General features: G+C 40.8%; 2 protein-coding genes across 2 annotated transcripts; one reads left to right on the forward strand and one right to left on the reverse strand.

Moving 5' to 3' along the window:
- Positions 1-773: 773 nt before the first annotated feature.
- On the reverse strand, positions 774-36,125 carry nol10 (nucleolar protein 10). The gene is made up of 21 exons (XM_046309196.1): positions 35,919-36,125; positions 35,424-35,469; positions 35,210-35,308; positions 32,382-32,459; positions 31,471-31,508; positions 31,234-31,370; positions 30,927-30,992; positions 27,880-27,940; positions 27,671-27,756; positions 27,504-27,582; positions 27,234-27,383; positions 23,054-23,120; positions 22,234-22,286; positions 20,146-20,272; positions 9,684-9,763; positions 9,499-9,597; positions 7,849-7,941; positions 7,452-7,628; positions 7,011-7,315; positions 4,110-4,212; positions 774-1,400 (listed from the first exon to the last, which is right to left on the reverse strand). Exons 1-21 carry the CDS (start codon positions 35,982-35,984, stop codon positions 1,209-1,211), a joined length of 2,202 nt encoding a protein of 733 aa, XP_046165152.1. The 5' UTR covers positions 35,985-36,125; the 3' UTR covers positions 774-1,208.
- Positions 36,126-41,924: 5,799 nt separating this feature from the next.
- On the forward strand, positions 41,925-43,382 carry LOC124001399 (potassium voltage-gated channel subfamily F member 1-like). The gene has a single exon (XM_046308144.1). The coding sequence runs from the start codon at positions 41,925-41,927 to the stop codon at positions 43,380-43,382; it is 1,458 nt and encodes a 485-aa protein (XP_046164100.1).
- Positions 43,383-62,355: the final 18,973 nt, after the last annotated feature.

Consider the following 62,355-nt stretch of genomic DNA (forward strand, 5'->3'; position numbering starts at 1 on the left):
GACAATGGCTAAAGCTGGGAATGAACTCAATATACTTTTAATTACTAAAAACAAATCAAAACTGTGGAGAAATGATAACGGACCTACATTCATACAGTTTATTTACTGTGGTCAGATTGCTAATAATCACCCAAATGAAAGCTAGACAGTCAGAGAGCATTGGCAATTCCAAAAACGATGGATAGAGGACAATTGTCTGCTAATTTTGATGGCGGACCTCGTTGAAGACCGAATGCGGGGCAAAACTAGTTTGAGGTCCCAGGCAACAGTGTTTTAACGGAGTGGGTCGGGGGAATTGGACAACACCTCTTGACATTTCAAAAGGGGCAGGATCAAAGGAGACAAGAGGGCCCAGCCATGTGTGAAAGGGTGATGGGTGGCCAAACGGAGAAAGGTGCTTCCAAGAATTGGGGATCCATGTTCCCAGGACTTTTCTTCTCTGTTTTCTCTTCCCATTTGTCTGGACTGGAGTGAAATGGTGGCCGTTTGATTTATACAAGGAAGTAAAAGAGGTTTGTGAAGCCTTTCAGTTGTTAGTCATGCAAGTGGACAGACATTCATTATTGGGTGCTAATCCTTATGTCAGTTGATTAAAACAATTACTTTACCCATACAACTGAGGCTTCACCTGTAATTCATTTAAAAATGCATGCATCTCTTCGGAGAATGGAACGAGTCAGTGACTCAGTGTGTCCAATTGTTGGACGTATTTTTGGATAGCTGCTTCCATCGACCATGAGGCTACTATCAGAACATAACACAGACCAGGGAGATACGTTTGGTAGAAAGGGTTTATGGGCTAGGCACAGTGCATACATAATACAGATATGGTTTTGTCTGCACTAGAGAACAATGAAGATTGTGAAGTGACAAAAACACGGTGAAGGTCAGGAGCCTTTCACAGACATACGAATGCACACAGATCAAACTGCATACACCACACAATCACACCATTTTGCACCCAACAGATATTACACATTGTATCCTTTCATAGCACCTCCACCAACATAACAGAGTTATAGGGCAGGTCACAATCGGTCAGGTCACTTTTGTATCACAACCTCTTGATTCTCAGACGGTAAAAAAGTTTCATTTTATTATAAATTAGGCCGGGAAATGGCTGTAAGAAAAGACGTTACTCTTTTGACTTTGGGCTACTTAATCTCAGTATTTTCCCTGAGAGTAGTTCAGTTACCACTGCCTCTACCTCAGTAGTGCCCCCTGCCTCTACTCCCCCCTCTGCCTCTAAATCCGCCTCTACTTCCGCCCCTCCCTCTAAATCCACCTCTACCTCTACCTCTGCCTCTCTCACTCGACAGGTGTCCAGCGGACCTCCTCAGCTTCTTCCTCTCCTCGTGGTGTTCACGCTCCGCCTGCTGCTGCCGCTGTTGCTGCTCCGACTGAAGGAGATAATTGAGAAAGGAGAGGCAGAGAGCGAAAGGAGAAAGATATACTTTTAATTAGAGTATGATTTAAGTTGCAATATATAACTGTTTGGGCAACCTGACCCAATTCACATATAAATGTGTGTTATAGATCTGTCATTCTCATTGAAAGCAAGTCTAAGAAGCGGTAGATCTGTTCTATGTGCGCTATTTCTATGCTTCCCGATCTTAAGTTTTGTTTTTGCATCTTTTACTTTCAGGTTTATACACTTTCAAACAGCTGAAAATGCAATATTTCTGGTTATGGAAAATATATTTCACGGCGGTTTAGATACAGAGCTGCCAACTCTAACGCATTGGTCGTGAGACACTCAGTTGACCCACTTCTCACGCTCTCACATCTCACGCATTGAAAAGTACTTCTTTCATTTTTCAACTGTGCTCCAAATCGTTTTGAAATCGGAGCATCTGCGCCTGAAATTTAACATCACAAGTGAAATCTATATCATTGTTTGGATGCATGGTATAAAGAAACGCCCCTCAAGATTAGAGCGGAGGTGAATGGAGAGAGAGAACAGTCTCCCCTGAAGTTTATAAGACTGTAATAAGAGAAGCACGGTAGCACACTTTTGTTTGCTGTTACTCCCGTCCCCATTTCAGAATGCAGCCATGACAGCATGTACTAAAGTCAAGTTAATCCACACTTGCATTAGTCCCCTTGTTTGGTGATTGGAATTTAGGCTGTGACAATGACAAGGCAGCACACAGACCTACAGTATGTTTTAGCAGGGAAGTTTGGTAGGGTGACCTGATTTGGAACTTTTAAAGTAATTTTGAACCCAAAAGGAAAACTTTTAATTCTATATATACAAATAATTTGGGTAGAGTGTAGGGGCAGATTTATGTAATCTTGTCTTCAGTAGATTTTATTAGCTATTTATTTAATTTAGTCTGATCAGTAAAACAATTGTCATTCTTAACGATGGGCTAAAATATAGGGTAATTACTATGCTTCATCAAGAACACAGCTGTTATTGCCCACACTTATTTTATTATTCTACTTCTTCACAATTCTGCCACTGTAAACACATTTTAAATCTGATATGCCTACTTCTGTGTTTGAAAATGAATTATATGAGGCTATGTAGTTTTTTGCAGCTATTTACAGACAGTTTTGAATAAGTCATACAAAGAAGCATTGGATATTAAATGCTTATTAAACGACATTTTAGTATTGTGCACATGCTAGGCAGAGATGGTAGGTGGGACTCAACTCATAAACACATATTTTGTCTATGGATAGTAAGATGATGGCAAGAACCTTCAACTAGTAGGCATAAACCACCTGAATATTGTATTCATTACATTTTTCTTTAAGGTTCTGCGATTTTAAGAAATGCATTTTCAAACACCCAGCACTTGTGAAACATAGATCGGGATGCCAACCCACCTGGAGAGCAGGCAGGATTTTCTTACAGTCCTATTTTAAAGAGAGAGCTCACCCAAATTACAAAACATAAAATGTTTGTGTCCTTACCTTGAAAGCAGTCTATGGACAAACAGACTGCAATCTATAATTTGGTTATCCACTGCCATCAACCATTAATATTAATAGTGGTAACAATCCCCGGTAGGTGTCGTATACAACTTTACACCCGAGAACAGGGGTCAATCCCGGTTTCCAACCTTCCCACTGTTTCTAGCATTTGCCTGTCTCCCTATCTCATTTTCATTACTGAATAAAGTGTCAAAACACCTAAAAAAATGTTACAGCTAATATTACCATACTTTACATTTCATCCCCCCAAAATCTCAAAGTAACAAATTCGTCAAATTTTGAGTGTTCATTTAATGTTCAATGCATCCTGAATACACCTAATTTTCCACCCTGGTCATAGGCCTAAGCCATGTCAAAATACACAGAATTGCAGGAAATTAGCTTTAAAACAGTAAAATCTTCCTGGGATAGGACCCCCAATTCCCTGTCTAGAGATTGTGCCAGGGGCAAATCTAACTCCAAGATATCTTCAAAAGTTGGCTGACCTGAAGATGGTACAATGATTCTCTACATTGTACTTGCTTGTTTTGTCACAAACTGAAATTAGGCGAACTATTACAATTTTAGCAACCAAGAAATGGCGGAGCGATTTCAGCATAGTGCATCTTTAAACGATCTTCTGCAAAACAATTATAGCTTTCTCTTAACAGACCTGTAATCAACATTGACCCCCAGCTCATGATGTAGTACAGGGGATTTACCCAGCAGACAGACTCAGTCTCTCTGCATGTGAGGGACCCTTGGCCAAACTTAGCTTGTAAGGGAGTTGCAGCGATAGGACAAGACTAACTACCAATTGGATATCATGAAATTGAGGAGAAAAACAAAATGATAAATGGAAGAGGCACGTGGAAAGAGAAAAAAAAAAACGGAAAAAAGGTATTTGTTCATCAGCCCTGCATTAAAAAACAGAACTGGTTAAAGAAAATTGTGTTTCATTTAAGGAACAAAAAAATGGTTCGCTGTGCCTTATAGATTGCAAAATAGTTGGGAAGAGATTTGATGTACTGATTCTATGGCACATGGTCTACGAACTGATAAGCAAAACAACGACAAACTGTTTGTTACTGAATTCGAGGATCAGCAGAAATCCAGATCCGTAGTTTGAAAAGACATTTGTTGTCCCTTTCAGTGGCTTATTATGTAATGGTGTCATCATGACTTACCTTCTTGAGGGTGAAGGTGAGCTGTTTGCTGCCAACAGCTGTGTCAGCCACGTTTACTGTTCCAGAACGTTCCTCCAGCTTCAGACGCTCTTCCAGTGATGCTCTAGTAGACACATAACATGTCAATACGGGACACATGGGCAGGTCTATTACCAGCATACACACACTACAATAGTGATGAAATGCAGTACCTATAAAAGGGGAGAAAAGAGTACTTAAATATCCTTCTCAAGTAAAAGTACTTTAATGTTACTTTAATTACATTTTTCGCTAATTTAAAAAGTATTCAGAGTAAAATCAATGGAGTTACTTTTCAAATAAAAACACGAACAAATTATAATTTTAAAAAGGCACTTTGAGACAACAATTTTTTTTTAAATGCTGTAGTGAATTCATTGTCTGTTTTAAGTGTTGGGAGTAGGTGCACTACAAAAACTGCTCTATTGTTCAACATTTAGTCTTCTTTCACTCAACTTAAATAATTGCTTTTAATTGAGTTTGAAGCACAAGTAGAGGGTGTGTTACATAATGTGAAGAAAACCTTGGGACACCCTTCCTGTATTTGGAGCCTTCCTATATTTGACCTGTGTCCTCATTTTTCTTGCTACGTGCTGCATGTGTCCACCTGTCAAGACAGTGATGGATGTGACAGACTCAGGCCAGGCCACACATTTCTGTCTGCTGTAGAGAGCTCAGTACAGTCAGGCACCTTAGACACAGTCACACAGGCCCACACGTTTCCCTGCTATAATCGTTGTACTGGCAAAATAAATACTTATAAACTAGGGCTACACAATGAATCAAATTCACATCAAAATCGCAATAGAGGCATGTGCAATATCCAGATCGCAAGAGATCCATGTAGATGCAATATTTTGAAACATCTCAGCCGCGTGTAACATCCGTTTTCATAGTTCCTCCTCCTCGCTGTTAGATCAAATCAAGTATTATTTGTCAGTCACATGTACCAAATACAACAGGTGTAGTAGACCTTACCGTGAAATGCTTACTTACAAGCCCTTAACCAACAATGCAGAGGAAGATAATATTTTCTAACTAATGTAAAAAATAAATTAAAACAATATAACAACAACGATGCTATATACACAGGGGGTACGGGTTAGTTTAGGTAATTGAGGTCATATGTACACTGAACAAAACTCTACAACTATGTTTTGGTCCCATGCTTCATGAGCTGAATTTTTTTTTTAAATGGTAAAAATGTTCTACATGCACAAAAAGCTTATTTCTCTTAAATGTTGTGCACAAATTTGTTTACATCCCTGTCAGTGAGCATTTCTCATTAACCAAGACAGGTGTGGCATAAGAAGGTGATTAAACAGCATGATCATTAGACAGATGCATCTTGTGCTGGGGACAATGAAAGGCCACTTTAAAATGTACAGTTGTGTCACACAACGCCACTGATATTACCCCAGTCTTCCACCAAGGCACCTGCAAGTTCCGGGACATTTCTGAGGGGAATGGCCCTAGGCCTCACCCCCCCGTCCAACAGGTCCTAGACGTGCTCAATGGGATTGAGATCCGGGCTCTTCGCTGGCCATGGCAGAACTGACATTCCTGTCTTGCAGGAAATCACACACAGAACGAGCAGTACGGCTGGTGGCATTGTAATGCTGGAGGGTCATGTCAGGATGAGCCTGCAGAAAGGGTACCACATGAGGGAGGAAGACGTCTTCACTGTAACGCACAGCGTTGAGATTGCCTGCAATGACAACAAGCTCAGTCCAATGATGCTGTGACACACCACCCCAGACCATGATGGACCCTCCACCTCCAAATCAATCCCGCTCCAGAGTACAGGCCTTGGTGTAACGCTCATTCCTTCGACGATAAATGCAAATCCAACCATCACCCCTGGCGAGACAAAACCGCGACTCCTCAGTGAAGAGCACTTTTTGCCAGTCCTGTCTGGTCCAGCGACGGTGGGTTTGTGCCCATAGGCGACATTGTTTCCGGTGATGTCTGGTGAGGACCTGCCTTACAACAGGCCTACAAGCCCTCAGTCCAGCCTCTCTCAGTCTATTGCGGACAGTCTGAGCACTGATGGAGGGATTGTGCATTCCTGGTTTAACTCAGCAGTTGTTGTTGCAATCCTGTACCTGTCCCGCGGGTGTGATGTTTGGATTTACCGATCCTGTGCAGGTGTTACACGTGGTCTGCCACTGCGAGGATGATCAGCTGTCCGTCCTGTCTCCCTGTGGCGCTGTCTTAGATGTCTCACAGTACGGACATTTCAATTGATTGCCCTGGCCTCATCTGCAGTCCTCATGCCTCCTTGCAGCATGCCTAAGGCACATTCACACAGGTGAGCAGGAACCCTGGGCATCTTTCTTTTGGTGTTTTTCAGACTCAGTAGAAAGGCCTCTTTAGTGTCCTAAGTTTACATAACTGTGACCTTAATTGCATACCGTCTGTAAGCTGTTAGTGTCTTAACGACCGTTCCACAGGTGCATGTTCATTAATTGTTTATGGTTCATTGAACAAGCATGGGAAACAGTGTTTAAACCCTTTACAATGAAGATCTGTGAAGTTATTTTATTTTTTACGACTTATCTTTGAAAGACAGGGTCCTGAAAAAGGGATGTTTCTTTTTTGCTGAGTTTATATTCCACGTCAAATAATAAATCGCAATATTTGTTAAAAAACATTTGTTTACAATATCGTGCAGCCCTATTATATACTCTATGTGCCATGTCCATGTGAGGGGTGATTTATTTCTGTTGAATGACAGTAACAATGGGAAAATCCATAGCATTTGATGCAATCGCTGTAGTACTCTGTGGCATCTATTCAAAATATTATGGTTCAGAGGTTGTTCGTAGAGACTAGAGAACATCACCAGAAGCTCACTTGAAAAAAACTAAAAACTGTACTCACTTCTGCAATTTCTGCTTGCGCGCCACATCCCCGAAGCTGCGGAACTCCTCACCAGCCTTGATCTGGAAGAAGCGGGGCTGCTGACACGGTTTCTTGCCCTGGGCATTGTTCTGGGTGGAGTCCTGGTCCAGCAGGGTGGTGTTGCGGTCCTGCTGTTTCCTCTCCTGCCGCCTGCGGTCCCTCCCCTCCTCATATATGAGGCGCCGCTGCTCCCTGACCTCGTCCACCCAGCTTTTATCATCATCAGAACTCTCGTCTGAGCTGCCACGCCCCTCTGGTTCCTCCTCTTCCTGGTCTGCCTCCGCCTGCAGAGGAAGAAGAGGTAGGGTGTGGCATTGCAGAATTAGAAAGGGTAGAAAGGTTGTTCACACTGAAAGTCATATTCCATAGTGGGTGTCAAACTTCAGTAGGGGTAGTACGCTAGCTATCTAGCATCGTTACATTTTCGGCGTCTGTGGCCTGCTTGGCTAGCAGCCGCAGCTTCTTCCTCCTCTTCTGGCCCACTTTGGACACAATGGGGTTGAGCAGGCGGAACTCCTCACTCTGCTCCTCCACCTGGTAGTCTGGGTTCTCAAACATCACCTGGAAACGCTCGTCACTAAGGATGCTGGGGAGAGCCTGGCAGAGGGGCAGAGAGAGAGGGAGAGAAAGGATTTGATTGACAGCTTAGGCAGCTGACATTCGCTAGATGAGTATATTGCAGATATACATACCAGTTTCCTCTAGATTACCTTAGAACCAAAACTATATAAACCCAGCCTACAGCTCGGAAGTCGTCATCAATTGTAGACCAGACCAGTAGTATGTGAACTATGTGTGCAAGTACATGTGCTCCTACCTTGCCCTTCTTCTTCCTGGCAGACAGTTCTGCCTCGTCGTCTCCCTCCTCCATCAGTTTGAGAGCCAGCTCCTTGTTCACCTTGGGCAGCTTCTGTCTCAGCAACATAGAACATTCATACAACAAACAATATATTAGCTATACAGTTTAAGTTTACATACACCTTAGCCAAATACATTTAAACTTAGTTTTTCACAATTCCTGACATTTACTCCAAGTATAAAGTTCCTGTCTTAGGTCAGTTAGGATCACCACTATTTTAAGAATGTGAAATGTCAGAATAATAGTAAAGATAATGAATTATATCAACTTTTATTTATTTCATCACATTCCCAGTGGGTCAGAAGTTTACATACACTCAATTAGTATTTGGTAGCATTGCCTTTAAATTGTTTAACTTGGGTCAAACGTTTCTTGTAGCCTTCCACAAGCTTCCCACAATAAGTTGGGTAAATTTTCTCCCTTTCCTCCTGACAGAGCTGGTGTAACCGAGTCAGGTTTGTAAGTCTCCTTGCTCGCACATGCTTTTTCAGTTCTGCCCCCAAATGTTCTATAGGATTGAGGTCAGGGCTTTGTGATGGCCACTCCAGTACCTTGACTTTGTCCTTAAGCCATTTTGTCACAACTTTGGAAGTATGCTTAGGGTCATTGTCCATTTGGAAGACCCATTTGCGACCAATCTTTAATGTCTTGCGATGTTGCTTCAATATATCCACATAATTTTCATTCCTCATGATGCCATCTATTTTGTGAAGTGCACCAGTCCCTCCTCCTGCAGCAAAGCACCCCCACAACATGCTGCCGCCAACCCCGTGCTTCACGGTTGGGATGGTGTTCTTCGGCTTGCAAGCCTCCCCCTTAACCCAGAGTATGAGGATGAGTAAGTACAGTTGAAGTACAGTTAACGATGGTCATTATGACCAAACAGTTCTATTTTTGTTTCATCAAACCAGAGGACATTTCTCCAAAAAGTACGATCTTTGTCCCCATGTGCAGTTGCAAACCGTAGTCTGGCTTTTTTATGGCAGTTTTGGAGCAGTGGCTTCTTATTTTCTGAGTAGCCTTTCAGGTTATGTCGATATAGGACTCGTTTTACTGTGGATATAGATACTTTTGTACCTGTTTCCTCCAGCATCTTCACAATGTCCTTTGCTGTTGTTCTGGGATTGATTTGCACTTTTCGCACCAAAGTACTTTAATCTCTGACAGAACGCATCTCCTTCCTGAGCGGTATGACGGCTGCGTGGTCCCATGGTGTTTATACTTGCGTACTATTGGTGTGCGGGGACAAAATACATTTATGCACGATGGCGCATGCGCGCAGCCGGTTTGGGTTCTGTGTTAGTGTATGTAAACTTCTGTCCCACTGGAATTGTGAATTATAAGTGAAATAATCTGTCTGTAAACAATTGTTGGAAAAATTACTTGTGTCATGCACAAAGTAGATGTCCTAACCAACTTGCCAAAACTATAGTTTGTTAACAAGACATTTGTGGAGTGGTTGAAAAATGAGTTTTAATGACTCCAACCTAAGTGTATGTAAACATCCGACTTCAACTGTATATACTTCTTAGAAAACATCATTTGTCACCATATCCAGTCTGTCTGAATGTATGTTTTTAACAGCCAGACAAGAGTACGATATCCCACCTTGATTTGTACTCTCTGGGCCCTGGACTCTTCTATCTTCTGGCGAATCTTGTCCTTGCGGTACTCCTCATAGGCAAACGGATTGGCCATGGTCTTCACCTGGACAAATCACACAAAATGTATTTAAAAACACAACTCTGTAACATCAACAATTAACTAAGAATATGCACAACTACCCAACCTACCTTGTGGTACAGTCTGATGTCCATGAAGAAGCCGTGCATGTATGCCCGCAGGAGAGCAGATCCCACCAGGTGAGACAGACCTATGGTTGAACATAACATTATACATTATATGTACATGAAATGTACATATTTGCATAACATGAGTAAACAGCTACATTATACATTTGTATAATGATTGTTGATTTATACAATGCTAAAAAAATAAAGGGAACACTTAAACAACATAATGTAACTCCAAGTCAATCACACTTCTGTGAATTCAAACTGTCCACTTAGGAAGCACCACTGATTGACAATAAATTCCACACGCTGTTGTGCAAATGGAATAGACAACAGGTGGAAATTATAGGCAATTAGCAAGACACCCCCAATAAAGGAGTGGTTTTGCAGGTGGTGACCAAAGACCACTTCTCAGTTCCTATGCTTCCTGGCTGATGTTCACTCTAGTGGTAGCATGAGACGGAGTCTACAACCCACATAAGTGGCTTAGGTAGTGCAGCTCATCCAGGATGGCACATCAATGCGAGATGTGGCAAGAAGGTTTGCTGTGTCTGTCAGCGTAGTGTCCAGAGCATGGAGGCGCTACCAGGAGACAGGCCAGTACATCAGGAGACGTAGGAGGGCAACAACCCAGCAGCAGGACCGCTACCTCCACCTTTGTGCAAGGAGGAGCAGGAGGAGCACTGCCAGAGCCCTGCAAAATGACCAAATGTGCATGCGTTTGCTCAAACGGTCAGAAACAGACTCCATGAGGGTGGTATGAGGGCCCAACGTCCACAGGTGGGGGTTGTCCTTACAGCCCAACACCGTGCAGGACGTTTGGCATTTGCCAGAGAACATCAAGATTGGCAAATTCACCACTGTCGCCCTGTGCTCTTCACAGATGAAAGCAGGTTCACACTGAGCACGTGACAGAGTCTGGAGACGTCGTGGAGAACGTTCTGCTGCCTGCAACATCCTCCAGCATGACCGGTTTGGCGGTGGGTCAGTCATGGTGTGGGGTGGCATTTCTTTGGGGGGCCGCACAGCCCTCCATGTGCTCGCCAGAGGTAGCCTGACTGCCATTAAGTACCGAGATGAGATCCTCAGACACCCCTTGTGAGACCATATGCTGGTGCGGTTGGCCCTGGGTTCCTCCTAATGCAAGACAATGCTAGACCTCATGTGGCTGGAGTGTGTCAGCAGTTCCTGCAAGAGGAAGGCATTGATGCTATGGACTGGCCTGCCCGTTCCCCAGACCTGAATCCAATTTAGCACATCTGGGACATCTTGTCTCGCTCCATCCACCAACGCCACGTTGCACCAGAGACTGTCCAGGAGTTGGCAGATGCTTTTATCCCTCAGGAGACCATCCGCCACCTCATCAGGAGCATGCCCAGGCATTGTAAGGAGGTCATACAGGCACGTGGAGGCCACACACACTACTGAGCCTCATTTTGACTTGTTTTAAGGACATTACATCAAAGTTGGATCAGCCTGTAGTGTGGTTTTCCACTTTAATTTTGACTGTGACTCCAAATCCAGACCTCCATGGGTTGATAAATTTGATTTCCATTGATCATTTGTGTGATTTTGTTGTCAGCACATTCAACTACGTAAAGAAAAAAGTATTTAATAAGAATATTTAATTCATTCAGATCTAGAATGTGTTATTTTAGTGTTCCCTTTATTTTTTTGAGCAGTGTATATTTTATTTACAGTGTCTCTATATTCAACCTCCCTGAGGCAGGCTACATGTCACCTGAAACATAAAATATTGGTGCTCTTCCAAATTGGTGACGTGTATTGCCAAGCCCAGTAAGGATTATTAATTAAAGAGATAGTTCACCCAAACGACTAAATTACACATTGGTTTTCTTACCCTGTAAGCCAGGGATGTCAAACTCATTCCATGGAGGGCCTAGTGTCTACAGGTTCTTGTTTTTTCCTTTCAATTAAGTCTTAGACAACCAGATGTGGGGAGTTCCTTTGTTATAATTTCCCTGGCACCGTTTTCAAATGCTAACGTTTTAGCAGTTGTGGCAAAAGCCCCATTCAAGTCATGGTACCAATATTAGCATTTTTCACGCATCATGTCCAATTCATCTGAAAGTATCTAAAATTGATTGTGAAGCTCAACGACATCACTTATAGAAGATTTGAACATGATGCGCGTAAAATGCTAATATCGGTACCATGACATGAATGGGATTTATGACCAGGAAGTGCCAGGGAAGCTGAACCAAAGCATAGATTGCTGTCATACCTTGTCCATAGACCGCTTCCAACAGTGGTATTCAACCCTTTTCAGTGGGGACACAATTGTTTTCGCCAGAAATTGTGTCGACCCCACCACAAATCTAATGTTGTAAATGTTAATTTTCACATCAACAAATAACCTTCAATTCAGTACATATTCATCTCTTATCAAAATTAAGAGAAGCAATAAATAAATTTACTTAATGAAATTGTATTTTGCAAATGTATCTTTTTTCAAAACTTTTGTATATTGTCCCATAAAATAATCTGTACGGTTCATTTTTGGTTCCCCATACAAAAATATAGTTTTATTTAAATTTGATGGCCCCACCGTACCTGATTTTGAATACCACTGGCTTAAAGGGTAAGGAAACTAATGTAATTTGGGTGAACTATCCCTTTAACTTTGAGAAGCAGCCTACTGGAATGTGCTGTAAGAAAATGGCATAAGACTATAGATATCTGCAGACATCTGCTTCTTTCAACAGGCTGGTTGTTCCCATTTAAACTGACACATTCAGGACAGTAGGGAACATAGGGTAGGCATATACTTAGTAGTGGGTTTTACAATCATTAAGCTTTTACTTCATATTACAGACTTTAATAATCAAGTGTATGCTAAAGAAAAACTTTTGTCAACAGGACTGTAATGAAAGCTTGTTTCATTTTGTGCTAGATTCTGCTAACTTGGCCTTTTCAGCTATTTGGCAAGACACCTTTTGAGAGCATTTAGATAAAGTTTTGTAACATCCGTCTCCACCCACAATTCTTTAAGCTCTGAATGAAGTTGAGTTAGTGACTGCAATGAGGCTTTTTAGTCTCTGCTTAGTTTCATTCCAGAAGGCCACTTTAATTCAGGAATGTGTGGGAGTTGAGGCACGCAAGGACCAGGGTTGGCTAGGTTACTTTGTAAGTGTAATTGGTTACAGTTAGTAGGTACCTGTCCAAAATTGTAAACAGTAACGTAACTTTTGGATTACCCAAACTCAGTAAGGTTATCCGATTCATTTCCGTTACTTTTGGATTACTTTCATTTTAAGAGGCATTAGAAGACAAAAAGCATCCATCAAACACATTTGGTGTGTCATCATAGTGCTCTCTGACCTGTGGTCAGACTTGCTCAGGTGGAACAAACTTCATCTTGTGCCCATTTTCAATGCTGAATTGAATGTCACTGAGAAAGAATTTAAAAGTAATCCAAGAAGTAATAATCAATATTTCAAAAGTGTTTGTAATCTAATTACAATATTTTTGCTGGTAACGGAACGTATTTAATTTAACTAGGCAAGTCAGTTAAGAACTCTTATTTACAATGACCGCCTACACTGGCCAGATTACAGTTAGCTGTTTTGTAATCAGATTACATGTAATCAGTTACTCCCCAACCCTTTCCCCAGAAATCTCACTATCCGTCTGGCAGCCTAGCCTGTCTGTTACATAACAAGGACATTTCACAGCTGCAGTGAACTGAACTCCCCTTCCCCCCTAATCTACTCCACCCCTCCCTCCTGCCCTCTCTCACCCTCTCACTCTCCCCCTCCTTTTATTCCTCCCCAACCAACTGAATTTCTCGTCTTTGTCATTTGATCTCTTTAGTGCTAACCCAAGCATTCTTCTGTTCTTTCAACCCTTCTGTTCGCCACCCCTTTATCTCTCACTATCCCTTATTCCATCTCTTAATTTCTCTCTCCATTCCGACAGTGTTTCCCCTACCGTTCATTTTTAGGAGGGACTTTTACACCGGGCCTTTGTGTTGCCTCAATATGCCTAAATTCAAAATGGTCTCCACTGAATGGCAAGTGTAGTGTAGACAGCCCTGGAAATTTCCCTAGGACCTGTAGGCCTAAAATAACTTGAATGCTCAATTCAATAGGCACTTGTATTTCTGGAGATCTTAGAGGAACAAATCTCTACCCCCCTCTCACCTAGGGCTGGGGCGGTAGTGACATTTTGTCAGCTGGTGATTGTCAAGAAAATAACTGCCGGCCATTAATTAACAAAAACATTTAATATCTCTTGGCTTCTATGCACAGCCTAAAATCGAAACGTAAAAAAAGTCTAATAAATCCCTGCAATATAGCCTACACCTTCACAATAAATCCATTATTTATTGTAGACAGGTCTAAAGAAACATGATATGATGAAAATGTAGTCTATTTCAGAAGAACAAAATAGCATACTCTTGAGTTGTCCTTATGTTCGGTCCTGATCTGGCGATGCAATATGGCTGTGGGCCATACTTCATTTAGCAGACAAGATTTGCTTAGAATTCCGTCGCATTATTTTACAGTATGAAGAATACAATTGAACATAGCAGAATAACCCAAACGATTTAGGGAGTGCGCATATGCAGCTAGTCTGTGCTAGTCTGTGTTGAGCGGTTAACTTCTTAAGGTCTAGGGGGCAACATTTTCACTTTTGGATAAATAGCGTGCCCAATTTCAACTTCCTGCTACTCATGCCAAGAATATAAGATATGCATATTATTAGTAGATTTGGATAGAAAACACTGAAGTTTCGAAAACTGTTTGAATCATGTCTGTGAGTATAACAGAACTTATGTAGCAGGCAAAACCCAGAGGACTAACCGTTCTGAATGACTTTTTTGATGTCTCTGTCTGTTCAGTGATTTCTCATTGGGAAACTATATTTCTTAGGCACTTGTTCTCAGTTCCTACAGCTTCCACTGGATGTCACCAGTCCTTGGAATTTGGTTGAGGTTATTCCTTTGTGCAATGAAGAAGTACGGCCATCTAGGAACTGGGTAACACTGTTGAGAGTTGCGCAAGACTTGAAAAGTAGCGTTGGTTTGTTGTCTTCATGTATTGAGCACAGATAGACCCGTCTTCAATTTGATCGATTATTAACGTTTAAAAATACCTAAAGTTGTATTACAAAAGTAGTTTGAAATGTTTTGGCAAAGTTTACAGGCAACTTTTGAGATATTTTGTAGTGACGTTGTGCAAATTGGAAGCTGTTTTTTTCTGGATCAAACGCGCCAAATAAATGGACATTTTGGATATATATGGACTGAATTAATCGAACAAAAGGACCAATTGTGATGTTTATGGGACATATTGGAGTGCCAACAAAAGAAGCTCGTCAAAGGTAAGGCATGTTTTATATTTTATTTCTGCGTTTAGTGTAGCATCTGCAGGGTTGACATATGCTACTCTCTTTGTTTACTGTTGTGCTATCATCAGATAAAAGCTTCTTATGCTTTCGCCAAAATGCCTTTTTTAAATCTGACATGTTGGCTGGATTCACAATGAGTGTAGCTTTAACTTAGTATCTTACATGTGTGATTTAACCTGTTACTCCTACCCCCTACTTTTTCGAACATTGTTAAAAATCGCGCAACATTTCAGCGCCCTGCTGCTCATGCCAGGAATATAGTATATGCATATGATTAGTATGTGTGGATAGAAAACACTCAGTTTATAAAACTGGTTAAATCACGGCTGTGACTATAACAGAACGTGCGTTTCATCGAAAAGTGCAGGAAAATCTGATCACTGAAAATGGAAAAATATATCCATGCGCGACTTGAACCCATTGATAAAGGTGAACCACATTTAATGGGGCTGAGGTTGCAATTACCTACAGCTTCCACACGTTGTCTAAGGTCTTGTCATTTGCCTACTATTTGTTTCTTGGTCAAACAGATGCAAGGCAGCGCATTTCTTCCGGTCTCTGACCGGATATTTTGGTTGAGATTTACCCGGACATTATTTCCAGACGGACAGTTAAAGAATATACTTTGCCTCGTGATCAATTTGATCGCTTATTAACGTCTACTAATACCTAAAGTTGCATTACAAAAGTATTTCGAAGTGTTTTTTGAAAGTTTATCGTCGACTTTTTTCATTTAAAAAAATGACGTTACGTTATAAGATGCTATTTTTTTCCATTTATCACACAGTCTTCATAGATCGATATCTAGGCTATATATGAACCGATTTAATCAGAAAAAAAGACCCAATAGTGATTATGGGACATCTAGGAGTGCCAACAAAGAAGATGGTCAAAGGTAATGAATGTTTTTTTTGTTGTGCGGCTTGTGTAGCGACGACTATGCTAATTATTTTGTTTACGTCCCCTGCAGGTCTTTTGGGGTGTTACATGCTATCAGATAATAGCTTCTCATGCTTTCGCCGAAAAGCATTTTAAAAATCTGACTTGTTGCCTGGATTCACAACGAGTGTAGCTTTAATTCAATACACATGCAATACCCTGCATGTGTATTTTAATGAACGTTTGAGTTTTAACTAGTACTATTAGCATTTAGCGTAGCGCATTTGCATTTCCAGATGTCTAGATGGGACGCCTGCGTGCCAGGTAGGAGCAAGAGGTTAATGAAAGTTAGATTTTTATTTCATTTTATTTTAATTTGCCGCGCTGCATTTTCCCTGGATTTTGGCCAAGTGGGACGCAAGCATCCCCTATCGTAGAGGGGTTAACATATCATAGAGGGGTTAACAAAGAAACAGGTCCTCCTATATGCTTAATTTAGAGTTATTTATGCAATCTTAGTTGTGATACAAACATTACGCTATTTGTTTTTAATACATTATAAGGCTGCATGATGTGAATAATGATGAGTTGAAATAATTCGCATGAAAGGCTCTGCTTTATCTTTTGCGCAGGGTGCACACACTTCATCAGTTTCTCATTCATAATTTGACAAGCACTTGATAATGCCTCAAATTTTCCAGCAGCATCCCCTTTGTGTGGCCGTAATACCCCCTAAAAAAATCCATGCCTTTTATAACCAGCGGTCGTTGTGCCTGTGGGCTGAATGTAATAATACCCTTCTCCAGGTCGCATGCGCCGAAGAACCTCTCACTCACATGGCTCTCTCAGACACAGTGCATTCAGAAAGTATTCGGACACCTAAACTCTTTCCACATTTTGTTATGTTACAGCCTTATTCGAAAATGTATTAATATATATATATATATTTTATATACATCTACACACAATAGCTAATAAAAACAAAACATGTTTTTTTAGAAATGTTTGCAAATGTTTTAAAAATAAGAACAGAAATACCTTATTTACATAAGTATTCAGTATTCATGAGACTCGAAATTGAGCTCAGGTGCATCCTGTTTCCATTGTGATGTTTCTACAACTTGATTGGCGTCCACCTGTGCTAAATTCAATTGATTGGACATGATTTGGAAAGGCACACATCTGTCTATATAAGGTCCCACAGTTGATATTGCTTGTTTTGCTCTGCCATGCACTGAGGTCAAAGGAATTGTCCGTAGAACTCAGACAGGATTGTGTCGAGGCACAGAACTTGGGGAGGGTACAAAAATAATTCTGCCGCATTGAAGGTCCCCAAGAACAGTGGCCTCCATGATTCTTAAATGGAAGAAGTTTGGAACCACCCAGACTCTTCCTAGAGTTAGCCGCCCGGCCAAACTGAGCAATCATGGGAGAAGAACCTTAGTCATGGAGGTGACCAAGAACCCAATGATCACTCTGACAGAGATCCAGAGTTCTTCTGTGGAGATGGGAGAACCTTCCAGAGGGACAATCATCTCTGCAGCACTCCAACAAACAGGCCTTAAAAATGGTAAATTGGCAAGACTGAAGCCACCCCACTGTAAAAGGCACATGACAGCCCGCTTGGAGTTTGCCAAAAGGCACCTAAAGGACTCTCAGACCATGAGAAACAAGATTCTCTGGTCTGATGAAACCAAGATTGAACTCTTTTTCCTGAATGCCAAGCATCACGTCTGGAAGAAACCTGGCATCGTCCCTACAGTGAAGCATGGTAGTGGCAGGGTCATGCTGTGGGGATGTTTTTCAGCGGCAGGGACTGGGAGAATAGTCAGGATCAAGGGAAAGATGAACGGAGCAAAGTACAGAGAGATCCTTGATGAAAACCTGCTCCAGAACACTCAGGACCTCAAACTGGGACAAAGGTTAACCTTCCAACAGAACAACAACCCTAAGCACACAGTCAAGACAATGCAGGGGTGGCTTCGGGAACAAGTCTCTGAATGTACTTGAGTGGCCGAGCCAGAGCCCGAACCCAATCGAATATCTCTGGAGAGACCTGAAAATAGCTGTGCAGCGACACTCCCCATCCAACCTGATAGAGCTTGAGAGGATCTGCAGAGGAGAATAGGAGAAACTCCCCAAATACAGGCGTGCCAAGCTTGTAGCGTCATACCCAAGACTTATGTAAATGTAATATTTCACTTGTATTTATTTTTTTTAACTGTTTTTGCTTTGTTGTTATGGGGTATTGTGTGTAGATTGATGGGGAAATGTTTTTTCACCTATTTTAGAATAAGGCTGTAACAAAACAAAATTTGGAAAAGGGAAGGGGTCTGAATACTTCTCGAATACACTGTATCTCAATTCTTATTAGCCAATATCCATCACGTGATCGGGTCCTTCTCACAGGCTACAAGTGAAGACAGATCCATTGGGGAAGTAACTGCGTGGCGTCCTTATTGAATTCTGAGGCGTATATTGAAGATGTTGGAAAAACTGTCCACATTTACTTTTTGTCAGCAAACAAGATGAGTAGGCCTAACAAACAGCAAAAACACTAGTTTATGTCAATCTACTATCCCCCATAGTACAAAAAGTTGACTTTTCTATTGTGTGTGAGAAAGAAATATTCAAACATAGTCTTGGATAGTTGTGGGACATGATAGATCCCAAATGAGTTCAACCACTAGAATCAAAATCCTTCTAAAAACAGGGCTGACGCAACAAATCAATACGTTTAGCTTAAAAAGTGAACTATTAGGCTATTTCTTCACATTATACGGCAGTAGGCTATAAGCGTGAATGTTCCAAAATGCAATCTATTAGCGGGAAAACACCATTCTCAAAACTAACTGCAAATGTGATTATGCATGTAATGCTTTAATTATAAAGAAGCATTTTTATGGTGAAAATAATCTTCCCCAAACTTGAAACTCGCGTTGAGTTTGTATGCAAATTAGGCTCTACCCCCCTTGGTAAAGCGGATTAATGTACATAATTGTGAAGAAGATATTTGGCCACTTTAGTTGTGATACAAACCTTATCAAAACATATAGGCCTATGGGCTAGGCTACATGTGGTGTGCGATTATTATTTTTTAAAGTCGGGGGAAAAGGCACGTGCCGTTTCTTGCCTTACTGCACACAAACTGAGCATTATTCACAAGTGATAATTCACAAGTGATAATATATTCTAATATCTAATATCTAATATTGTCACCCATCAGACTATTCTTGATATGATCTTATCTTTACATATACCAAATAAAGTGTGTGAAATGTGTTTGGATTTAGAATGGACCATTATCATGCATCAGTCTCGAAGCAGGGGCTGGGGGAAAATACATGTAATCTATGCACTTAACTAGAGGTCGACCGATTAATCGGAATGGCCGATTAATTAGGGCCGGTTTAAAATTTTCATAACAATCGGAAATCTGTATTTTTGGACGACCATTATTATTTTTTTACACCTTTATTTAAGAACACATTCTTATTTTCAATGACGGATGCCACCCGTTAGATAAAATACGGAAAGGTTCCGTATTTCACTGAAAGAATAAACGTTTTGTTTTCGAGATTATAGTTTCCGGATTCGACCATATTAATGACCTACGGCTTGTATTTCTGTGTGTTATTATGTTATAATTAAGTCTATGATTTGATAGAGCAGTCTGACTGAGCGATGGTAGGCACTAGCAGGCTTGTAAGCATTCATTCGAACAGCACTTTCGTGCATTTTGCCAGCAGCTCTTCGCAATGCTTCAAGCATTGCTCTGTTTATGATTTCAAGCCTATCAACTTCTGAGATTAGGCTGGTGTAACCGATGTGAAATGGCTAGCTAGTTAGCGGGATGCGCGCTAATAGCGTTTCAAACGTCACTCGCTCTGAGACTTGGAGTAGTTGTTCCCCTTGCTCTGCATGGGTAACGCTGCTTCGAGGGTGGCTGTTGTCGATGCATTATTTAAATCAAATTGAACATGTTTCATTATTTATTTGAGGCTAAATTGATTTTATTGATGTATTATATTAAGTTAAAATAAGTGTTCATTCAGTATTGTTGTAATTGTCATTCTTACAAATACATGTTTTTTTTTTTTTAATCGTCAGATTAATCAGTATCAGCTTTTTTTTGGGTCCTCCAATAATTGGTATCGGTGTTGAAAACTCATAATCGGTCAACCTCTACACTTAACAGCCCTACTCTCACCCAGGTTCTCCAGGTCCTTCCGGGTGACAAATTTGTAGTCATCGTAGACGGTACTCTCAGGGCTCTCCTCCAGCTCCTCTGTCAGGTTGTCCAGGAAGGAGCACCAGCGAGGAGCAGGTCCCAGTGCCTACACAGGGACAACATGGAGGGGAGGAAGGAGAGAAAAGAACAAGGGATGTAGTGAAGGAGGGAAAAGGAATGAAGAACAAGGAACATTTTAAGAATTCTAATTCAATATATTTCTCTCTTTTCACTGCGCTGTGGGCTGGTAAGGGAAGTAGGTGTTGGCAACATTCCAGTTGGCTAGGTGTAGTTTCTGCCGTGTTGCTTGCACCTATCCAATCCTCTCAGGGCTCTGAGGATAATATATGCCATTTAGCAGACGCTTTTATCCAAAGCGACTTACAGTCATGTGTGCATACATTCTACGTATCAAGAATATGATTAAACAGCATGACCATTACACAGGTGCAATAAAATGCGCAATTTTGTCACACAAGACAATACCACAGATGTCTCAAGTATCGATGGTGCAAACAATTGGAATGCTGACTGCAGCAATGCCAGATAATTTAATGTTAATTTCTCTACCATAAGCCTCCAACATCATTTAAACAAATTTAGCAGTACGTCCAATTGACCTTACAACCGCAGACCACATGTATGGATTCATGTGGGCGAGTGGTTTGCTGATGTCAACGTTGGGAACAGAATGCCCCATGGTGGCGGTGGGGTTATGGTATGGGCAGGCATGAGCTAAGGACAATGAACAAAATTGCATTTTATCGAGGGCAATTTGAAAGCACAGAAATGCACAGAGATACCGTGGCGAGATCCTGAGGATGAGTCGACAAGGATTGAATGAGTCTTATCAGATTGAAATCACCCCATCATCGTAAGATAATTTAATGCCACTGGGTTCAATCCAAACTGAGTTCTGTCCTATGAAATCAGAGTTCAAAGTCTATGTAATGTCCCCTTCCTCAGTGTAATCATTGAAGAGCAAATGGCTAATGTTAACTTCCAAACTTTGCCCTACTGTAATGTAGGCATCTAGGGAGGCATGTGTTGGAGGCCTTTGTACACCAGTTGAAAAACCAGGGAGAAAGGAGCTCTCTGGAATTGGAATCATATGCCTGCCTCAAATTCATGAATGATAGATTAGATGAGTAAACCAAACAAGGTGACAACGTTGTGTTATATTTGAAGTTACCATTGATGTTCATACCATACCTGAGTGAAAAATGTAGCTATTTATTCAGAGCAGTTTGAGCACTGCTATGTGAATGTTTGATATCGGCCTTCCATTTTCTGCAGAAGTATTCAAAAGCTCCAATAACCAAAAATAGAATGTGTTTGCTGTTAACAGATGAACGCAATATTTCCTAAGTTCAGTATAAGCTCTTTGTAGCCCCAAACACACGCTATTTAAGACCTTGTTTTCTGTATCTCACCATCACAATGATCTAATCAGTGGTTAATGAATGGGACCAGAAACTAATCGCGTCAGGGTTACCACATGATCTTTCTATACAGAGACATTACATTACAGTACACACACCTCAACTTCCTAGAGAGACTACTTTACCGTAGAAACACACACATTAACCTCCTAACGAGACTATTTTTTATTTTAAATATGTTTTTTTTTAACAATGTACAAACACTTTTCCTATATAAGAACTGAAAAGCTGGTATAGGGGTAGGCACAAGGCCACCTGTTGCTGAAGAACATTCACGTTCCAACAAGGGTATTTTCTAGGTAAAACCCAGTGGGAGGTTTTCCATGAATAATGCCCTTTAGTGTTTTTTGCAGACCATAAAACACCAGCCAAATGGGGATGCCGTAAACACTAAACTGAACAAATGAATGTCTCGAAAACTCAAGACCTCAAAACAAAGATCGTCCTTTCGTGCCTTCTCTATACTGCCTTGGTCGGTTTGGTTTCAGTTCACACCATGGAGTAACTCTTATCTCATGGGAAAATGTACCTTTCAAACCAATCATGCACACCGAGGCATGTAAAACTAGCAGTTAAACCAAACTGTCAAATGGGCCTGAGGGAGTGCAAGGGTGGTAGAACTCACAGGGATATAGAATGTATTCATCTTAGGGTCTTCATTGGCAGTGAAGAGCATACCTGTGAAGTTAGGAGAGAAAAAGAAAAGATGTGGATGAGTGAGATGAGCTAACGAAACAACCAGATCCTTTTCCCCATACTGAAGTTAGCATTGCTATAAACTAAGGTTATGCGGAACTGTACAAAAAGGCTCATTGTCTGCTGGTTTTGTTTGACTCTAGTTACAAGCCTAACTGCATGAACATGCAGAAAGTAGAGCCCACATAAACATAGGGTGACTATAGTAGGCATGCAGGCAGTAGACTAGTCAAATAGGAAATAGCAAAACCCTTGTTGGATTTTTAAATGTTAAAATGTATGTAACCATTACTGACAAAAGCCTGGCTTGCTCCCATCTTCCTTTGACAACAAATCATCCATGCAAATGGTTGTGCGGATTTGCTATTTACGTGAAATTACAGCAATTACATCATGAATGAGTGTCTTAAACAGTTTAACTCAAGTGCTCAGTAAACATTGCTGTAATTAGGCATAATTGCTGGTAGAGAAGCTGTCAACGGATAGAGTTGCAGTCTTATTTCAAAAGCAAAGTCCAAGCCATCTCACAAAGAAGCATATCCTCGGTGCAGAAGTGTTTAGGACTTGTTGATGAGGTCACTTGGCACCATCTAGTGGTAGTTGAGCATACTGGTAAATGACTACGAAGCAGATAAGAGTGCCTGAAGTGTAGGTCAACCCTCCAAGCTAAAAATCGGTACAGAAGCAATGTTTAGTGTATCTGGCTCATTACTCATAGAATGGACCAGTCTTTCTGAGGTGATTCTCACCAGAACCAGGATAGATGCACACGTCGTTGATGTTCGTCTGGGGCTCAATGGAGGAGAACACTTTTCCCTGGGGTGAAACAGACCAAAGATATGGTTAGAATATCTGTTATAGCACTGTGAAGTGTTAGTGGTCTCTCTTTCATCAACCAAGTGTACAATGACACAGACATGTTTAACATAAAAAATGCTTTTTCCACATATGGGCAATTTCAATTCTTCGCACCAACTCAAAAGCCTTTATAACCTATTGGCTCTTGATCATTCAAAAAGAATTGTCTAGAGATCATAGCAATCACCATGTTGTCTTGTTCACTTGTCAGTTCGTTACTTAAAACAAATAGATCACGGCCATTTCCACCGTTCTCCTTGTCCATGTTATCCAGAAATCTGGTAACTTATTTAGCTAATTTCAGTGTGATGTTTCTTTCCTTCCATTTGACCCGTAGTTGTGCAGGGTATATCAAAGGGAACAGGATTATTTTTTCCCCATAGCTTTTTCCATATGGTGTCAATTTCTCTGCGCTTCATGTAGAGGTCTCTGCTCATGTTGGTGTTGATGTACTGTAGATCCGTTGGTCCTCATACAAAGGTCCGACAACCAACTTCCAGGCTTGGATGGCCAGTCATAGAACTTTATCTTTGTCCCTATAGTTAAAGTAACTTTGCTATGATGCCCCTTGCTTTGCTGCTGGTGTCCCCTCCTGGGCAGCCTGTTCGAATGTGCTTATTCAATTGTGGGAGCCCGTGTGACGTTCTCCTGGCCCAGTAGTTGTGTGGTATTACATTTTCCTGGAATTCTTCCATTCCGGTTGTTCCACAGCTTTCGAGGAAATTTACCAAAGCGAGCGGTGACTGAAGTCGTCCATCCCGTTTACGTTGTCAGTAAGACCCGTAATGATTGTTTTTTTGTTCATCCACGGTTTTCTAGAGTTTCTCTCAAGCAATTATCGCTAGAAGTAACCCGGTTTCGGCCTCCTTCATACGTTTGCCCAGTTCAGTCATATCAGTTTAGATCTGATGTTTTCTTCATCTTTTTCTGTTAGTAGTGTCTCTAAACTCACTTTAGTTGAGTCATCAGCAACTTGGTCCATGACCGCATTTTTTCGCTGTGTTTTTATTTCTCGATATAGTATTTGCCGTAACAATGAGTATGCCAACATGATGTTTGTTATTTCTTGACTTTTGAGTCGAGTTCTTTCAAATTTAAGAGGCACATTTTTTTTAATAAAAAAGGGAATGCCAAGCGGATCACCTTTACCTTACTACCTCACGGTCGCCATACCGGAAATAGTCTATTATATATTATATTCTAAAATTTGCATAAAAGCAATATGTGCATTTTCCCACCAGAGGGGTGTTTCCTTCAACACAGACTTGTTGCAGATAAAAGCGTGTGCATGGTAACGTAGTGCACATAAAAATAACTTCAGTGGTTAAATTCCCATGTATCGAATAAAAAATACAAGTTAAATGGGTTTCCATTGCATTTTCAACTCTACTGATGGTTTTGTCAGTTATATAGCAAATGTGCCCACTGTGGTCTTGGCATGTGCGCTCTACCCAACAGCTCTCAGATACAGTGCGGGTATAGCCTACATGATGACATTATTATGAACAAAAAAACAGATAATTTTGATTAGTCAAACTGCAGCTAAGCATCATGTCACCAGAATAAGACTCAATGTTAATTTGAAAGAAGCATCAAGCGTGCATTTTCACCACCCTGTGAAGTTCAAAATGTTGTTGATCTGTAGCCTAATAAACAGCATGCTTATTAGTCGTAGTGGAGTACCACACAACATATCATCGTGTGACTCCAAGTTTACATCGATATGATTATAATTATATAAATATTTGTGCATAAAGGCGTTTACACCACCATTCCTCGCATAATTCAAGTGGAACTGACAGTGGTTTAACTACTTTGCAGATATGTAACAAACAGACAATCATTATAAATCAGTAAAAAAAGATCAAATTCCCATTCTATGCTTCAAAACCAACTTCATAAGAGGTTTTAAAAATAGGTTATATTTGACTCAAAATTACATGACAAGGAATTGTTGGCAGAATAGATGGATAGAGTTCAATGCATGATCAATGTAATTCACCAATACATTTCTTAGTAGTCCAAGAAAATATAGCTTTCAGGTTGTAAATCCCTGCTGGCCTGGTACATTGTTTGCTGGACTGTAACTAAGGTTGGGAATGTAAAAGAAATCTAACTAGCAAGGGCAATGATCACAAGGCCCGCGGCCCAAATAGGACACAAAAGAGAGTATAAATTAGTCTACAGCAACAACAAAAAAGTCAAACATAAGTTTAAATGTTACAAACCTATAGCTACATTTTTGTTACTTTGAATTATTCACATCTGCAAGCATAACAGCAGAGGCTGGACAAATATATCTCTCTTATTTGTTCTAATATGTTAAAACGCTATATACAACATTCTATGTACATACGTGGCCATATTTGGATCGCCAGTTTAGATCGCAGTTGTACTTTTTTGTATGTCTGGCCCGTGAATCCATTATGTTTTTTCAATATTGCCCATGCGCTGATTGAGTTTGACTCCACTGGGATAGGCGTGTCTATTTATGCAACTAGCTATTTAGTTAGCAAGCTAAAAACACGGAGCCTAATGTTAGCGAGCTGCTGGGAGGATGTCATATCATTGGAGGAGTGGATGAGTGACCGACTCTTCCCCCTTATATTGTTTTTTGGTGGCTACAGCTAGAGATGCAGGTGTCATTTGGTTAGCTAGCAAGAAATGTGAATCGCTTTGCTATGCTGAACTTGAACGACTATTAACTGTCAGTTAGGGGCTCGTAAGTAAGCATTTCACCTGTTGTATTCGGCGCATGTGACTAATAACATTTGATTTGATCCACAGTTTGCATATCTTTTAGATGTCAATCAAACGTATTTCGCAGGCTGGCAAGCAAGTTCCTATTCAGTTGTTCAAATGTGGGTTGGAAAAAGCATGCATTGGCAGGCAAGCTGCAGAATAACGAGCAGGCTACTATTCCCTATCGTTTCAGTGCAATTCTGACAGCCAACTAGCTTAAAGTTTGAGAGGGGTTATCTAATGTTCCCTCATTAGATTCTCATTCTGGCAAGCATTAGTTGTTGATCTTGTTGTTGTTCACATGTATAGGCAACTGAGGGAGAGATGGCCTAACTTTCATGGTTGTTAATATCAGTAAGACTGTGAAGTTTCCAAATGTAAGAGGACTCCTGTGGTATTTACATAAAACATAAATTCAGGTGTATTTTGTGGCTTTTGGCGAATGCATTCTAATGATCTAAAGTTCCGCTGTTTCAACTGCCTGTAAACACACAGTCTGGTTCAAAGTGAATGATGGCAAGCCTGTGTGGCAAATGGCTTATTTGCATATAAGCCTACTTTAGCTTGGATTGACTATGGCTATTGAACTTTCAAATGCCTTACTATATATCACTCCCAAACATTGTCAGATTTTTTTTATTTTTTAAACTGTCATTCTTCCTTGGGGTGTATTTGAACAGATTTTAAAATGTCATGTTGCTAAAACACTGTCAGTTTAACTTTAATTTTACCGACACAAAAAGATCTCACATTGTCTAGTGAATCTTGTTTTGATGACATTTGGAAACGTAACCGACAAATTTGTTGTGACATTTTTTACCCGACATGTACTTTACTCGCAAAAAATAAATTGGACAGTGCCCCGCCGAGTGGCGCAGCAATCTAAGGCACTGCATCGCAAGGTTGCGGCGTCACTACAGCCTGGGGTTCGATCCGAGGCCGTGACCGGGAGTCCCATAGGGTGGCACAAAATTGGCTCAGCATCATCCGGGTTAGGGGAGGGTTTGGCCAGGGGGCTTTACTTGGCTCATTGTGCTCTAGCGACTCCTAGTGGCTGGCAGATTAACGTGTTTCCTCCAACACATTGGTGCAGCTGGCTTCCGGGTTAAGCGAGCGGGTGGGTCATGTTTCATATGACTCGACCTCCGCCTCTCCTGAGCCCGTTGGGGAGTAGCAGCGATGAGACAAGATTGTATTCACAAAATTGTGGAGAAACAAGGGGGTAATTCAAAATAATAATAATAATTTCAAAGTTGGATGGAAACCTGGTTGATGTCTGGTTTCCCAAAACATGAATCAAATATCTTTTCAACATTCATAAACATTTACCGTGTCTTTGTTCCAGATCTTGATGATCTTGGAGTCCGCAGTCAGAACCAGGTCTAGGTGGTCCTGGAAGTTGACAGACTTGATAGGAAGGCCGTAGTAATGGTCTTTTACCAGCAGGGGGCGGCTAGAGCGCAGGTCATAGATTAGGACCTACAGTACCAGGCAGACAGATCGTCAATGGGGAAACTTGTGGGGAGGGGGTCATTTAGGCAGTTTTCTGCATTATCCCAGCTATTAGGACACACAAGACGCCATTGTAAAAGTTCATACCTGCCCAGTGCTCGTTCCCACAGCCATGGTGAGAGAGCCATTAAACTTGAGTGCGCTGACTGATGGCAAGCCCTCCACTCTAAAGACAAACACATCCAGATCATGGATTTGAACGATGGTGTTTTTCTAAATACATGTAACTGTTCATGTTCTAGTGTTGTACTTACTCTGTTCCCTCTGTGACGCTGCTCAAGGCACAGTCTAGCATCCCCACCCGACTTCGTACACGAGGGTCCCAGCACTCCACTTTCCCCTAGCCACCAACAACACAGGGAACATGGTTAGACACACACAGGCACACACACAAAATGATGACAATAGGGTTCAGGTTATGTCCGATCCATTCACTCATTATATGCACATAGGCTCCACCCACCTCGGCTGTTCCTGAAGCTAACAGTTGATGGACAGGATTGATGTCACACACATTGTGCTCCCTGTCAGTCAGAGAAATGGAAAAAAGAGACATGATCACACCATATGCATACTAACGAGTCTTGTAGTGACTGTATTTACTGTATTGTAATGCACAGGGGCGATTCTGTGTCAGCATGGCACAACAACAACAAAAAATGTCTCTCGGATTGTTTTGGCAACTTTCACATATAAACTTAATTGGAAGAAAGGATGTTTGATATGCTTTTTAAAATTTGTAACAAACCATTTTTGGAAACTCATGATGAAAGTTGCCAATATACAGCCCTTTTAAGACCTTTAGATGCAACCTGTAAGACCCAATGATCCGTGAACAGTACATGATACAGACAACACCTTATTGTCATTATACTCATAGTGTCCTCTAAAATAGGGAGTATCCCTAAATTCTGAAATACAATTTCACACATGAATTTACTCAACATTAAAACTATTCATATTAAAAAAGGTACTAAACAGAATTTCTCCTCTATGTGGAAGCTAGGTGAATTGCAAGAACACTGGCTGCATTCAAAACAAATATCCCCCTTCCCTGCACCCATTTCACTGTAACATTTTAAACATTGTATAATAATAGTAAAGACATCAAAACCTTAAAAATAACATATATGGAATCATGTAGTAACCAAAAGTGCAAAATCAAAATATATTTTATATTTGAGATTCTTCAAAGTAGCCACCCGTTGCCTTGATGACAGCTTTGCACACTCTTGGCATTCTCTCAACCAGCTTCATTAGATAGTCACCTGGAATGCATTTCAATTAACAGGTGTGCCTTGTTAAAGGTTAATTTGTGGAATTTCTTTCCTTCTTAATTGTGTTTGAACCAATCAGTTGTGTTGTGACAAGGTAGGGGTGGTATACAGAAGATTTGGTAAAAGACCAAGTCCATATTATGTTAAGAACAGCTCAAATAAGCAAAGAGAAACGACAGTCCATCAATACGTTAAGACATGGTCAGTCAATCCGGAAAATCTCAAGAACTTTGAAAGTTCCAAGTGCAGTCGCAAAAACCATCAAGCACTATGATGAAACTGGTTCTCATGAGGACCGCTACAGGAAATGAAGACCCAGAGTTACTTTTGCTGCAGAGGATAAGTTCATTAGAGTTAATTGCACCTCATATTGCAGCCCAAATAAATGCTTCACAGAGTTCAAGTAACAGACACATCTCAACATCAACTGTTCAAAGACTGTGTGAATCAGGCCTTCATGGTCGAATTGCTGCAAAGAAACCACTACTGAAGGACAGCAATAATAAGAAGAGACTTGCTTGAACCAAGAAACACAAAAAATGGACATTAAACTCGTGGAAATCCTTTGGTCTGAAGAGTCAAATTTTTGAATTTTGGTTCCAACCAGTGTCTGTGAGACGCAGAGTAGGTTAACGGATGATCTCCGCATGTGTGGTTCCCACTGTGAAGCATGGAGGTGGTGGTGCGTTGGTGCTTTTCTGGTGACACTGTCAGTGATATATTTAGTATTCAAGGCACACTTAGCCAGCATGGCTACCACAGAATTCTGCAGCAATATGCCATCCCATCTGGTTTGCACTTAGTGGGACTATCATTTGTTTTTCAACAGGACAATGACCATAAACACACTTCCAGGCTGTGTAAGGACTATTTGATCAAGAAGGAGAGTGATGGAGTGCTGCATCAGATGACCTTGCCTCCACAATCACCCAACCTCAACCTAATTGAGATGGTTTGGGATGAGTTGGACCGCAGAGTGAAGAAAAAGCAGCCAACAAGTGCTTAGCATATGTGGGAACTCCTTCAAGACCGTTGGAAAAGCATTCCTCATTAGGCTAGTTGAGAGAATGCCAAGAGTGTACAAAGCTGTCATCAAGGCAAAGTGTGGCTGCTTTGTAGAATATACTTCTTGATTCCATATGTGTTATTTCATTATTCTACAATGTAGAAAAGTCAAAATAAAGAAAAACCCTTGAATGAGCAGGTGTGTCCAAACTTTTGACTGGTACTGTATTTCACAGTGATTTAGATGGTACAATGATTCCCTACAGTATTCAGTTCTTGTTTTCTCACAAACTGAACGAATTGTGCAGATTTTTAGCAACAAAGAAATGACGATTTCTACTTTGTTTCCACAGCCACAAAGGCAAAACAGCTTTCCCATTTCGACAACAGAAGCCAGTCTGGCGGGAGAAATCAATAGGTGAATATCACAGCCAATCATAACACTGTGTAAGTAATAATGTGAAACACTATCATTCCACTATTACTGCAGGTATATTATGGATATTTTATGAACATTATGGAAATTACAATGCCATTTTAATATCTCAAAAGTACCCCCTTTGATTTTGTTTATTTGTAAAGACATATTGTTTTAAACAATATACACTCATTCAACTACTGTACATAATTCCAGAATGGGCTCTCTGCTGCTTTTGAAGAAATTAACAATTTTATAGATAGAAATTGACATTATATGATTGATACTATTCAAAAGTACCAGAGGCCACCCTGGAAATGTGAAGTGTTTGAAGAGTATATTGTTCCAAACAATGTCTAAAAAATAAGCAAAATCTTTTTTTTTTAAAAGGTACTTTTTATATAATCAGAATATTATGAATATTCAATATATGTTGAATAAATTAATGTGAAAATGTCTATTTCAGAATATAAACATACACCATATTTTAGAGCACACTATAAGGAGTATATGACATCAAGATGTTGTCTGTACCATGTACGGTTCATGGATCATAGGGTATTACAGGAGGCATCTATAAGAATAAAAGGGTCCTAAAATTGGCACTTTCAGAAATATATATATATTTTTTTTTAAAGAAAAAAAGCTTGTGATACAATTGTGAAAACCATGTTAAATATCCTTCCTCACAATAAAATTATGTGAGAATTGCCAGAACAATCTGTGACACCAAAAATATTTCCACCCAATGCTGTGGTGGAATCGGCCACAGCTGGCTTCATAAATAATGTATTGTTGATGTATACTTACACAGCATCTGTCTGAAGGGAGTTGAGGAACCTGCCCTGCTCCAGATTGAGTCTGAATATCTCTGAGCTGAAAAAGGATTCAGTCTTACTGTGCCCAATCAACATTAACATAACTTCAACTTGTCTTTATTTTACTGCTGCTCTTTAATAACGTGTTACTTGTATTTCTTATTTGTACTGCATTGTTGGTTGAGGGCTCGTAAGTAAGCATTTCACTGTAAGGTTGATTTGATGTAAAAGACAAGTCTAATGATACATAGGAAATGAAGACAGTGAATGATCCACCTCCTTTGGCTTTTAACCCTTACCTTGCCCCAACAAAGTAGAGGTCGCAGGAGGGGTAGTGGTAGGCAAAGTCCCTACCAAACTTGGGAATGCGTGTCTTGTAGTAGTGTCCATGCTGCGAGTGGAACTCCACGTACCGGTTACAGTGCAGAAACACCAACTACACAAACAACAATATCAGGTCACATTTGCTTGTAGAAGATAAAGTTTAGATAACTCCCACTGCAGGAAACAACCAAGTAACAGTAAGTCTGTCTTACCTTCGAGTAGTCATCAGACAGAATGTCAAAGGCCACAACTGTGAGGGGGAAAAAAAACACACTTTCAGAACTAGCTACAAGAAAAAAAAAATATCTACTAGTTAATGATTTTGTACAATGCAAAAAGTTTCTTTATTGGTGACCATCACATTATGGTAATTGTGTATGTCGGGTGTGTGTTAGTCACAAAACATGGCAATGTCTTAAAATTACGTAGACAACGCCATATATAGAAGAATCCTAAACGTCCCTTGTCTGTCACAAATGTTTTTAAAAATATATATATTTCAAATTAATCTGCCAATTGTCCATTGTGTTGGTCGAAATAGTTAATACGCAAACCACGCATACTAATCGAAGTCTTGCAGGTTGGTTAAGGGACCAACACATGGTCCACATGGTTTTGCCAGATGATAGAAATGTCTACTTCAGTACAAGTGCTCTAAAAAGTTGGGTAAACAATACTTTCCTCTGGATATTTTACTTTCCGACAGAGTAAGTTCAAATATAATTGTATTCAACATTCCGGCTTGTAGAGGACCTGAGAGGTACCTTTCCAGAATCAAACACTGTCATATTCCAGACGATGTACTTAGAAATTCAGTGACTGGTCCCCAGGCAGGTGTGTGTTTGCTTGAAAATGTGTATGTCTGGTTGCACCGTAGTTAAAAATTAAGGACAGAGTAATTGGTTCAGGCCTGCGAGCTTTCATTAGTGGAGTCAGGACTAGCTGACACCATCACTGAGACAGCTGGATCCTCTTCCTATGTACCAGTCACTCACTTCACAACAAAAGGAGGGAGGGATACTTGCAGGGATTCCCATAGCAAGTCAGAATTCCAGCCGACCATAGAAGCAGAACGATCACCCTACGATTATGTAACAATATAACTACTGGGTCTATCACTTACCATCCGAATCCAGACACCGTTCAAATTTCAAGGACAACTGATACGTGTCATAGCATCGGATCCTGGGTTTGTATGTGCCTGAAAGGATGTTAAAAGAAAGTGACAAATTCATATATAACAGCAATTAGTGTTTTCCACAAGCACATGCAGAAGCCAGCCAAATAGAACAATGATCCAGCTAAGATCCCCCGGGCTGGAGTTAAGGACTTTTTGCATCTCCATTTTGGTGGCGTCTGGTACATTCGGATTCCATCCGAAATAAACAGCTAAATTATTGAATACTTTATTGAGATTACCTCCCAGACTGGAAACATTTGTTGTTGTGGTATTGTGCTTACAATTTAAAATGACTGAAAATGCATGGATTCAGTGAAATATTCGTTTTTTGGGATATCGTCTAGGCCTATATGATCAGGACCATTTAAGTATGAGAACATTAAACCAATTTATTTTTATTTGTTTACATTTAACCTGTCTTCAAGATTAAAGTATTTTACTGCAAATTCTGAATTGCCACAATTGTTTGTTCTTCAAATTATGTATTTTATTAAAAAATAAAATGAAGTAAATAGCCCAAATTATCTAGAAAAATGTATTAAAGGTTCAATATAATAGAATCAAACAAATTGTGTAATGGGCAATTTCAAATGGAAAAATGGGTCTCTAAAATAACAGAACAGGTGCTCAATTAAGTTCTGGGTCCATACGTGTTAAGAGAAGATCGACATCAGCTAAATTGTTTGCAACTCTTTTTTGATTGCAGTATGTAATTCAGTAAAAAAAGACTTGTTTAACAACTGACCCACAAATATCTGCAATAAAGGTATGATCGAAGGAGGAAGCAGGTGTTAACCATGGTCTCTGATACACTTTGATGAAATCAGTAGACCTTTATCAATATCTTTGAAAATAACATATACAGTGCATTCGGGAAGTATTCAGACCCCTTGACTTTTCCCATTTTGTTATGTTACAGTCTTATTCTAAAATTAATTCAACCCCCCCCCCAATCAGTCTACACACCATACCCCATAATGACTAAGAAAAACGGCAAAAAAATATATATATATATCACATTTACATAAGTATTCACATTTACATAAGTACCCTTTACTGAGTACTTTGTTGAAGCGATTACAGCCTAGAGTCTTCTTGGGTATGACACTAAAAGCTTGGCACACCTATATTTGAGGAGTTCCTCCCACTCTTCTCTCCAGATCCTCTCAAGCTCTGTCAAGTTGGATGGGGAGCGTCGCAGTACAGCTATTTTCAGGTCTCCAGAGATGTTCGATCGGGTTCAAGTCCGATATCGGTCTGGGCCACTCAAGGATATTCAGAGACTTGTCCCGAAGCCACTCCTGCATTAACTTGGCTGTGTGCTTAGGGTCGTTGTCCTGTTAGAAGGTGAACCTTCCTCCCAGTCTGAGGTCCTGAGCTCTCTGGAGCAGGTCTGTCAGAGTGATCATTGGGTTCTTGGTTACCTCTCTGACTAAGGCACTACCCCCCCCCCCCCCCCCCCCCCCCCCCCCCCCTCAGTTTGGCCCGGTGGCCAGCTCTAGGAAGAGTCTAGGTGGTTCCAAACTTCTTCCATTTAAGAATGATGGATGCTCCTGTGTTTTTGGGGACCTTCAATGATGGGAGACATTTATTGCTATCCATGCCCAGATCTGTGCCTCAACACAATCCTGTCTCTGAGATAGAAGGACAATTCCTTTGACCTCACGGCTTGGTTTTTGCTCTGACATGCACAGGCAACTGTGGGACCTTATATAGACAGATGTGTGCCTTTTCAAATCATGTCCAATCAATTGAATTTACCACTGAAACTTCTCAAGGATGATCATTGGAAACAGGATGCACATAAGATCAATTTCAAGTCTCATTGCAAAGGGTCTGAATACATATGTAAATAAGGCATTTGCAAATATTTCAAAAAACCTGTTTTCGCTTTGTCATTATGGGGTATTGTGTGTCGATTGATGAGGGGGGGGATTATTTTATACGTTTTAGAATATGGCTGTAATGTAACAAAACATAGAAAAATTCAAGTGGTCTGAAGCTAACGAATGCAATGTTAGCTTTTAAAACAATTAAATCTGTTATCTTTTATGATATTTTGGAATAGAGTGAGACTATCACTCCACTAGCCTACATATTGTTTCTGCAATGAGGAGGATTCACCATCTTCATGGAATGTTTTCATAATTTATCTGCCGATAACCAGGAGCCAAATGAACAGCTCTCTTACCGACGCGATTCGGTAGCCTACTGATGAGTCCCCCACATAAAGTCAGGCAAGTCCTGCTGGACTTCATATCGAAAATACAAACGATATCTTTAGTTTACTTGTCCATATGTGATACCATGGATATATGATCAACTTTACTCAGTCAGTTCAACACCATTTATAAACTAGTCAAGCTTGCTGTTTGGCAATCACATCACAGTAAGCCCATGCACTAGCACTGCGTGGCTGTACATACTGCGTGGCTGTACATAAAACACGCAAAAGAAAATAAATCAATGTGGCAGAAAATAGGCTAAGTGGATTTCGACTCATAATTACCACATTATATGGGATGTGCAAATTGGCTCATATAGACGATGAAGGAACATCATGCTGGGCAGACTTTTTTTCTGACTTGCGAAATGGACAAACACAGCCTAATTTAGGTGGCATAATTCCCCACTGAAAATGAGTGTGCAACTGGCTGCATAGCTGACAGCCAGCGCTAGTGGAAAGCACTGCAATTACTTACAATCCTTTACTGTTCTACTCTACTAATATGCCAAATTTATCTGACAGTGACAGCAAGCCAAATCCTCACCTGCTGCTAGAATAAACTGCCCATCCCTTGACACTTTGATTGAGGTGCACACTGTAGGCATCTCAAAGTCCTGGATGAGCTCGATCCTGCGTTGGATGTCTGAGAAAAATACATTAGGAAGGTGACGCGTGAGCACAGGAAAATACACAGTCTGACAACTTGGCCGGCACACAAACACCTATAAGACATTGACATTAGTAAAATGAATACTCACCAACATCTTTATTTTGCAATGCCCTTTTCTTTCGATCTGAAAGCCACTGGGAAACAAATATTGAGACGTGTGTTATCAAATCAAATTTATTTATATAGCCCTTCGTACATCAGCTGATATCTCAAAGTGCTGTACAGAAACCCAGCCTAAAACCCCAAACAGCAAACAATGCATACTCTGGGTATTATGACAAGCTACTGTGTACTTTGTGAGCTCATACCCAATTTCACAGCAATATAAACCTCCATGCTTACTGGCAATAGATGCAGCTAGCTGGCTAGCTAACGTTAACTTAGTTGCTTGGCATGCCTGTGCTTCAAGACAAGACCGAGAGCAATAACGTTATAGTAGCTAATAATAAAAACGACTTGACTTAGGAGATTCAATCGGTTATCAAAGTAATATATATTAACAGTAGCTAACTAGCTTATTGTATTGTAAATTAGCTTGCTTGCTAAAGTTAGCTAGCTAGCTACTTTTGAAAACGTGTCTTACCTCTGGTAGAGACTTTCCGTGGCTTAAATTATAAATCTTCACATCATTCACACTGGATATCTGCATTGTCGAGGCTGTCAAATATACTTTCCACTCATAACACTAATGTACAATAATTGTAAGTTCTAAATATTAAAAACGCATGCCCCACGTTGCCACTAACAACAGGAAGTGTTGGTCTTTACTATTTGGGTCCGTGTGGAAGCCAAAAACAATAGATGGAGTTCCTTCTTCTTTTTCTTCGGTGGGGTTTAAGCGGCGCTTTGGCATCCAACGTCATGGTGCATTACCGCTATCTACTGTACTGGAGTGTGGGCCAGAGACAGGGAGAAACGAAATCCTGCCAGCCCTGTTGCTCTTTAAAAAAGATAACAACATATTCTAGACTATATCTAATGACTTTCCTCTCAATATACTCTTTAAACTAATTTCCTGTATCCCCTTCTCCCTCATACCATATCTCAGTCTCTCTCTTTCCCTCTGATACTGCCCACACTGTAGCAATACATGCTCCACAGTCTCTGTTTCCTGACAATAATCACACTTTCATGTTGAATACTTTCCTGTCACATTTAAGGTCTTAATCAACTGGCTGTGTCCCACCATTGATCTTGTAAAAATAGCCTCCTCTCTTCTGTCCCTTTCTGCAGTCCTCCCTAATTTTCCTCTGTACTTGAAATAAATGCCTGCCCTTAGTATCTCTATTCCACTGCTCCTGCCTTTTCTGCACCATTACTGTCCATATCAGGCTTTTGTCTCTGCCTTGCTCATTGAAACTACAACATCAACATCCCCACTACTAAGTGATTGTTTAACCAGTACATCAACTGCCTCGTTCCCCCTAACCCCCACATGGGCCGGGACCCAAGTAAATCTCATCTGTATAACCATCTGTCTAATCCTGCCATGGGTTTGTAGCACCTCATAAAGCAGGTCTTGTCTGCTACATAAGCTAAAGGACTGGAGACTCATTAACACTGCACATTAATCAGAGCAAATAACTACTCTGTCTGGCTTGTCTTCCTCCACCCACTGCAAGGCCAACAGTATGGCCATCAGCTCCACTGTATATATACAGCCAGATGATCTGTAATACGTTTCCTGACATCAACCCCAAATTCCTGCACTACAAATGCTGACCCAGTATATCCTGTCCTCCCAGTACATCCTGTCCTTCCACAAAATCCTAATACACAGTATGCAGACGTCTCTTAAACAAATCAGATGGATCAACACTCTCCCTATCTTTCTGTAGTCTCTCCAACACTTCTAGATCAACTACTGGAAGTGGGAGTAGCCATGGTGGATTTACAGGAATAGCTACCGTTGGACTAAAGAACCCTTCCATACAGTCCCACCTCCTTCACCTGGGTATTACTCACCCAAAGCTTGTGTTCTGTCTCCCCTAATGTTCCCAGCATGCTTGTAAAATCCCTTTTGCAGGATGAGACACCCCATGTCCCTGTAGGTTGTCCTAATAATTAATTACCAGCTGCTGTCTCCTAATCTCAATTCCATATCCCCCATCTCCACCTGTAGTGCAGCCACTCGGGACGTCCGAAACATCCCACTACATATTCTGAGTCCTTGCCCCTGTATGACATCTAGCCTTTCCAATGAGGTCCGGGCTGTCGAACCATACGCTATACTGCCATAGTCTATTATAGATCGGATCAATGCAACATACATGGTCCTCCATGAGGAACGCCCAGCCCCCCACTCCTTCCCTGCCAGACAGCGCATCACATTTAGCACCTTCTTACACTTTCCCACCCTTCTCTCAATGTGTTCGCACAGGTCAGTCTAGTGTCAAAGTATACCCCAAGGAACCTGAAGGCCCCCACCTTCTCCAAGTTTCTCCCATATAACCTCATGCATACCTCATCTCCCACCTTCCTCCTGGTAAAGCACACTGTCTGAGTTTTCTGTACAGAGAACCTGAATCCCCACATTAATGCCCACCTCATCAATTGCTTCCTGTACCTTCCTGACTATGTATGGCACATTTCTTCCCCTCTTCCATAAGGCCCCATCATCTGCAAATAATGACCTCCCAATATCTGGTTGTACCTGAGAGTAAAAATCACTGATCATGATTGAGAACAACAGAAGACTAATCACGCTCCCCTGTTTACTGTAAGACTTTTCTGTCATTTTAACAGTAAAACACTGTAGGATGCACTGTACAATACCATAAAATGTTTTACATGTACATTGCAGTACATTATGGGTATGTCATGAGTCCGACCGAGGGTGGTTCCCCTTCCCGGGCGGGTGGCGCTCGGCGGTCGTCATCACCGGCCTATTAGCTGCCACTGATTGTTTTTCCTCCCCCTCCTTGTATGTTTAGTGGTAGCACCTGTTTATGTTTAATTAGTTTGTCTTTATTAGACAGCCGGCCCGCCTGGTTGTTGTGCGGGATTATTTCATTGTAAACCTTCGGCTCTGTTGTAGAGGTACGTGCTTAGTGCCTAGTCGTGATTTTTTCTATTGTACTTTTTCCCCTGTGTTTGGGAAAGTTACTTTTGTGTGCACCCTGTGGTGCGTTGGTGCTAGTAAAGACGCACAGCATTGAACTCTGTCTCCTGCATTTGACTCCACACCCACGACACCCGGAGCATTACAGAGTAAAAGTATTTAAAAAATACTGTTATTAACTGCAATTCAGAAGCCTCCTGTAAAAATGACTCTAACATACTGTATTTCTTTACAGTAATAGCTTATGCCTACTGTAGATTCATGCTGTCGGGTGAGACACATGAAGCTCAGACTATTTTAGTAAATATCTTCTTGAAGCGGCTGTGAAGTGGAAGAATATTTTCAGCAGCTGATGGGAAAGTACCTTGCATTGTTTATAAGTATATTTATTGCTAGCCAAAGTTGAATTACTGCATGTTTCCTTAGCTAACCTAGCTAGATAGATGGCTAACATTTGCTAGCTAGCTAGCTAGCTCAAGTTGACAAAAGCCATTACAGTCTGCTCTATATTGCTCATAGATATCTAGCTGTGCGACCTAGAAAAACATCACAGAGAGAATATTGTGATTATAGGCTGTATCACATCTGTGCAATAGAGAATACACACAGCACAAATTCGTGACCATTATGTTTCCACCATTACTACAGAGAAAATAGCTTGTTTATTGCAGTTCAAAAATGATTTGGATTGATGGGCCGCATTTTAAACATATATTTTACCCGTATATTTTAAAACAGCGTTCCTTTTTCTGGCCCGCAAATTGCTTTTGACAAACAAATTGGTCAGAAATTTGGGAAGCACAGCCGAGAGCTGTCCAGTGACACAAGCCTACAAAACAAGCTAAACTACTTCTATGCTTGATGCGAGGCAAATAACACATAACATGAGAGCACTAGCTTTTCTGGAAGACTGTGCGATCACGCTCTCCGCAGCCGATGTGAGTAAGACATTTAGACAGGTCAACATTCACAAGGCCACAGGGCCAGACAGATTACTAGGACGTGTACTGCGAGCATGCGCTGACCAACTGGCAAGTGTCTTCACTGACATTTTCAACCTCTCCCTGTCTGAGTCTGTGATACCCACATGTATTAAGCAAACCACCATAGTGCCTGTGCCCAAGAACACTAAGGTAACCTGCCTTAACGACTACCGACCCGTAGCACTCACGTCTGCTGCCATGAAGTGCTTTGAAAGGCTGGTCATGGCTCACATCAACACTATTATCCCAGAAACCCTAGGCCCACTCCAATTTTATACCGCCCCAACAGATCCACAGATGATGCAATCTCTATTGCACTCCACACTGCCCTTTCCCACCTGGACAGAAGGAACATCTATGTGAGAATGCTATTCAGTGACTAGAGCTCAGCGTTCAACACCATAGTGCCTTCAAAGCTCATCAATAAGTTAAGGACCCTGGGACTAAACACCTCCCTCTACAACTGGATCCTGGACTTCCTGATGGGCCGCCCCCAGGTGGTAAGGGTAGGTAACAACACATCCGTCACACTGATCCTAAACACAGGGGCCCCTCAGGGCACGTGCTCAGTCCCATCCTGTACTGCCTGTTCACTCATGACTACACGACCAGGCACGACTCAAATACCATCATTAAGTTTGGCGATGACACAACAGTGGTAGGCCTCATCACCGACAATGATGAAACAGCCTATAGGGAACAGATCAGAGTCCTGGCCCAGACCCAGGCTCTGTTGTAACCGGCCACGACCGGGAGGTCCGTGGGGCGATGCACAATTGGCCTAGCGTCGTCCGGGTTAGGGAGGGCTTGGCCGGTAGGGATGTCCTTGTCTCATCGCGCATAAGCGACTGCTGTGGCGGGCCGGGCACAGTGCACACTAACCAAGGTTGCCAGGTGCACGGTGTTTCCTCCGACACATTGGTGCGGCTGGCTTCCAGGTTGGATGCGCGCTGTGTTAAGAAGCAGTGCGGCTTGGTTGGGTTGTGTATCGGAGGATGCTTAGACACAGCTACTCATCCGTAGCTTGGATAGAAAGGGATTTCTTTGTCTTCAAACTTGAGTTGCGTTCTGGGTTCGTTTACTTTTTTTAGACCTTGCTGCAGCTGGGGTCACATAGTCCTGTCGTAAATTCTATACTCACAGGTTTTATACCCTTGGGTCAGATGTGGGCGTAACCGCTTTTAGGGCAATTCTCTGGGCGTACCAAGTTAATGAGGCAAGGTCTAAGTTTTTCTCAAATCCAATTTTAGACAACTAACTTCACATTTCATCTTTCCCAAAACATTCTCTTTGATTTGGATATTTTCCATACAACGTACAATGTATAAACATCAAACATATACTAGGAAAACTCTTCAGGTTACAATGTTTTCGTAATAACGTCATCTTTTAACCTTTAATAACAGAACAAAAATGACATACATTTTCATATTCCATCTATCGTCATGACCACCATTGTGGCTGACGAAAACCATTGTTCCAAAGTCCCTTTAGTTCATGTTTAATGTTCTGAGGCTGGTTCTCCATAGTAACAGGACAAAGGAATTTGTCTGTGGCCTGAGATTTACCAGGGGTGTGAGGGGCCATAAAAAAAAACACATCTTCAGACCCCTAGATCTCTCCTCTGTTGGGGTTGAGAGATAATCTGTAGGGTTGTGGTCTCCTGTAACCTGACTTGATCAGGACAGTCATGACGGCAGGTTGAGAGCTTCAAGTTCCTTGGTGTCCACATCACCAACAAACTAACATGGTCCAAGCACACCAAGACAGTCGTGAAAAGGGCACAACAAAAACTATTCCACCTCAGGAAACTGAAAATATTTGGCATGGGTCCTCACATCCTCAAAAGGTTGAGTTGAGTTGAGATACTGGTGTAATTTCGTTCAATGATAACGCTTTGACATTAGCCTAGCCCCCACCTGACTATAACTTCGTATTAATTTTGCTTGCTGTTTGGGGTTTTAGGCTGGGTTTCTGTTCAGCACTTTGAGATATCAGCTGATGTAAGAAGGGCTATATAAATACATTTAATTTGATTTGATTTCCCAGACGTCGGTTTTTAATTTCACCATGTGTTGTCAAGACACATAGGCCTATGTAATGGTTGTGCAATGCGCTCACCAACAAGTTCTACATCAATATCCAATCATCTCACTCACATCATATCACCTCACTTCAACTTCAACCATACGCAATATTTGTGTTTTAATTGCCCAAGACAACTTGGTAAATTCAAGTGATATTTGCTCACATAGCTCACAGGCGCTGCAGTAGCAGCGTGTGCGTGTGTGTGCGTGTGTGTGTTTGTGTGTGTTTGTGTGAGAGTAAAACAGAGAGAGATTACTTAATTGCCACTTGGTCATGGAAGAGCGCTGAGCGGGGTTTTGCACAATGCCTTTCCTTCTTTTTTTAAATGACTTTCTATAGGCTACCGGCACTTTAAACATTTCATGTGACCTACATGAAACACAAGTCTGTTTATTGCTTTTCGAAATTGCCTCCAGTTATTATACTGCGTCAAAAATAGCCTACGACAGCAGGAAAGATGTGGACAATACCCAAACCCCGATATAAGAACTGCAACAAATTGGATACAAGGGATGAAGCCGAGATGGCCGTGAACATTGGCGGCGTGAGGCTAGTTTTAGACGGCGATGTGCTTAACCGCTACCCGGAGAGTAGACTTGCAGAACTGATCAACTGCTCAACTCTGAATTACGACGTTATCTACTCACTTTGTGATGATTATGACCCGGGTAAAAAAGAGTTTTATTTCGACCGGGATCCTGACGCTTTCAGATGTATCATTGACGTGTATTACTTCGGTGAGATTCACATCAAACGAGGTATATGTCCAATTTGTTTCATTAAAGAGATGGAGTTCTGGAAAATTCACCAAAGCTATTTGGACGAGTGCTGTAAAAGTTACCTGACTGAAAAAGAGGAAGAGCTGGCAGAGATTGCCAACAAAGTTAAGTTTATCTTGGATGATCTAGATGGGGACCCTTCTGTCAACTGCTCAGCGCGGTGTCTAAAGTTCCTTTGGAAACTCATGGAGAAACCGGAGTCCTCTTTGCCTGCGCGTGGCATCGCCGTTGCATCTTTCCTCTTCGTCCTTGTGTCCTCCGTGGTGATGTGCGTGGGGACCATTCCAGAAGTCCAAGTAGAAGATGAAGAGGGGGACCTTGTGGAGCACCCGATGCTGGAGGCCATCGAGACAGCCTGCATTGGCTGGTTCACCGTGGAATACCTGCTGCGTTTTGTGTCCTGCCCAAACAAACTGCTCTTTTTCCTATCCTTTATGAACATAATCGACTTCATGGCTATCATTCCCTTCTACGTGGTGTTGACCCTTACTTACCTGGGTACGGCCATGATGGATCTGGCCAAGGTCCAGCAAGCGGTCCAGGCGCTTCGCATCATGCGTATCGCCCGCGTCTTCAAACTGGCGCGCCACTCCTCTGGGCTACAGACTTTCACCTATGCGCTGAAGAGGAGTTTCAAAGAGCTGGGGTTGCTCCTTATGTACATGGGCATAGGGATATTCGTGTTCTCAGCACTGGGCTACACCATAGAGCAAAGCCACCCGGAGACCCTCTTCAGTAGCATCCCACAGTCCTTCTGGTGGGCTATTATCACCATGACCACCGTGGGCTATGGAGACATTTACCCCAAAACCACTCTAGGCAAGTGCAACGCAGCCATCAGCTTCCTGTGTGGGGTGATTGCCATTGCGTTGCCAATTCACCCCATTATCAACAACTTCGTCAATTTTTACAACAAGCAGAAAGTGCTCGAGACCGCGGCCAAGCACGAGCTGGAGCTCATGGAGTTGCAGTCTAGCGATGATTCACTGATGAAGGCAACGCGCAAGTGTGGCGCAGCGGGTGCGTTGGAGAGCTCGATGCGTACCTCGCGTAGTGATAATTGTATACCACTTCTCGAGGAATCGACCAGGACTTTGAAGTCGAAAGATTATTGCTCGGAAACCGAATCATTTTAACTTGGTAAAGAAACATTCTATAGTGATGTGTTTCAATAGCTAGGTTTCCATCCAATTGGCGACAGATTTTCATGCGAATAGTCTAAAATCCGCATAAAAACAATATGGCATGTTCCCAAACAATATGGCATGTTCCCAAACAATATGGCATGTTCCCAAACAATATGGCATGTTCCCATCAGAGACATGTTTCCATCAAATTGAGTTGTTTTAGATCAAATGCTGTGCCTGATGACGTAGTGCACATAAAAATACAAGGTAAATGGGTGTCTATCGCATCTTCAACTGGTTGGTTTTCTCGTCCAAAATGTTGAGTTATTTGGCGAGTGTGCCCACTCTGGTACTGGCACGTGCGCTTGAGCGTGCTGGCGCATGTATATCCTACATGATGAGATTATTATGGACAAAAGAGCGAGATTCTTTTTTTTTAGCAAACAGCAAACAAGCATCGATGATCATGTCACCAGAATAAGACCCTCGATATTTATTGGAAGGAGTATCAAGCTCATCACCTCACCACCCTGTGAAGTTCATGATAACTTTTCTTAATCTATAGCCTAATAAACTGCATGCTTTCCCAACTAGTTATAGTGGGAGGACCACACAACATATCATTGTGTGACTCCAAGTTTACTTCGATATAAGGGTTATTATATCAATATTTGCGCATAAAGGCGTTTCCACCGACATTTCTCGTATAATTAATTTGACCGACTAAAATATTGCACCTTGTCTAGCGTATTTTTTGTTGTCGTCCATATTTGTAATGTTTACCGAAACATTTTATGTTTCCATCGGGGCTCATTAAATGTTTTATCCGACATGCACTTTACTGGCATAAAAATGTTGGATGGAAACTTGATTAGTGAGCTATTTCCTCCTGTGGTTACTTCGTCTTTATGTGGGTCTACAGCTAAACGACTATATTTAACAGTAACCCAATGGAGGACGTTTTCCTCTGAATTGAGTTTTTCGGAGAGAATTGTAGTAGCAGTATTTTTTCAATAATTAGCATCGAATAAAGTGTTTGCATGAAAAACATTGAAGTTCGCCTCATGAGTATCCAAATCTGGAGACAGGCATACTAATGTGGAGCTGAACCACCCCGTTCCCATCCCTTAGGGAAAGGTTCATTCTGAGAAAAGTAGTTTTGAAATGCAGTGCTCACACCTGCAGCCCCAGTCATATTGTTCCTATGTCTTTGATGTTTGTATAGGGGTTAAGGGCATGCCTGTTATTATTATACCGGTGCACAGAACTTTTATGCGCAGACAGCCTAGTGGATATATATTTTTCCAGCCCGGTCTAGCCGCGCCCCGCTTGATCACTCCATTGTGTGTGTGTGATTGTGTGTACCTGCGTGCGAGAAAATGCTGTCTCAATGGGGAGAACAGTTCAGAGAGTGCCTACACTCGCCTACATGCAGGGATGAGGTCCACATATGGATGTGGTATAAATCTGAAGTCAAAAGGTCAGATTCCATGTGTTTTGTTTGCTGTTTAGCATTAAGTGAAATATCAGATAGGTATCAGATATGCCAAACAATTTGCAAAAGATCTGAATTGGGCTGCCTGTGTTAACGCAGCCCTAGTAGTCTTTTACTGTGAATTTATTTGACCATGAATTAAAGAAGAAAATGGAAGATATCCCAGGTTGACTTGAATTGAGCCCTGTGTCATCCAGTCACATACTATTTACATTCATACTATCATTTTTGCACACACTCCGCTACACAATTGCTTGACTGATCAGGCTAACAAAAAAAAGTTGATCTGTTAAGGTTTGACTCTCAGAGCATATCTTTTCTGGCTTCCTTCAACCAAAAGCACACATCCACATTATCGAATGCTCGCAAAAATGACTATTGCTGACAAACACATAAATATTCTGGCTCCCACAGTGTTCATTTGTTGGTCACCAATGACACGTTTCAGGGAGCAGATCTTTATCTAATAGCTTTATTTTAGGGACAAATATTAAATAATGTTATGTCCAAATGAATGGATTTGACCACCAAGTAACTTATTAGAAGGAAAGACCAGACATTTACAGACATTTTTATTACCTGCAACCTTTACCACTCTATTCACTCTATGCAAGTGCACATCTTTCTCAACAGCATAGGTGGAATGAGGTTATTTCTGTTTCCGTGGAGAATGTATTCTGTCTCTGCAAGGAACACAGCCTTTTGGTTACATTGAAAATCAATAAAATACAATCATGATGACCTTATAACTCAATTACATAAACCCAGGGGCTTAATTTATAAAATATTCTTACGCACAGCACTGATCACAAATACTTTGAAACCCAAGCCAACGTTGGGATTTTTAAACATTGAACTTGACACTTATTTTGAACTTGTTTTTTGCTATTTTCGACATTGTAGAAAAATAATGAAGACATCAAAACTATGAAATAACACATATGGAATCATGTAGTAACCAAAATAGTGTTTAACAAATCAAAACATATTTTATATTTGAGATTCTTCAAAGTTTGTGTTGATGACAGCTTTGCACACTCTTGGCTTTCTCTCAACCAACTTCATTAGGTAGTCACCTGGAATGCATTCAATTAACAGGTGTGGCATTTTAAAAGTTAATTTGTAGAATTTCTTTCCTTCTTAATTTTTTTGAACCAATCAGTTGTGCTGTGACAAGGTAGGGGTGGAATACAGAAGATAGCCCTATTTGGTAAAAGATCAAGTCCATATTATGGCAAGAACAGCTCAAATAAGTAAAAATGACAGTCCATCATTAAACATGAAGGTCAGTCAATCCGGAAAATCTCAAGAACTTTTAAAGTTTCTTCAAGTGCAGTCATAAAAACCATCAAGCGCTATGATGAAACTGGCTCTCATGAGGACCGCCACAGGAAAGGAAGACCCAGAGTTACCTCTGCTGCGGAGGATAAGTTCGTTAGAGTTAACCACACCTCAGATTGCAGCCCAAATAAATGCTTCACAGAGTTCCAGTAACAGACACATCTCAACATCAATTGTTCAGAGGAGACTGTGTGAATCAGGCCTTCATGGTTGAATTGCTGCAAATAAACCACTACTAAAGGACAGCAATAATAAGAAGAGACTTGCTTGGGCCAAGAATCACGAGCAATGGACATTAGAGCGATGGAAATCTGTCATTTGGTCTGATGAGTACAATATTGCATTTTTTTTGTGCCAACTGCCATGTCTTTGTGAAACACAGAGTAGGTTAACGGATCATCTCCGCATGTGTGGTTACCACCGTGAAGCATGGAGGAAGAGGTGTGATGGTGTGGGGGTGCTTTGCAGCATGGTTACCACAGCATCCTGCAGCTATACGCCATCCCATCTGGTTTGTGCTTAGTGGGACTTTCATTTGGTTTTCAATAGGACAATGACCCAACACACCTCCAGGCTGTGTAAGGTGTATTTGACCAAGAAGAAGAGTGATGGAATGCTACATTAGATGACTTGGCCTCCATTATCATCCGACATCAACCCAATTAACATGGTTTGGTATGAGTTGGGCTGCAGAGTGTAGGAAAAGTAGCCAACAAGTGCTCAGCATATGTGGGAACTCCTTCAAGACTTTTGGAAAAGCATTCCTCATGAAGCTGGTTGAGAGAATGCCAAGAGTGTGTATAGCTGTCATCAAGGCAAAGGTTGGCTACTTTGAAGAATCTAAAATCTAAAATATATTTGGATTTGTTTAACACTTTTTTGGTTACTACATGATTCCACGTGTTATTTCATAGTTGTGATGTCTTCACTATTATGCTACAATGTAGAAAATAGTAAAAATAAAGAAAAACCCTTGAATGAGTAGGTGTGTCCTAACCTTTGACTGGTACTGTATATATTACATACACAAAGACTAATTATAACCCACTAATATTATATGCATAAACCTGTTGCACATTTTCTGAGAGTTACAGACTATGCTAATCTAGCTAATTACCTAGTGGGAATTCATTCCCTTTAAACTAGTGACAGAAAACACATCCTCTCACTTTTCAGTAGTCACTGGGGAGAGGTGAGTCAGAAGTGTTTCCAAGGCCTCAAAGGAGAACCCAGTCACTAATGATGGATTACCACTGAGGAAACTCAACCATCTTTAAGGGTATTTTTGGCATTGAGTCCAAATCTAGGAGTGATTACGCACATAGTGCTACTGAAAATTACGACATTTTTCTATACATACATTTTTTTACCACAAAGCTGTATAATGAAAAAAGCACTAGACAAAATATGTTTTAGATTCCTAATCCTGAATGTACTTGTGTGTAATTCTTGTAATGAAACTGTTGGTCAATATATCAAATTAATTAAAAAACACTGCCATATTGTCAAGAACATTGAGGGATATAGTTGGACCAGAAAGCTATTGCTCTGTCCTCTGAGGTATGTCTGAATAAATCAGCAGGTGGAAATGTGTTGGGTCAAATAACAAAGAGCCAGTTGTTGCAGTCTATCATGCCAGCCTCCTATTGTAAGGTGACCTTTTAAGAATCCTTAAACCTTGCAGTCAACCTTGCAGTTGCATGTATGGATTTTTCTTTACCTCTTTCTCTATCGCACCCACTTCCCTCACTGTTGATCATGTTGTCTATTGGCATTTCCGATGATCCTGCTGGGCCTTTCAGGGTGGAAGCACTTTTGGAAATGTATTTTTTGGTGGGGAGATTGAAGTTTATGCTTCATATTTTTAGGAGAAAAAATAGCTTTATAATCAATAATACGTGTGTTGCGAAAAGGGCGCCGCCAGTTGGAGATGCTGCAGGTTGCTGACTTGATCCTCCTACGTAGTGTGAATACGGACTAAAACACTGTGTGCTGAATATTTGTTTTGACAATAAAACATTCATGGGTGTTAAACTATTGTTCATATTCTATATGAATGTCCCACAAATACTGTATTTACCTGGTCCTTTTTTGAGTTATCGGCAATCTTAGCCCTGCTGCAAAAATAGCATAGCCCAGCACAGGTGGGTGACCAGCCTTCGTTGTGTTTTTGCTGGTGACCAGCTTTGTTGTGTTTCGCTGGTGATCAGCATTCAATGTATTTTTTTCACTGGTGACTAACCTTCATTTTGTTTTCTCTGGTGACCAGCTTTCATTTTATTCTCTCTGGTGACCAGCTTTCACTTTGTTTTCTCTGGTGACCAGCCTTCGCTGTGTTTTCTCTGGTGACCAGCTTTCATTTTATTTTCTCTGGTGACCAGCTTTCACTTTGTTTTATCTGGTGACCAGCTTTCACTTTGTTTTCTCTGGTGACCAGCCTTCGCTGTGTTCTCTGGTGACCAGCCTTCGCTGTGTTCTCTGGTGACCAGCCTTCGCTGTGTTCTCTGGTGACCAGCCTTCGCTGTGTTTTCTCTGGTGACCAGCCTTCGCTGTGTTTTTTCTGGAGACCAGCCTTCGCTGTTTTTTGGATACATAAGCTGGTCACCAACATATGCTGGTCAATTAATATTGGATTAGTTTGTCTTTACCAAAATAAAGGCTATTTATTCACTTACAAATGTGCAAAAGGTATCCTAGCTAGCATGTAAAACCATCAAATTGTATATGTTATGTTTGTTTATATGTTTGTCCAACACATCTCAACAGATTGCCCACTATAGTAGTGTAAACATACACTGAGCGTACAAAACATTAAGAACACCATCCTAATATTGAGTTGCAACCATGTTGACTCCAATGCATTTATCCCAACACCCTATTCTTCAGTCATTCATTTTCCCCATAGGAATGGCTGAACGAACCAGAGTTAACTAATCTCTGTTAACTCATTTTCTAGCTGGCAAGCTTTATAGGGAGGCAGCAGTTTCTTTCAATATCTGTGTTATAGGAAAGCAGCAGTTTCTTTCAATATCTGTGTTTTTGCATGTCCATTGATTTATAAATTAATCAATTACTTTATCTTATTCTACACAAGGATAAATACCATACATTTTTCTTAAATCATCCAATCTGTTAGTTGGACTCATTGCACCCGTTACTGAAATGGTTGTTCCGGTTAAAAAGTGTCATTCATCCATCATTCTAACCCTGGCAGTCTTTCTGAATGCAGAATTTGGGAACCTACTCTGGCTGGATTCTAATAGCAATTAAATATCACATTGCAAGCCAGCATAATTTGACTTGATGCTGGTATTGCTTTAGCTTATGCTGATCACTAGTGTCCAAAACACAGCGAATACTGGTCAACATGGGAAACACAGTGAAGGCAGGTCTCCAGCAAAAACACAGCGAAGACTAGTCACCAGCAAAAACACAGCGAAGACTGGTCACCAGCAAAAACACAGCGAAGACTGGTCACCAGGAAAAACACAGCGAAGACTGGTCACCAGCAAAAACACAGCGAAGACTGGTCACCAGCAAAAACACAGCGAAGACTGGTCACCAGCAAAAACACAGCGAAGACTGGTCACCAGCAAAAACACAGCGTAGACTAGTCACCAGCAAAAACACAGCGAAGATTGGTCACCAGCAAAAACACAGCGAAGACCGGTCACCAGCAAAAACACAGCGAAGATTGGTCACCAGCAAAAACACAGCGAAGATTGGTCACCAGCAAAAGCACAGCAAAGATTGGTCACCAGCAAAAACACATCGAAGACTGGTCACCAGCAAAACACAGCGAAGACTGGTCACCAGCAAAAACACAGCGAAGACTGGTCACCAGCAAAAACACAGCGAAGACTGGTCACCAGCAAAAACACAGCGAAGACTGGTCACCAGGAAACGCACAGTGAATGCTGATCACTGGCAAAAACACAATGAATGCTGGTCACCAATGAAAACAAAATGAATGTTGGTCACCAGCGAAACCAAATGACAGCTGGTCTGCCAGCATAACCAGCTAGACCATGCTAGTCAGACCAGCTTGACCAGCTAGACCATGCTGGTCAGACTAGCTTGACCAGCATCCAACCAGCATTGTCCTGCAAAGACTAGCATAGACTATCATGGACCAGCTTGCAATTCATGCTGGTCTATGCATTGTAACATTTATGCTGTTTTCTGGGGTCAAATAAAATAAGAGACAAGTGCAAAAATACCAAGCGGACTCTCCTCACAGATGTCTCTATTCTTAGAATAAAACACTTGTCTCTACAGACATAGTCTCTTGCGCCCTGAGTCTAGTACAGGCAAGATGTGTAAAGCAAAGACATTACATAAACATTTCTAAGGCAGACTGAATTTACCACCTATTCCCCATGGGTACTAACTTGAAAAGGCTATATCAAGTAGCAGAAGAATCCCAATAAAATCCTATTCCCGTCTCATTTTCCCCATGTCTGAAGGGGAAATATAACAAACCAGTAAGTAGGTGATTACTCTTCGGTGGACATGAAATGTCAATTGCTTGGCAAACTTGGAGAAGTCAAATACCCTATCTGCAACAAATTAGTACAGTGGGGCAAAAAAAGTCTTTAGTCAGCCACCAATTGTGCAAGTTCTCCCACTTAAAAAGATGAGAGAGGGCTGTAATTTTCATCATAGGTACACTTCAACTACGACAGACGAAATTAGAGAAAAAAAATCCAGAAATCACATTGTAGGATTTTTAATGATTTTTTTTTGCAAATGATGGTGGAAAATAAGTATTTGGTCACCTACAAACAAGCAAGATTTCTGGCTCTCACAGACCTGTAACTTCTTCTTTAAGAGGCTCCTCTGTCCTCCACTCATTACCTATTAATGGCACCTGTTTGAACTTGTTATCAGTATAAAAGACACCTGTCCACATCCTCAAACAGTCACACTCCAAACTCCACTAAGACCAAAGAGCTGTCAAAGGACACCAGAAACAACATTGTAGACCTGCACCAGGCTGGGAAGACTGAATCTGCAATAGGTAAGCAGCTTGGTTTGAAGAAATCAACTGTGGGAGCAATTATTAGGAAATGGAAGACATACAAGACCACTGATAATCTCCCTCGATCTGGGGCTCCACGCAAGATCTCATGGGCATTTAGTCTTTAGGAGGAAAACTGGCCCATTTATTACGACAGAGCAGTTTTATTTCAAAGATTTTAAATGGACTTATTGTAATTAGGCATAAAATGTGCTTTTTAAAAATAAACAAATATTTGGGAAAGAAGCATTAAATACTTTTAACATGTCCTATTTCTGCATAATTGGGCATTTATTTGTAACACCAGAATGATAAAGAACCAAAATATTTAAAAAATCAATTAATACATCACACTATGTGCAGTTTAGTGATTACTTATGCAAATTAGACCTTAGTGAACTGGACAAATGATGCACGGGAACTGTGAGTAGACTAGACACAGTCTCTTAAACACAGTCCCTTACTGAAGTGATATAGAATGTTTACAGCTTGACAATGAAGAACACATGGTACTGCCAGGGACCCAGATGCTTAGACCTCTTTATTTGGGCTGGCGACGAGGTGATGGTGGAGTGGAAGGAGCAGTAGCGACCCGTCATTTGAGACCCACCTGTTTAAAAAATATATATACAGTACCAGTCAAAAGTTTGGATACACCTACTTATTAAAGGGATTTTCTTTATTTTTACTGTTTTCTACATTATAGAATAGAGAAATTATAGATAAAACGTATCGGTCCTCACTGGCCATTGGACATAAATATTATATAATAAGATAGAAATTGCAAATTCAACAATGAGTGGTTTGGAAGGAATCAGTTGCTAACTGCAAGCATTACAAGGCAATCACTAGCCTGCTATTCAGTAGAGTGGGTGTGTGGTCCAAGTCTGGGTTTAAGGGTCTCTTTTCCAATTTTAAAAGGATCAACATTCAACATTGGCCATGCTGTCAATCCAGCATGACTTCTGCCGTGTTCAAAACAACTGGAAACTCGGAACTGGGAAATCTCAGACTTCAGTGAGTTCAAGACAACTGGGAACTGGAAGAAAAAAACGAACTGGGAAAATACGTTTTGAACGGTCATCCAACTCGGAATTCCAGGTCGGGAACTCAGGCCTCTTCCTAGAGCTTCAACCTGAAGATCCCCGACATCATGATTCAACCTTGTCCCAGTTGTCTTGAAAGCACCATAAATCCAGAGAATGACAGACTCTGACGACAAAGTTTGATGACAAAATGTCTCAATGAAGGACCGCCACGCCACCTTCTTGTTCAAGTGAGTACAGCACACGGCGAGTCCAAAAAGGTTGTGTATGTTTCTGCATAAATTATGTAATATGACAGGGAGATATGTACACTGTAGTTAAGAAAGTAATACTAAGTGTATGTTGTGTGGTAAGCTGTTAGTAGCCCATTTGCCTCACCTTAAAAATTTGTTCCCTTTTCCCCTTAGCCTACTGTTCTGACTTGGTGGTGCACATATAGCTTATAGCCTGTTTTAGAGAAATGTCATCAAATATTGTAAGAGCTGTCATTGTCTGCTTATATGTCCCCATTAGTTATCCTATGTTTCTGACTTGGTGTACAGGGAGAAACCTGTAAGAACAGCACCTGTTCTGAATTCTGTCCATGTACATTTCAATAGTGCTGAACAAATAGTTATATTGACTACGTCTGTCCTAGCTTGCTCATTAATATAATATTAATATAAACTTAATTGAAATTACGGATTGCCTCTTATCCGCTCGTCATCCCCTTATGCCATAGTTTGTACATCTCAATTGTCAGTAGAAACCACATTTGTTTAAGCAAATCAGCCATATAAGCTATGTTTTTTTAAAGGCAGTAAATGAAACTGAATGAACTGTTTCGCTGCCAGACAAGGCTCCGCTGATAGCCAGGTGTAGCAATGACTGCTGATGGGACTCTGCTGTTGGAACAGCTTTATGTAGGCCATAACAGTTTGTGGGCAGTATTGTGTTGTGTAGTGGCTTTGCTGGCATGCATCCCCAAATTGTTTGTTGTTATTTGCACCACCAAGATTTACATGCTAAAATCGCCATTGGGAAGAAGGGACATGGTTGACAACAGCAGCGCTTTTTGCATGATCAAAATGTTACCCGTGAAGTTTGTTCAAGTCAATTATAATTCATGTTCTGTCAACACATCATTTCAAAGGCCCAAGGCCCCCCTCCCCTCTTGGATATCTAATTTTTGTGGATTAGGCTACTTTGCTGCTCTCCTTCTTTCATAACCACACATCTCTTTGTTCTTTTATTTTCTGAGCTGGCCAGAGCGCCCTCATGGTTTGTGAGCTCTTTTCTACGTTGACACTGTCCCTGGCAAAGGAGTCAAAACACCATAAGGCTTAACTTCAGAGAAACACAAGAGGAGAATGACTTGAGAGATTGGATATCTGGTCCCCAAGCGCCTCTGTGGTGTAAATGAAGGACACAAGGCTATCCTTCCTACGCACACTGCATTTTACTGGGCCTGTAGTGTGTTCCATTCTGCTGATTATTGCTTGTGTGAAAAATAGACTCCAAGGTTATCCCAAATGGATTACTAGCTGTAACAGAGCCTGTTCAAAGAAGGCTACTGTATTGGCAGACCTCTAAGCTGTTAATTAATGACACACAAAACAATACCCAGTCATGTATAGGGATTCATAGTTTTTTATCCTTAATGAATTGACAGATTAAAAGGATTTAATATATGATACTGCCACAGCCAATAATCTGCTCCAGGGATGCTGCGTGCCTGGTCGTTGACCCTGTGCTTCCATTCGGTGTGAGTGTGTTTGTGTGCACGTGCGTGTGTGTGTCATTAAAAAGGGAGGGGTGCTGTCCAAGGTGCTGAGAATCCAGCACTGTACCAATAAAACTGTAAATTCCGGTCCTGTGAATACGATTTCCGGAAGTTAATATGCAGTTTCTTGGATTTTGTTTGGTTCAATCGATGTCTCCTAATTTTAGCACTTGGATAATGTGATGCTTGCTGTCTGGCGTCCCTGTTGCCTGGAGATAGGTAAAGCATGGGACGAAACATGTCATAAGCATACAAGGAAAAGGGACCTCTACAAATGACATTATCCTCGCTTTATGCAAATAAGTACATTTACAACATCCTTTGTATTGGTGTATTCTCCTTACATTCGGTCATTTCAAATAGGGTGTTTAATTAACAATTTCAACTGGGCACACCATTTCATTTCAATATGGAGAATTGGGTAGTATTTGGATGAGACGTTGATCAGTGACATTGCAACCTATATTCACCCACTCAAAATGCGATTTCAACCATTTAAAAGGGAATACAATGTCAGATATTTTGTTTATTTATACAACAGATGAATGTGTTATCATCACTGTGCTTTCATCTAATAGCATAAACAAATGATCTGGTTTGCAGTTGAGATATCATGTATCTCAACTCTCAGCTATCATGTACATGCACGCTTTATGATGACATAATATGAAATGTATATATATAGCCTCTTAATGTGGCCATGGATGTGCTGCTCATTTTAAGGTTGAATGTTACATTAGTTTGTAAGATTGCCTTAACTGTAGGCTATTTTACTGTATTACAAAAGTAATGTTTAATTGTATTTGGTTGACAATGCAACCAAACATCAACATTTAAAATTAAATGTATCTTCTGCTTGGATAGTTTCATCTGTTCATCTGTGCCTACTGGATGTCATAAGGTGAATGCACCAATTTGTAAGTCGCTCTGGATAAGAGCGTCTGCTAAATGACTTAAATGTAAATGTAAATGTAAAGGAATAATTGATATGTTGGATTCACGTCTCCAGCCAAAAGTTTTAAAAAAAGGTTTAAATTCACATCAAACTTAAAATGCACATTATAGTTTGATTTTATTTAGTCCTATTCGTTAACTTAGATTTTTGTTTGAGATGTAGAGGTGAATGAAACATATCAATTATTAATTTGTAGACAAACTGGAATTAAAGCCAGACTAAGTCAGTGCCACAGATGGAACTATCCAAGCAGAAGACACATCTCCTTCAAATGTTGATATTTGGTTGCATTGACAACCAAACACAATTAAATATCACTAAATATCATTACATTTGAAATCGACCTAGAGCTTGAAAGCCTAGGCCTATGTATTGTATATTTTTTTGTTGAATTCTGGGTTGAATTGAAACAATAGCTGTTGATAACTTTGCAAATTATATATAGGCCTAAATATCATAATTGATGATATATGAGTGATAAAGTATGGGAACATTTATTTGCTCAGTCAAAAACCTAACCTTTGGAATGACTTTGATAGCAACAGTGTATCTATTTAGTTTTTAACTGGAGCTCTCTCAACAAAAATATTCACGATAGCACATTTGTAATTTGTCAGTGAAAATGTCATAGCTAAGCTAAAACCAAAGGGTAGCTGTAGGTAGATCAATTCTCCAGTAGGTGCTGCCAGCCTGTAACGCTCTGGGCGTAGTGGGTGCGAAGTCAGGCGCAGGAAGCAGAGTACAGGGTAGTGCTATTTATTGCACACAAGGCGAACATAAGCCACCCCACAAAACACAGGGCGCACACAAAATAAATGCCCCAAACACGGGGACTCAAACAGTCCGGAGAAAAACCCACGAACGAAACACGTCCACATCGAACGTGCTCAGAGCAACACAAAACAATCCCGCACAAAGAGCAGGCGGGCCTACTGGCTAACATAGCCCGACTAATCAGCCTACACACAAAACAGGTGACACCAATGAACAGAAAGGGGAAAAAGGGATCAGTAGCAGCTAGTAGGCCGGTGACGACGACCGCCGAGCGCCACCCGAACAGGAAGGGGAGCCACATTCGGTAGGAGTCGTGACACAGCCTATATTCTTTTTTTCTTCTGATCGTGGATATAGCTTTGAAGATCTGATATTTTACAGGTACAAATTAAACATATGTTATACAAGATGTGTCTATGTTTAAATTTGGTTACCACGTTGACATAATCCTATGGTTGAAATTTCAACCTCAAAAATGCAGTTTACATTGATGAATAAAAAAAATCTAATGTTTTTGCCATATCGATTCCACATCACAATACGGTAACAAATTACATTGAAAGAATGTTGATGATTCAAGCAGTCTGTGCTCAGCGGGTTGTAAGTATAATAACAAAGCCTGAAAGCACAAAACAAACAGACGGTGTAATTATGCAGGCCATTAACCCCTTACATTCGTGCCAATTGGCCTATATGGATGGGGCAAAATTGAAATGTTTCTTACAGAAAAATATGGAAAGCATATGCATAACAGTAGTGGAGAGGGTAGCAAGTTTTAAGTTCCTCGGCATACACATCACAGACAAACTGAATTGGTCCACTCACACTGACAGCGTCGTGAAGAAGGCGCAGCAGCGCCTCTTCAACCTCAGGAGGCTGAAGAAATTTGGCTTGTCACCAAAAGCACTCACAAACTTCTACAGATGCACAATCGAGAGCATCCTGGCGGGCTGTATCACCGCCTGGTACGGCAACTGCTCCGCCCTCAACCGTAAGGCTCTCCAGAGGGTAGTGAGGACTGCACAACGCATCACCGGGGGCAAACTACCTGCCCTCCAGGACACCTACACCTCCCGATGTTACAGGAAGGCCATAAAGATCATCAAGGACATCAACCACCCGAACCACTGCCTGTTCACCCCGCTATCATCCAGAAGGCGAGGTCAGTACAGGTGCATCAAAGCTGGGACCGAGAGACTGAAAAACAGCTTCTATCTCAAGGCCATCAGACTGTTAAACAGCCACCACTAACATTGAGTGGCTGCTGCCAACACACTGTCATTGACACTGACCCAACTCCAGCCACTTTAATAATGGGAATTTATGGGAAATGATGTAAATATATCACTAGCCACTTTAAACAATGCTACCTTATATAATGTTACTTACCCTACATTATTCATCTCATATGCATATGTATATACTGTACTCTACATCATCGACTGCATCCTTATGTAATACATGTATCACTAGCCACTTTAACTATGCCACTTTGTCTACACACTCATCTCATATGTATATACTGTACTCGATACCATCTACTGTATGCTGCTCTGTACCATCACTCATTCATATATCCTTATGTACATATTCATTATCCCCTTACACTGTGTATAAGACAGTAGTTTTGGAATTGTTAGTTAGATTACTTGTTGGTTATCACTGCATTGTCGGAACTAGAAGCACAAGCATTAACATCTGCTAACCATGTGTATGTGACAAATAACATTTGATTTGATCTGATTTGAACCATGGTAGCAATCAAAAGGGAACAGTTTGGAGATTATGGGATCATTATTATACTAAATTTGAGGACAAAACTGTTAATCTGACAAGATTGAATCCAAAATATTACACTGTTGATTTTATGTTTTGTTTTACTGTTATACTGTACTTTTCGCCACATTTGTTGATAACGAAATCTGAAAATGATAAGAAAATGAATGGAAGATAAGATAACATAATTACCAAGGTTTGAGTGAGAGTTCCAACTGGTGTCTCTCCAAGTGGCCATGCACCTCCCCAAAGTACATATTTTCTTTAGGAATGTAGTGGAGTAAAAGTAAAAGTTGTCAAAATATAAATAGTTAAGTAATGTATAGATACCCAACAAAAACTACTTAAGTAGTATACAGCATTTTTACATAATTAAGAGCTTTACTTCACTGATTTTATTAGCTCAAAGAAAAGTCTTCAACTATAAGGTGCTATTTTGAAAATGGCCCATTATAAATCGCAATCTGATCAGTTGTGCATCATTGGAAAGCATCTTCTTTTGCCAACATGGTAGCTGAGTTACAAAATATGATCTTACAGTGTTCGGCTTTCACAAGGAAATTCAAAGGAGCAGATTAAAATGTTGGTGTGCATAAAATAGTCATGAATAGAGTCACGCGTCTTCACAGTACAACAAACATAGCATCATTCTGTTCATAGCAATATGACGCCATGCCATCTTATAAAGGAACATCAAGCATAGTGATCAAAAACGTTGACGCTGTGTCGTGACTTGACTTTCATTCATCTGATGACTGTTATTTATTTAATCCACTAAATATGTTTAATTGTTACCCGATTTAAATTAATCATGTAACAATTAACTCATTAGGAATTTGGGGCACCACGGAAGAAGTTGTTTAACGAGTAACCATCTCCCGAATTAAACTCTAGAAGATACACTACCGTTCAAAAGTTTGGGGTCACTTAGAAATGTCCTTGTTTTTGAAAGAAAAGGACATTTGTCTCAAAATAACATCAAATTGATGAGAAATACAGTGTAGAGATTGTTAATGTTGCAAATGACTATTGTCACTGGAAACTGCTGATTTAAAAAAAAATGGAATATCTACATAGGTGTACAAAGGCCCAGCATCAGCAACCATCACTCCTGTGTTCCAATGCCCAACGTCAACAGTGAAGTTGCGACTCTGCGATGCTGGCCTTCTAGGCAGAGTTGCAAAGAAAAAGCCATATCTCAGACTGGCCAATAAAAATAAAATATTATGATGGGCAAAAGAACACAGACACTGGACAGAGGAACTCTGCCTAGAAGACCAACATCCCGGAGTCACCTCTTCACAGTTGACGTTGAGACTGGTGTTTTGTGGGTACTATTTAATGAAGCTGCCAGTGAGGACTTGTGTGGTGTCTGTTTCTCAAACTAGACATTCTAATGTACTTGTCCTCTTGCTTAGTTGTGCACAGGGGCCTCCCATTCCTCTTTCTATTCTGGTTAGGGCCAGTTTTAAGCTGTGCTAACATAATTGCAAAAGGGTTTTCTAATGCTCAATTAGCCTTTTAAAATTATAAACTTGGATTAGCTAACACAACGTGCCATTGGAACACAGGAGTGATGGTTGCTGATAATGGGCCTTTGTACGCCTATGTAGATATTCCTTAAAAAATCTGCCGTTTCCAGCTACAATAGTCATTTACAACATTAACAATGTCTACACTGTTTCTAATCAATTTGATGTTATTTTAATGGACAAAAAAGCGCTTTTCTTTAAAAAACAAGGACATTTCTAAGTGACCCCAAACTTTTGAATGGTAGTGTATATATGGAAGGTTTCATTCAAATCAAAAGGGGTGCTGTCAAAAAGTGATTTTTGTGGATTTACTGAATGTACTCAGATAATAGTAAAAACTCTTGCACCACGAAAGATAAATGCTAACAAACGGCTAATCACTGATTGGCATGCCAAATACATGCTAAATACAGTATCAATGCATTCTGAATGATAAATGATAAATGCTAATGCTAGCGCTCACACTAGCAGGAGTGTGAGCTAGCTAACAAGCTCAATATGAATGGTAATTACAAACAATAATAGGCAATCTCGATCTCAGAAAACAAGCCATAAACATCTTACAGCACTTACTTTTAGATGCACGCACAATAAAACATCAGAACAGCAAATGTATTGTGACCACAGGAAGAAGAGTTGTTGGAGGGATAACATGAAATGCTCATCAGAATGGTGAAAGCATGTTTCTGACTGAAAGCATGTTTCTGACATCTGACCTGCTCGTCTTCTGACAAGTTGGAATACAACTATGACCGGAAGTGACTTTTTCTTAGCAGGTAAGGAGAACTTACACAGCAGGTTAGGACAATTAACGTGGCAGGTTAGGAGAATTCGATTAAGGTTAGGAAAAGGGTTAGGGTTAAACTGCTCTCCTAACCTGCTACGAAAAGTAACTTCCGGTCGTAGCTGTACTCCATCTAGTTACAACCCCGTGCTCATGCTGGGGTCTTTTCCAGGGAATACTGACTGCTGATAGGCTAACATAATACTGACTAGTGTAATCTTGACAAATAAGAACTAAAGAAATGTTGTGGTCTTGTGAATAGAAGGATGAGCTGCCTAAAGCTAGCTTAGAGTATGCTTCCCAGTCTAAAAAAGTTTGCAGACATTTTATGATGACATTTTGTTGATGTTTTTGTTCGTTTTGGTCTTCAGTGGGGGCGGGGAGGGGGGGGGGGTTCAGCTGTTCGTGCACACAACATTTTTTGTTGAGGCAAGTCGGATTTTGGTAGCCAAAGTTTACATCCCTTTGTCAGTGATTGGTCAACAGTATTACTCCTACTCGGAGTGGGAACATAATGTGTTTGTTGTCATTCAAAGAGAGATGACTAGATTTCATGCACATTTTTCACTTGAGATAGTAGTCAGATATAAAACTAAGTGACTAAGACCTCTGCAAAAACTTCAAAGTTTATTTCTGATTTTTTTTATTTATCTTCAATTAATTCAGACTATTTTCAGGAAGTGTATACTGGCTATGTTGTTGCCATGGTGTCTCAAGAGGGACAAACAGTAATATTGCTGCTTTTTGCTTGTTTTTCAAGTGAAGCTCTTTAGGGAATATGTGAGCATACCTAACTGAGTTCTATTAGAAGCAAACCGAACCTACGTATGCTGATGCCTTTAAGTAAGTACTAAATAGTTGACTGAAGCTGGCCATTTTTACACATACACACACACACACACACACACACACACACACACACACACACACACACACACACACACACACACACACACACACACACACACACACACACACACACACACACACACACACACACACACACACACACACACACACACACACACACACACACACACACACACACACACAGTCTTATACAGGTAACCTTGTGGGGACACACAATTCAGTCCAATTCAAAATCCTATTTTCCCTAACTACAAATCCTAAAATGAACCCTAACCCATATTCTTACCATAACCCTAATCTTAACCCAAAAACCTAACCATAAACCGAACCCCAGCTCCTAACCCTAAAACTAACCCTAGCTCCTAACCAAACGCTTAATGTAATTCTAACACTAATTCTAACCTTAACCCTAAATCCCCTAGAAATAGCATTTGTCCTTGTGGGACCTAACAAAATGTCCCAAGTTGGTCAAATTTTTGTTTGTTTACTATTCTTGTGGGGACGTCTGAGAAAGGGGTATACACTAATTTAATTCCCCAAAATAATTATATTGCAAACAGTGACATACAGTCTGAATGACCTAGAATGATTAAACCCATATTGGTCTTTCACAGTCATTCACAGGTTTCTGATTTAGATGCTGTACAGGTTTTCCCTGTCAAACTCACACTTTTTTTTAAATTGAAAAAGAACATCTGGATGTTCTAAGTCCACAAAACATTAGGAACACCTGCTCTTGCCATGGCATTGTTGATGTCATTTGTAATTCCACTTCAGTGTAAATGAAGGGGAGGAGACAGGTTAAAGAAGGGTTTTTAAGTCTTGAGACATGGATTGTGTATGTGTGTCATTCAGAGGGTGAATGGGCACGACAAAATATTCAAGTGCCGTAGAACAGGGCAAAGTAGATTGTAGGTCTGTGCCAGGCACACGGGTTTGAGCAGAGCTGCCAACTCTCATGCATTGGCCATGAAACACGCATTTGACCCTCTTCTCACTCGCCACACCTCATACCTCACGCATTGAAAATAACTACTTTTATTTTTCAATTAGTTCACTGTATAGTGTATTGTCCTGTCCTGCAAAACTACTGTGAACCGCAGCACATTGAAGCATATGAGTGGTCTAGTTATGTAAGGGGTCAAGAGTATTGGATTCGTGCTTTAAAGAAACGTCCCTCAAGATTAGAGTTGAGTTAAACAGAGAGAGAATGTTCTTTGTTGAGTTTATAAATCTGAAAAAATAGCAGCAGGGTAGTGCTTTTTTTTAGGTACAATGTCTCCTCGTTTGGCATTTGGCTGTGACAACGAAAAGGCAGCAGACATAGGCCAACAGTATGTTTTAGTAGGGAAGTTTGGAAGGGTGACATGATTTGTAACTATGTTGTCAAACTTTGTGAACCAAAGCTGTGCTTGTCATCAAGAACACTACTGTTATTCCCCACACCTATTTTATTATTCCACTTCTTCACAATTTTACCACTGTGAACACATTTTAAATCTGATATGCCTACTTTTGTCTTTGAAAATGAATTACGCGAGGCAATATATATTTGCAGCCATTCATGGACAGTTTTGATTAAGTCATACAAATATGTGTCACGGCAGATTTCCTCCTCTTCCTCTGA

This window comes from Oncorhynchus gorbuscha, linkage group LG17 (assembly GCF_021184085.1).
Source record: "Oncorhynchus gorbuscha isolate QuinsamMale2020 ecotype Even-year linkage group LG17, OgorEven_v1.0, whole genome shotgun sequence".
NCBI classification, from domain to species: domain Eukaryota; kingdom Metazoa; phylum Chordata; class Actinopteri; order Salmoniformes; family Salmonidae; genus Oncorhynchus; species Oncorhynchus gorbuscha.

Bases quoted from the DNA above. Each gene is read 5' to 3' on its own strand.
- nol10 (XM_046309196.1), bottom strand. From the start codon at position 35,984: ATGCAGATATCCAGTGTGAATGATGTGAAGATTTATAATTTAAGCCAC. The intron at 30,993-31,233 runs GTAAGGGTTAAA...ATCCTTTTTCAG, and splicing joins CTCTACTTTGTTGGGGCAAG to CTCAGAGATATTCAGACTCA. The intron at 27,941-30,926 runs GTAAGTATACAT...TCTGACTGACAG, and splicing joins TCCCTTCAGACAGATGCTGT to GGAGCACAATGTGTGTGACA.
- LOC124001399 (XM_046308144.1), top strand. From the start codon at position 41,925: ATGTGGACAATACCCAAACCCCGATATAAGAACTGCAACAAATTGGAT.